The following is a 72,089-nucleotide window of genomic DNA, read 5'->3' as shown; positions in this document are numbered from 1 at the left end:
TATCTCAAACTCTTATAATTAGTTAGTTGCATTGGATTAAGACACATTTTAACCCCATAAACACTAACATAGCTGTTTACAGCTTCTAAGCAATGTTTTATTGGTTTTAGCCTGTTTTGGGACAAAATGGGTGTAAGTGGCTTTTAAACTCTCCACATCTATCTCAAACTCTTATACTTAGTTAGTTGCATTGGATTAAGACACATTTTAACCCCAGAAACACTAACATAGCTGTTTACAGCTACTAAGCAATGTTTTCTTGCTGTTAGCCTGTTTTGGGACAAAATGGGTATAAGTGGCTTTTAAACTCTCCACATCTATCTCAAACTCTTATAATTAGTTAGTTGCATTGGATTAAGACACATTTTTAACCCCAGAAACACTAACATAGCTGTTTACAGCTACTAAGCAATGTTTTCTAGGTTTTAGCCTGTTTTGGGACAAAATGGGTATAAGTGGCTTTTAAACTCTCCACATCTATCTCAAACTCTTATAATTAGTTAGTTGCATTGGATTAAGACACATTTTAACCCCATAAACACTAACATAGCTGTTTACAGCTTCTAAGCAATGTTTTCTTGGTTTTAGCCTATTTTAGGACAAAATGGGTATAAGTGGCTTTTAAACTCTCCACATCTATCTCATACTCTTATAATTAGTTAGTTGCATTTGATTAAGACACATTTTAACCCCAGAAACACTAATATATCTGTTTACAGCTTCTAAGCAATGTTTTCTTGCTGTTAGCCTGTTTTGGGACAAAATGGGTATAAGTGGCTTTTAAACTCTCCACATCTATCTCAAACTCTTATAATTAGTTAGTTGCATTGGATTAAGACACATTTTAACCCCAGAAACACTAACATAGCTGTTTACAGCTTCTAAGCAATGTTTTCTTGGTTTAGCCTGTTTTGGGACAAAATGGGTATAAGTGGCTTTTAAACTCTCCACATCTATCTCAAACTCTTATAATTAGTTAGTTGCATTGGATTAAGACACATTTTAACCCCATAAACACTAACATAGCTGTTTACAGCTTCTAAGCAATGTTTTCTTGGTTTTAGCCTGTTTTGGGACAAAATGGGTATAAGTGGCTTTTAAACTCTCCACATCTATCTCAAACTCTTATACTTAGTTAGTTGCATTGGATTAAGACACATTTTAACCCCATAAACACTAACATAGCTGTTTACAGCTACTAAGCAATGTTTTCTTGCTGTTAGCCTGTTTTGGGACAAAATGGGTATAAGTGGCTTTTAAACTCTCCACATCTATCTCAAACTCTTATAATTAGTTAGTTGCATTGGATTAAGACACATTTTTAACCCCAGAAACACTAACATAGCTGTTTACAGCTTCTAAGCAATGTTTTCTTGGTTTTAGCCTGTTTTGGGACAAAATGGGAATAAGTGGCTTTTAAACTCTCCACATCTATCTCAAACTCTTATAATTAGTTAGTTGCATTGGATTAAGACATATTTTAACCCCATAAACACTAACATAGCTGTTTACAGCTTCTAAGCAATGTTTTTAAACTCTCCACATCTTATAATTAGTTAGTTGCATTGGATTAAGACACATTTTAACAACATAAACACTAACATAGCTGTTTACAGCTTCTAAGCACTGTTTTCTTGGTTTTAGCCTGTTTTGGGACAAAAAGGGTATAAGTGGCTTTTAAACTCTCCACATCTATCTTAAACTCTTATAATTAGTTAGTTGCATTGGATTAAGACACATTTTAACCCCATAAACACTAACATAGTTGTTTACAGTTTCTAAGCAATGTTTTCTTGGTTTTAGCATGTTTTGGGACAAAATGGGTATAAGTGGGTTTGAAACTCTCCACATCTATCTCAAAATATCTCAAACACTTATAATTAGTTAGTTGCATTGGATTAAGACACATTTTAACCCTAGAAACACTAACATAGCTGTTTACAGCTTCTAAGCAATGTTTTCTTGGTTTTAGCCTTTTTTGGGACAAAATGGGTATAAGTGGCTTTTAAACTCTCCACATCTATCTCAAACTCTTATAATTAGTTAGTTGCATTGGATTAAGACACATTTTAACCCCATAAACACTAACATAGCTGTTTACCGCTTCTAAGCAATGTTTTATTGGTTTTAGCCTGTTTTGGGACAAAATGGGTATAAGTGGCTTTTAAACTCTCCACATCTATCTCAAACTCTTATACTTAGTTAGTTGCATTGGATTAAGACACATTTTAACCCCATAAACACTAACATAGCTGTTTACAGCTACTAAGTAACGTTTTCTTGCTGTTAGCCTGTTTTGGGACAAAATGGGTATAAGTGGCTTTTAAACTCTCCACATCTATCTCAAACTCTTATAATTAGTTAGTTGCATTGGATTAAGACACATTTTTAACCCCAGAAACACTAACATAGCTGTTTACAGCTTCTAAGCAATGTTTTCTTGGTTTTAGCCTGTTTTGGGACAAAATGGGAATAAGTGGCTTTTAAACTCTCCACATATATCTCAAACTCTTATAATTAGTTAGTTGCATAGGATTAAGACACATTTTTAACCCCAGAAACACTAACATAGCTGTTTACAGCTTCTAAGCAATGTTTTCTTGGTTTTAGCCTGTTTTGGGACAAAATGGGAATAAGTGGCTTTTAAACTCTCCACATCTATCTCAAACTCTTATAATTAGTTAGTTGCATTGGATTAAGACATATTTTAACCCCATAAACACTAACATAGCTGTTTACAGCTTCTAAGCAATGTTTTTAAACTCTCCACATCTTATAATTAGTTAGTTGCATTGGATTAAGACACATTTTAACAACATAAACACTAACATAGCTGTTTACAGCTTCTAAGCACTGTTTTCTTGGTTTTAGCCTGTTTTGGGACAAAAAGGGTATAAGTGGCTTTTAAACTCTCCACATCTATCTCAAACTCTTATAATTAGTTAGTTGCATTGGATTAAGACACATTTTAACCCCATAAACACTAACATAGCTGTTTACAGCTTCTAAGCAATGTTTTATTGGTTTTAGCCTGTTTTGGGACAAAATGGGTGTAAGTGGCTTTTAAACTCTCCACATCTATCTCAAACTCTTATACTTAGTTAGTTGCATTGGATTAAGACACATTTTAACCCCAGAAACACTAACATAGCTGTTTACAGCTACTAAGCAATGTTTTCTTGCTGTTAGCCTGTTTTGGGACAAAATGGGTATAAGTGGCTTTTAAACTCTCCACATCTATCTCAAACTCTTATAATTAGTTAGTTGCATTGGATTAAGACACATTTTTAACCCCAGAAACACTAACATAGCTGTTTACAGCTACTAAGCAATGTTTTCTAGGTTTTAGCCTGTTTTGGGACAAAATGGGTATAAGTGGCTTTTAAACTCTCCACATCTATCTCAAACTCTTATAATTAGTTAGTTGCATTGGATTAAGACACATTTTAACCCCATAAACACTAACATAGCTGTTTACAGCTTCTAAGCAATGTTTTCTTGGTTTTAGCCTATTTTAGGACAAAATGGGTATAAGTGGCTTTTAAACTCTCCACATCTATCTCATACTCTTATAATTAGTTAGTTGCATTTGATTAAGACACATTTTAACCCCAGAAACACTAATATATCTGTTTACAGCTTCTAAGCAATGTTTTCTTGCTGTTAGCCTGTTTTGGGACAAAATGGGTATAAGTGGCTTTTAAACTCTCCACATCTATCTCAAACTCTTATAATTAGTTAGTTGCATTGGATTAAGACACATTTTAACCCCAGAAACACTAACATAGCTGTTTACAGCTTCTAAGCAATGTTTTCTTGGTTTAGCCTGTTTTGGGACAAAATGGGTATAAGTGGCTTTTAAACTCTCCACATCTATCTCAAACTCTTATAATTAGTTAGTTGCATTGGATTAAGACACATTTTAACCCCATAAACACTAACATAGCTGTTTACAGCTTCTAAGCAATGTTTTCTTGGTTTTAGCCTGTTTTGGGACAAAATGGGTATAAGTGGCTTTTAAACTCTCCACATCTATCTCAAACTCTTATACTTAGTTAGTTGCATTGGATTAAGACACATTTTAACCCCATAAACACTAACATAGCTGTTTACAGCTACTAAGCAATGTTTTCTTGCTGTTAGCCTGTTTTGGGACAAAATGGGTATAAGTGGCTTTTAAACTCTCCACATCTATCTCAAACTCTTATAATTAGTTAGTTGCATTGGATTAAGACACATTTTTAACCCCAGAAACACTAACATAGCTGTTTACAGCTTCTAAGCAATGTTTTCTTGGTTTTAGCCTGTTTTGGGACAAAATGGGAATAAGTGGCTTTTAAACTCTCCACATCTATCTCAAACTCTTATAATTAGTTAGTTGCATTGGATTAAGACATATTTTAACCCCATAAACACTAACATAGCTGTTTACAGCTTCTAAGCAATGTTTTTAAACTCTCCACATCTTATAATTAGTTAGTTGCATTGGATTAAGACACATTTTAACAACATAAACACTAACATAGCTGTTTACAGCTTCTAAGCACTGTTTTCTTGGTTTTAGCCTGTTTTGGGACAAAAAGGGTATAAGTGGCTTTTAAACTCTCCACATCTATCTTAAACTCTTATAATTAGTTAGTTGCATTGGATTAAGACACATTTTAACCCCATAAACACTAACATAGTTGTTTACAGTTTCTAAGCAATGTTTTCTTGGTTTTAGCATGTTTTGGGACAAAATGGGTATAAGTGGGTTTGAAACTCTCCACATCTATCTCAAAATATCTCAAACACTTATAATTAGTTAGTTGCATTGGATTAAGACACATTTTAACCCTAGAAACACTAACATAGCTGTTTACAGCTTCTAAGCAATGTTTTCTTGGTTTTAGCCTTTTTTGGGACAAAATGGGTATAAGTGGCTTTTAAACTCTCCACATCTATCTCAAACTCTTATAATTAGTTAGTTGCATTGGATTAAGACACATTTTAACCCCATAAACACTAACATAGCTGTTTACCGCTTCTAAGCAATGTTTTATTGGTTTTAGCCTGTTTTGGGACAAAATGGGTATAAGTGGCTTTTAAACTCTCCACATCTATCTCAAACTCTTATACTTAGTTAGTTGCATTGGATTAAGACACATTTTAACCCCATAAACACTAACATAGCTGTTTACAGCTACTAAGTAACGTTTTCTTGCTGTTAGCCTGTTTTGGGACAAAATGGGTATAAGTGGCTTTTAAACTCTCCACATCTATCTCAAACTCTTATAATTAGTTAGTTGCATTGGATTAAGACACATTTTTAACCCCAGAAACACTAACATAGCTGTTTACAGCTTCTAAGCAATGTTTTCTTGGTTTTAGCCTGTTTTGGGACAAAATGGGAATAAGTGGCTTTTAAACTCTCCACATATATCTCAAACTCTTATAATTAGTTAGTTGCATAGGATTAAGACACATTTTAACCCCATAAACACTAACATAGCTGTTTACAGCTTCTAAGCAATGTTTTTAAACTCACCACATCTTATAATTAGTAGTTGCATTGGATTAAGACACATTTTAACCCCAGAAACACTAACATAGCTGTTTACAGCTTCTAAGCAATGTTTTCTTGGTTTTAGCCTGTTTTGGGAAAAAAATGGGTATAAGTGGCTTTTAAACTTTCCACATCTATCTCAAACTCTTATAATTAGTTAGTTGCATTGGATTAAGACACATTTTAACCACATAAACACTAACATAGCTGTTTACAGCTTCTAAGCAATGTTTTCTTGGTTTTAGCCTGTTTTGGGACAAAATGGGTATAAGTGGCTTTTAAACTCTCCACATCTATCTCAAACTCTTATACTTAGTTAGTTGCATTGGATTAAGACACATTTTAACCCCATAAACACTAACATAGCTGTTTACAGCTACTAAGCAATGTTTTCTTGCTGTTAGCCTGTTTTGGGACAAAATGGGTATAAGTGGCTTTTAAACTCTCCACATCTATCTCAAACTCTTATAATTAGTTAGTTGCATTGGATTAAGACACATTTTTAACCCCAGAAACACTAACATAGCTGTTTACAGCTTCTAAGCAATGTTTTCTTGGTTTTAGCCTGTTTTGGGACAAAATGGGAATAAGTGGCTTTTAAACTCTCCACATCTATCTCAAACTCTTATAATTAGTTAGTTGCATTGGATTTAGACATATTTTAACCCCATAAACACTAACATAGCTGTTTACAGCTTCTAAGCAATGTTTTTAAACTCTCCACATCTTATAATTAGTTAGTTGCATTGGATTAAGACACATTTTAACAACATAAACACTAACATAGCTGTTTACAGCTTCTAAGCACTGTTTTCTTGGTTTTAGCCTGTTTTGGGACAAAAAGGGTATAAGTGGCTTTTAAACTCTCCACATCAATCTTAAACTCTTATAATTAGTTAGTTGCATTGGATTAAGACACATTTTAACCCCATAAACACTAACATAGTTGTTTACAGCTTCTAAGCAATGTTTTCTTGGTTTTAGCATGTTTTGGGACAAAATGGGTATAAGTGGGTTTGAAACTCTCCACATCTATCTCAAAATATCTCAAACACTTATAATTAGTTAGTTGCATTGGATTAAGACACATTTTAACCCTAGAAACACTAACATAGCTGTTTACAGCTTCTAAGCAATGTTTTCTTGTTTTAGCCTTTTTTGGGACAAAATGGGTATAAGTGGCTTTTAAACTATCCACATCTATCTCAAACTCTTATAATTAGTTAGTTGCATTGGATTAAGACACATTTTAACCCCATAAACACTAACATAGCTGTTTACCGCTTCTAAGCAATGTTTTATTGGTTTTAGCCTGTTTTGGGACAAAATGGGTATAAGTGGCTTTTAAACTCTCCACATCTATCTCAAACTCTTATAATTAGTTAGTTGCATTGGATTAAGACACATTTTTAACCCCAGAAACACTAACATAGCTGTTTACAGCTTCTAAGCACTGTTTTCTTGGTTTTAGCCTGTTTTGGGACAAAAAGGGTATAAGTGGCTTTTAAACTCTCCACATCTATCTTAAACTCTTATAATTAGTTAGTTGCATTGGATTAAGACACATTTTAACCCCATAAACACTAACATAGTTGTTTACAGCTTCTAAGCAATGTTTTCTTGGTTTTAGCATGTTTTGGGACAAAATGGGTATAAGTGGGTTTGAAACTCTCCACATCTATCTCAAAATATCTCAAACACTTATAATTAGTTAGTTGCATTGGATTAAGACACATTTTAACCCTAGAAACACTAACATAGCTGTTTACAGCTTCTAAGCAATGTTTTCTTGTTTTAGCCTTTTTTGGGACAAAATGGGTATAAGTGGCTTTTAAACTATCCACATCTATCTCAAACTCTTATAATTAGTTAGTTGCATTGGATTAAGACACATTTTAACCCCATAAACACTAACATAGCTGTTTACCGCTTCTAAGCAATGTTTTATTGGTTTTAGCCTGTTTTGGGACAAAATGGGTATAAGTGGCTTTTAAACTCTCCACATCTATCTCAAACTCTTATAATTAGTTAGTTGCATTGGATTAAGACACATTTTTAACCCCAGAAACACTAACATAGCTGTTTACAGCTTCTAAGCAATGTTTTCTTGGTTTTAGCCTGTTTTGGGACAAAATGGGAATAAGTGGCTTTTAAACTCTCCACATCTATCTCAAACTCTTATAATTAGTTAGTTGCATTGGATTTAGACATATTTTAACCCCATAAACACTAACATAGCTGTTTACAGCTTCTAAGCAATGTTTTTAAACTCTCCACATCTTATAATTAGTTAGTTGCATTGGATTAAGACACATTTTAACAACATAAACACTAACATAGCTGTTTACAGCTTCTAAGCACTGTTTTCTTGGTTTTAGCCTGTTTTGGGACAAAAAGGGTATAAGTGGCTTTTAAACTCTCCACATCTATCTTAAACTCTTATAATTAGTTAGTTGCATTGGATTAAGACACATTTTAACCCCATAAACACTAACATAGTTGTTTACAGCTTCTAAGCAATGTTTTCTTGGTTTTAGCATGTTTTGGGACAAAATGGGTATAAGTGGGTTTGAAACTCTCCACATCTATCTCAAAATATCTCAAACACTTATAATTAGTTAGTTGCATTGGATTAAGACACATTTTAACCCTAGAAACACTAACATAGCTGTTTACAGCTTCTAAGCAATGTTTTCTTGTTTTAGCCTTTTTTGGGACAAAATGGGTATAAGTGGCTTTTAAACTATCCACATCTATCTCAAACTCTTATAATTAGTTAGTTGCATTGGATTAAGACACATTTTAACCCCATAAACACTAACATAGCTGTTTACCGCTTCTAAGCAATGTTTTATTGGTTTTAGCCTGTTTTGGGACAAAATGGGTATAAGTGGCTTTTAAACTCTCCACATCTATCTCAAACTCTTATAATTAGTTAGTTGCATTGGATTAAGACACATTTTTAACCCCAGAAACACTAACATAGCTGTTTACAGCTTCTAAGCAATGTTTTCTTGGTTTTAGCCTGTTTTGGGACAAAATGGGAATAAGTGGCTTTTAAACTCTCCACATATATCTCAAACTCTTATAATTAGTTAGTTGCATAGGATTAAGACACATTTTAACCCCAGAAACACTAACATAGCTGTTTACAGCTTCTAAGCAATGTTTTTAAACTCACCACATCTTATAATTAGTAGTTGCATTGGATTAAGACACATTTTAACCCCAGAAACACTAACATAGCTGTTTACAGCTTCTAAGCAATGTTTTCTTGGTTTTAGCCTTTTTTGGGACAAAATGGGTATAAGTGGCTTTTAAACTTTCCACATCTATCTCAAACTCTTATAATTAGTTAGTTGCATTGGATTAAGACACATTCTAACCACATAAACACTAACATAGCTGTTTACAGCTTCTAAGCACTGTTTTCTTGGTTTTAGCCTGTTTTGGGACAAAAAGGGTATAAGTGGCTTTTAAACTCCCCACATCTATCTCAAACTCTTATAATTGGTTAGTTGCATTGGATTAAGACACATTTTAACCCCATAAACACTAACATAGCTGTTTACAGCTTCTAAGCAATGTTTTCTTGGTTTTAGCCCGTTTTAGGACAAAATGGGTATAAGTGGCTTTTAAACTCTCCACATCTATCTCAAACTCTTATAAGTAGTTAGTTGCATTGGATTAAGACACATTTTAACCCCAGAAACTCTAACATAGCTTTTTACAGCTTCTAAGCAATGTTTTCTTGCTGTTAGCCTGTTTTGGGACAAAATGGGTATAATTGGCTTTTAAACTCTCCACATCTATCTCAAACTCTTATAATTAGTTAGTTGCATTGGATTAAGACACATTTTGACCCCAGAAACACTAACATAGCTGTTTACAGCTTCTAAGCAATGTTTTCTTGGTATAGCCTGTTTTGGGACAAAATGGGTATAAGTGGCTTTTAAACTCTCCACATCTATCTCAAACTCTTATAATTGGTTAGTTGCATTGGATTAAGACACATTTTAACCCCAGAAACACTAACATCTGTTTACAGCTTCTAAGCAATGTTTTCTTGGTTTTAGCCTTTATTGGGACAAAATGGGTATAAGTGGCTTTTAAACTCTCCACATCTATCTCAAACTCTTATAATTAGTTAGTTGCATTGGATTGAGACACATTTTAACCCCATAAACACTAACATAGCTGTTTACAGCTTCTAAGCAATGTTTTCTTGGTTTTAGACTGTTTTAGGACAAAATGGGTATAAGTGGCTTTTAAACTCTCCGCATCTATCTCAAACTCTTATAATTAGTTAGTTGCATTGGATTAAGACACATTTTAACCACATAAACACTAACATAGCTGTTTACAGCTTCTAAGCAATGTTTTCTTGGTTTTAGCCTCTTTTGGGACAAAATGGGTATAAGTGGCTTTTAAACTCTCCACATCTATCTCAAACTCTTATACTTAGTTAGTTGCATTGGATTAAGACACATTTTAACCCCAGAAACACTAACATAGCTGTTTACAGCTTCTAAGCAATGTTTTTAAACTCACCACATCTTATAATTAGTAGTTGCATTGGATTAAGACACATTTTAACCCCAGAAACACTAACATAGCTGTTTACAGCTTCTAAGCAATGTTTTCTTGGTTTTAGCCTGTTTTGGGACAAAATGGGTATAAGTGGCTTTTAAACTTTCCACATCTATCTCAAACTCTTATAATTAGTTAGTTGCATTGGATTAAGACACATTTTAACCACATAAACACTAACATAGCTGTTTACAGCTTCTAAGCAATGTTTTCTTGGTTTTAGCCTGTTTTGGGACAAAATGGGTATAAGTGGCTTTTAAACTCTCCACATCTATCTCAAACTCTTATACTTAGTTAGTTGCATTGGATTAAGACACATTTTAACCCCATAAACACTAACATAGCTGTTTACAGCTACTAAGCAATGTTTTCTTGCTGTTAGCCTGTTTTGGGACAAAATGGGTATAAGTGGCTTTTAAACTCTCCACATCTATCTCAAACTCTTATAATTAGTTAGTTGCATTGGATTAAGACACATTTTTAACCCCAGAAACACTAACATAGCTGTTTACAGCTTCTAAGCAATGTTTTCTTGGTTTTAGCCTGTTTTGGGACAAAATGGGAATAAGTGGCTTTTAAACTCTCCACATCTATCTCAAACTCTTATAATTAGTTAGTTGCATTGGATTAAGACATATTTTAACCCCATAAACACTAACATAGCTGTTTACAGCTTCTAAGCAATGTTTTTAAACTCTCCACATCTTATAATTAGTTAGTTGCATTGGATTAAGACACATTTTAACAACATAAACACTAACATAGCTGTTTACAGCTTCTAAGCACTGTTTTCTTGGTTTTAGCCTGTTTTGGGACAAAAAGGGTATAAGTGGCTTTTAAACTCTCCACATCTATCTTAAACTCTTATAATTAGTTAGTTGCATTGGATTAAGACACATTTTAACCCCATAAACACTAACATAGTTGTTTACAGCTTCTAAGCAATGTTTTCTTGGTTTTAGCATGTTTTGGGACAAAATGGGTATAAGTGGGTTTGAAACTCTCCACATCTATCTCAAAATATCTCAAACACTTATAATTAGTTAGTTGCATTGGATTAAGACACATTTTAACCCTAGAAACACTAACATAGCTGTTTACAGCTTCTAAGCAATGTTTTCTTGTTTTAGCCTTTTTTGGGACAAAATGGGTATAAGTGGCTTTTAAACTATCCACATCTATCTCAAACTCTTATAATTAGTTAGTTGCATTGGATTAAGACACATTTTAACCCCATAAACACTAACATAGCTGTTTACCGCTTCTAAGCAATGTTTTATTGGTTTTAGCCTGTTTTGGGACAAAATGGGTATAAGTGGCTTTTAAACTCTCCACATCTATCTCAAACTCTTATAATTAGTTAGTTGCATTGGATTAAGACACATTTTTAACCCCAGAAACACTAACATAGCTGTTTACAGCTTCTAAGCAATGTTTTCTTGGTTTTAGCCTGTTTTGGGACAAAATGGGAATAAGTGGCTTTTAAACTCTCCACATATATCTCAAACTCTTATAATTAGTTAGTTGCATAGGATTAAGACACATTTTAACCCCAGAAACACTAACATAGCTGTTTACAGCTTCTAAGCAATGTTTTTAAACTCACCACATCTTATAATTAGTAGTTGCATTGGATTAAGACACATTTTAACCCCAGAAACACTAACATAGCTGTTTACAGCTTCTAAGCAATGTTTTCTTGGTTTTAGCCTTTTTTGGGACAAAATGGGTATAAGTGGCTTTTAAACTTTCCACATCTATCTCAAACTCTTATAATTAGTTAGTTGCATTGGATTAAGACACATTCTAACCACATAAACACTAACATAGCTGTTTACAGCTTCTAAGCACTGTTTTCTTGGTTTTAGCCTGTTTTGGGACAAAAAGGGTATAAGTGGCTTTTAAACTCCCCACATCTATCTCAAACTCTTATAATTGGTTAGTTGCATTGGATTAAGACACATTTTAACCCCATAAACACTAACATAGCTGTTTACAGCTTCTAAGCAATGTTTTCTTGGTTTTAGCCCGTTTTAGGACAAAATGGGTATAAGTGGCTTTTAAACTCTCCACATCTATCTCAAACTCTTATAATTAGTTAGTTGCATTGGATTAAGACACATTTTAACCCCAGAAACTCTAACATAGCTTTTTACAGCTTCTAAGCAATGTTTTCTTGCTGTTAGCCTGTTTTGGGACAAAATGGGTATAATTGGCTTTTAAACTCTCCACATCTATCTCAAACTCTTATAATTAGTTAGTTGCATTGGATTAAGACACATTTTGACCCCAGAAACACTAACATAGCTGTTTACAGCTTCTAAGCAATGTTTTCTTGGTATAGCCTGTTTTGGGACAAAATGGGTATAAGTGGCTTTTAAACTCTCCACATCTATCTCAAACTCTTATAATTGGTTAGTTGCATTGGATTAAGACACATTTTAACCCCAGAAACACTAACATCTGTTTACAGCTTCTAAGCAATGTTTTCTTGGTTTTAGCCTTTATTGGGACAAAATGGGTATAAGTGGCTTTTAAACTCTCCACATCTATCTCAAACTCTTATAATTAGTTAGTTGCATTGGATTGAGACACATTTTAACCCCATAAACACTAACATAGCTGTTTACAGCTTCTAAGCAATGTTTTCTTGGTTTTAGACTGTTTTAGGACAAAATGGGTATAAGTGGCTTTTAAACTCTCCGCATCTATCTCAAACTCTTATAATTAGTTAGTTGCATTGGATTAAGACACATTTTAACCACATAAACACTAACATAGCTGTTTACAGCTTCTAAGCAATGTTTTCTTGGTTTTAGCTTGTTTTGGGACAAAATGGGTATAAGTGGCTTTTAAACTCTCCACATCTATCTCAAACTCTTATACTTAGTTAGTTGCATTGGATTAAGACACATTTTAACCCCAGAAACACTAACATAGCTGTTTACAGCTTCTAAGCAATGTTTTTAAACTCACCACATCTTATAATTAGTAGTTGCATTGGATTAAGACACATTTTAACCCCAGAAACACTAACATAGCTGTTTACAGCTTCTAAGCAATGTTTTCTTGGTTTTAGCCTGTTTTGGGACAAAATGGGTATAAGTGGCTTTTAAACTTTCCACATCTATCTCAAACTCTTATAATTAGTTAGTTGCATTGGATTAAGACACATTTTAACCACATAAACACTAACATAGCTGTTTACAGCTTCTAAGCAATGTTTTCTTGGTTTTAGCCTGTTTTGGGACAAAATGGGTATAAGTGGCTTTTAAACTCTCCACATCTATCTCAAACTCTTATACTTAGTTAGTTGCATTGGATTAAGACACATTTTAACCCCATAAACACTAACATAGCTGTTTACAGCTACTAAGCAATGTTTTCTTGCTGTTAGCCTGTTTTGGGACAAAATGGGTATAAGTGGCTTTTAAACTCTCCACATCTATCTCAAACTCTTATAATTAGTTAGTTGCATTGGATTAAGACACATTTTTAACCCCAGAAACACTAACATAGCTGTTTACAGCTTCTAAGCAATGTTTTCTTGGTTTTAGCCTGTTTTGGGACAAAATGGGAATAAGTGGCTTTTAAACTCTCCACATCTATCTCAAACTCTTATAATTAGTTAGTTGCATTGGATTAAGACATATTTTAACCCCATAAACACTAACATAGCTGTTTACAGCTTCTAAGCAATGTTTTTAAACTCTCCACATCTTATAATTAGTTAGTTGCATTGGATTAAGACACATTTTAACAACATAAACACTAACATAGCTGTTTACAGCTTCTAAGCACTGTTTTCTTGGTTTTAGCCTGTTTTGGGACAAAAAGGGTATAAGTGGCTTTTAAACTCTCCACATCTATCTTAAACTCTTATAATTAGTTAGTTGCATTGGATTAAGACACATTTTAACCCCATAAACACTAACATAGTTGTTTACAGCTTCTAAGCAATGTTTTCTTGGTTTTAGCATGTTTTGGGACAAAATGGGTATAAGTGGGTTTGAAACTCTCCACATCTATCTCAAAATATCTCAAACACTTATAATTAGTTAGTTGCATTGGATTAAGACACATTTTAACCCTAGAAACACTAACATAGCTGTTTACAGCTTCTAAGCAATGTTTTCTTGGTTTTAGCCTTTTTTGGGACAAAATGGGTATAAGTGGCTTTTAAACTATCCACATCTATCTCAAACTCTTATAATTAGTTAGTTGCATTGGATTAAGACACATTTTAACCCCATAAACACTAACATAGCTGTTTACCGCTTCTAAGCAATGTTTTATTGGTTTTAGCCTGTTTTGGGACAAAATGGGTATAAGTGGCTTTTAAACTCTCCACATCTATCTCAAACTCTTATAATTAGTTAGTTGCATTGGATTAAGACACATTTTTAACCCCAGAAACACTAACATAGCTGTTTACAGCTTCTAAGCAATGTTTTCTTGGTTTTAGCCTGTTTTGGGACAAAATGGGAATAAGTGGCTTTTAAACTCTCCACATATATCTCAAACTCTTATAATTAGTTAGTTGCATAGGATTAAGACACATTTTAACCCCAGAAACACTAACATAGCTGTTTACAGCTTCTAAGCAATGTTTTTAAACTCACCACATCTTATAATTAGTAGTTGCATTGGATTAAGACACATTTTAACCCCAGAAACACTAACATAGCTGTTTACAGCTTCTAAGCAATGTTTTCTTGGTTTTAGCCTTTTTTGGGACAAAATGGGTATAAGTGGCTTTTAAACTTTCCACATCTATCTCAAACTCTTATAATTAGTTAGTTGCATTGGATTAAGACACATTTTAACCACATAAACACTAACATAGCTGTTTACAGCTTCTAAGCACTGTTTTCTTGGTTTTAGCCTGTTTTGGGACAAAAAGGGTATAAGTGGCTTTTAAACTCTCCACATCTATCTCAAACTCTTATAATTGGTTAGTTGCATTGGATTAAGACACATTTTAACCCCATAAACACTAACATAGCTGTTTACAGCTTCTAAGCAATGTTTTCTTGGTTTTAGCCCGTTTTAGGACAAAATGGGTATAAGTGGCTTTTAAACTCTCCACATCTATCTCAAACTCTTATAATTAGTTAGTTGCATTGGATTAAGACACATTTTAACCCCAGAAACACTAACATAGCTTTTTACAGCTTCTAAGCAATGTTTTCTTGCTGTTAGCCTGTTTTGGGACAAAATGGGTATAATTGGCTTTTAAACTCTCCACATCTATCTCAAACTCTTATAATTAGTTAGTTGCATTGGATTAAGACACATTTTAACCCCAGAAACACTAACATAGCTGTTTACAGCTTCTAAGCAATGTTTTCTTGGTATAGCCTGTTTTGGGACAAAATGGGTATAAGTGGCTTTTAAACTCTCCACATCTATCTCAAACTCTTATAATTGGTTAGTTGCATTGGATTAAGACACATTTTAACCCCAGAAACACTAACATAGCTGTTTACAGCTTCTAAGCAATGTTTTCTTGGTTTTAGCCTTTATTGGGACAAAATGGGTATAAGTGGCTTTTAAACTCTCCACATCTATCTCAAACTCTTATAATTAGTTAGTTGCATTGGATTGAGACACATTTTAACCCCATAAACACTAACATAGCTGTTTACAGCTTCTAAGCAATGTTTTCTTGGTTTTAGACTGTTTTAGGACAAAATGGGTATAAGTGGCTTTTAAACTCTCCGCATCTATCTCAAACTCTTATAATTAGTTAGTTGCATTGGATTAAGACACATTTTAACCCCAGAAACACTAACATAGCTGTTTACAGCTTCTAAGCAATGTTTTCTTGCTGTTAGCCTGTTTTGGGACAAAATGGATATAAGTGGCTTTTAAACTCTCCACATCTATCTCAAACTCTTATAATTAGTTAGTTGCATTGGATTAAGACACATTTTAACCCCAGAAACACTAACATAGCTGTTTACAGCTTCTAAGCAATGTTTTCTTGGTTTAGCCTGTTTTGGGACAAAATGGGTATAAGTGGCTTTTAAACTCTCCACATCTATCTGAAACTCTTATAATTAGTTAGTTGCATTGGATTAAGACACATTTTAACCCCATAAACACTAACATAGCAGTTTACAGCTTCTAAGCAATCTTTTATTGGTTTTAGCCTGTTTTGGGACAAAATGGGTGTAAGTGGCTTTTAAACTCTCCACATCTATCTCAAACTCTTATACTTAGTTAGTTGCATTGGATTAAGACACATTTTAACCCCATAAACACTAACATAGCTGTTTACAGCTACTAAGCAATGTTTTCTTGCTGTTAGCCTGTTTTGGGACAAAATGGGTATAAGTGGCTTTTAAACTCTCCACATCTATCTCAAACTCTTATAATTAGTTAGTTGCATTGGATTAAGACACATTTTTAACCCCAGAAACACTAACATAGCTGTTTACAGCTTCTAAGCAATGTTTTCTTGGTTTTAGCCTGTTTTGGGACAAAATGGGAATAAGTGGCTTTTAAACTCTCCACATCTATCTCAAACTCTTATAATTAGTTAGTTGCATTGGATTAAGACATATTTTAACCCCATAAACACTAACATAGCTGTTTACAGCTTCTAAGCAATGTTTTTAAACTCTCCACATCTTATAATTAGTTAGTTGCATTGGATTAAGACACATTTTAACAACATAAACACTAACATAGCTGTTTACAGCTTCTAAGCACTGTTTTCTTGGTTTTAGCCTGTTTTGGGACAAAAAGGGTATAAGTGGCTTTTAAACTCTCCACATCTATCTTAAACTCTTATAATTAGTTAGTTGCATTGGATTAAGACACATTTTAACCCCATAAACACTAACATAGTTGTTTACAGCTTCTAAGCAATGTTTTCTTGGTTTTAGCATGTTTTGGGACAAAATGGGTATAAGTGGGTTTGAAACTCTCCACATCTATCTCAAAATATCTCAAACACTTATAATTAGTTAGTTGCATTGGATTAAGACACATTTTAACCCTAGAAACACTAACATAGCTGTTTACAGCTTCTAAGCAATGTTTTCTTGGTTTTAGCCTTTTTTGGGACAAAATGGGTATAAGTGGCTTTTAAACTATCCACATCTATCTCAAACTCTTATAATTAGTTAGTTGCATTGGATTAAGACACATTTTAACCCCATAAACACTAACATAGCTGTTTACCGCTTCTAAGCAATGTTTTATTGGTTTTAGCCTGTTTTGGGACAAAATGGGTATAAGTGGCTTTTAAACTCTCCACATCTATCTCAAACTCTTATAATTAGTTAGTTGCATTGGATTAAGACACATTTTTAACCCCAGAAACACTAACATAGCTGTTTACAGCTTCTAAGCAATGTTTTCTTGGTTTTAGCCTGTTTTGGGACAAAATGGGAATAAGTGGCTTTTAAACTCTCCACATATATCTCAAACTCTTATAATTAGTTAGTTGCATAGGATTAAGACACATTTTAACCCCAGAAACACTAACATAGCTGTTTACAGCTTCTAAGCAATGTTTTTAAACTCACCACATCTTATAATTAGTAGTTGCATTGGATTAAGACACATTTTAACCCCAGAAACACTAACATAGCTGTTTACAGCTTCTAAGCAATGTTTTCTTGGTTTTAGCCTTTTTTGGGACAAAATGGGTATAAGTGGCTTTTAAACTTTCCACATCTATCTCAAACTCTTATAATTAGTTAGTTGCATTGGATTAAGACACATTTTAACCACATAAACACTAACATAGCTGTTTACAGCTTCTAAGCACTGTTTTCTTGGTTTTAGCCTGTTTTGGGACAAAAAGGGTATAAGTGGCTTTTAAACTCTCCACATCTATCTCAAACTCTTATAATTGGTTAGTTGCATTGGATTAAGACACATTTTAACCCCATAAACACTAACATAGCTGTTTACAGCTTCTAAGCAATGTTTTCTTGGTTTTAGCCCGTTTTAGGACAAAATGGGTATAAGTGGCTTTTAAACTCTCCACATCTATCTCAAACTCTTATAATTAGTTAGTTGCATTGGATTAAGACACATTTTAACCCCAGAAACACTAACATAGCTTTTTACAGCTTCTAAGCAATGTTTTCTTGCTGTTAGCCTGTTTTGGGACAAAATGGGTATAATTGGCTTTTAAACTCTCCACATCTATCTCAAACTCTTATAATTAGTTAGTTGCATTGGATTAAGACACATTTTAACCCCAGAAACACTAACATAGCTGTTTACAGCTTCTAAGCAATGTTTTCTTGGTATAGCCTGTTTTGGGACAAAATGGGTATAAGTGGCTTTTAAACTCTCCACATCTATCTCAAACTCTTATAATTGGTTAGTTGCATTGGATTAAGACACATTTTAACCCCAGAAACACTAACATAGCTGTTTACAGCTTCTAAGCAATGTTTTCTTGGTTTTAGCCTTTATTGGGACAAAATGGGTATAAGTGGCTTTTAAACTCTCCACATCTATCTCAAACTCTTATAATTAGTTAGTTGCATTGGATTGAGACACATTTTAACCCCATAAACACTAACATAGCTGTTTACAGCTTCTAAGCAATGTTTTCTTGGTTTTAGACTGTTTTAGGACAAAATGGGTATAAGTGGCTTTTAAACTCTCCGCATCTATCTCAAACTCTTATAATTAGTTAGTTGCATTGGATTAAGACACATTTTAACCCCAGAAACACTAACATAGCTGTTTACAGCTTCTAAGCAATGTTTTCTTGCTGTTAGCCTGTTTTGGGACAAAATGGATATAAGTGGCTTTTAAACTCTCCACATCTATCTCAAACTCTTATAATTAGTTAGTTGCATTGGATTAAGACACATTTTAACCCCAGAAACACTAACATAGCTGTTTACAGCTTCTAAGCAATGTTTTCTTGGTTTAGCCTGTTTTGGGACAAAATGGGTATAAGTGGCTTTTAAACTCTCCACATCTATCTGAAACTCTTATAATTAGTTAGTTGCATTGGATTAAGACACATTTTAACCCCATAAACACTAACATAGCAGTTTACAGCTTCTAAGCAATCTTTTATTGGTTTTAGCCTGTTTTGGGACAAAATGGGTGTAAGTGGCTTTTAAACTCTCCACATCTATCTCAAACTCTTATACTTAGTTAGTTGCATTGGATTAAGACACATTTTAACCCCATAAACACTAACATAGCTGTTTACAGCTACTAAGCAATGTTTTCTTGCTGTTAGCCTGTTTTGGGACAAAATGGGTATAAGTGGCTTTTAAACTCTCCACATCTATCTCAAACTCTTATAATTAGTTAGTTGCATTGGATTAAGACACATTTTTAACCCCAGAAACACTAACATAGCTGTTTACAGCTACTAAGCAATGTTTTCTAGGTTTTAGCCTGTTTTGGGACAAAATGGGTATAAGTGGCTTTTAAACTCTCCACATCTATCTCAAACTCTTATAATTAGTTAGTTGCATTGGATTAAGACACATTTTAACCCCATAAACACTAACATAGCTGTTTACAGCTTCTAAGCAATGTTTTCTTGGTTTTAGCCTATTTTAGGACAAAATGGGTATAAGTGGCTTTTAAACTCTCCACATCTATCTCATACTCTTATAATTAGTTAGTTGCATTTGATTAAGACACATTTTAACCCCAGAAACACTAATATAGCTGTTTACAGCTTCTAAGCAATGTTTTCTTGCTGTTAGCCTGTTTTGGGACAAAATGGGTATAAGTGGCTTTTAAACTCTCCACATCTATCTCAAACTCTTATAATTAGTTAGTTGCATTGGATTAAGACACATTTTAACCCCAGAAACACTAACATAGCTGTTTACAGCTTCTAAGCAATGTTTTCTTGGTTTAGCCTGTTTTGGGACAAAATGGGTATAAGTGGCTTTTAAACTCTCCACATCTATCTCAAACTCTTATAATTAGTTAGTTGCATTGGATTAAGACACATTTTAACCCCATAAACACTAACATAGCTGTTTACAGCTTCTAAGCAATGTTTTCTTGGTTTTAGCCTGTTTTGGGACAAAATGGGTATAAGTGGCTTTTAAACTCTCCACATCTATCTCAAACTCTTATAATTAGTTAGTTGCATTGGATTAAGACACATTTTAACCCCATAAACACTAACATAGCTGTTTACAGCTTCTAAGCAATGTTTTCTTGGTTTTAGCCTGTTTTGGGACAAAATGGGTATAAGTGGCTTTTAAACTCTCCACATCTATCTCAAACTCCTATAATTAGTTAGTTGCATTGGATTAAGAAACATTTTAACCCCAGAAACACTAACATAGCTGTTTATAGCTTCTAAGCAATGTTTTCTTGGTTTTAGCCTTTTTTGGGACAAAATGGGTATAAGTGGCTTTTAAACTCTCCACATCTATCTCAAACTCTTATAATTAGTTAGTTGCATTGGATTAAGACACATTTTAACCCCATAAACACTAACATAGCTGTTTATAGCTTCTAAGCAATGTGTTATTGGTTTTAGCCTGTTTTGGGACAAAATGGGTATAAGTGGCTTTTAAACTCTCCACATCTATCTCAAACTCTTATACTTAGTTATTGCATTGGATTAAGACACATTTTAACCCCATAAACACTAACATAGCTGTTTACAGCTACTAAGCAATGTTTTCTTGCTGTTAGCCAAGAAAGTACTGATTGGTACCTACTAAGACAAGAACCTTCATCAAAACCAGAAGCTAGTAGTCCTCCGAGAAGCTTATCTGAATCATTTGAATCGATTTTGGTAACATTGGAGAAACCTCCGCCGTCGAGAACTCTTGCTTCGGCGAAACCCATTATCCGATTTGAATCAGATGGGTGGTGGTTGAAGATCATTGAGAATGCTACTAGTACAGAGCAAAGTATCAAGCAAGTAGTGAAGGTTCTCGTGAGGTTCATCGTACCGGAGCTGAGATACTTCATCGGAACTAGTTCGGAGAAGTTGACGGACTTTGAACCGCCGGTGGTGGTTCTGATCGGAGACGATCTTCTCCTATACGGATTCTGATCCATTGATTGCTCTTGAGGGAGACATAGACAGTCAGTCAGTCACCGACTTCATTACTTTAATTCAGAACTTAAATTAAGATGTTTTACAGGCCTGTACGAACTTACTTCATTAAGATGTTTTACGGGCCTGTACGAACTTAATTCAGAACTTAAATTGTGATGGAAAGGCCGAAGTTTGAGTGGCTTAGGAGAAGGAAAACGAGGCCTTACAAGAGAGAGAGGCCCATCTCACAAGGAAAAGGAAGGAAGAAGGAAAAGGAAGGAAGGGAGATTCACGTGTGCTTTTGGTTAGGTGAAGGAAGAGAGAAGTCGCTCTCTTCTTCCTCTACTCGAGACAAACGGCTACAAGTCACTTTCATACCTTCCCCTTCTCTCTTTGTGTCTAACGGTCATATGACCTTGTTTTTCCTATATTAAGATGTAATCTCTCATATGTAAAACAAAAACATCAACATATTATTCAATAGAAGAGAAACCGATTTCCTCTCTATACTTGTGTTCTTGTTTCATATTAACAATGTAGAGAGTTTAGGATTAGCGGTTAGGGGCTGCCCTTAAGGCAGCCTATTCTCTTCTCAAATCCACCTAAACTCTTCTTATTTACTGCTTTACTTAGCCTAGATTACTGATTCTTAATCCTTCTTCTCCTAAGTACACAAACTCTAAGTGTTGTGATACTAGAAGAGGATAAGTCTCAAACTAGTGCTTCTCCTAGTTAGGATCCGCTTACTCTCTAGTATTTGGGTTCTATCTAGCTTGTTTATGGGGAGTTCATCACAAGTTGATGTTCTCTCCTCCCCCTTGAGAATGAGTTAGTTTGTTGTGGGTAAAGGGGGATTCATTCACCAAGTGTTTGTCTACCCTCTCTTGTGAGCTTTGTCTCATAAATCCCAACATGGTATCAGAGCAGGTTCTGTTCTTGGTGATTTAAACTCATTCTCAAAGTCGCTTTCTTAGGAGTTAGCTTAGTTAAAGTTTTAGACTTTGCTTAGGTGTTAAATCGCTTAGCTTAGTTTCTTTAAAGCTTTAATTTTGCTTTTGTTGATTAAATCGATTCTCTAGCAGCTCATTGTTGAGTAAGCTTGGTCTCTTGTCTTGTTAGAATTTGTAGACCAAGTGTGTGGAAAGAAATCGATTTTACAAGCCCCATCCTTAAGCTTTACCGATTTGGTAATAGCTTTGTTTATTTTGGGATGTGTGGGAAGTGATGAACCATTGAGCAAATTGTGTTGTTCATGGTGAGGATTCACGGTTCTTGTGTGCTTGTATGAGCCACGAAATTCTTAGGATTTAGCTCTCTTAGGATTTAGTTAATTTTCCTCTAAAGGTTTGATTTTGCTTTTGTTAAATTTCCTTTAAAGGCTTAATTACTAAATCACTACTTCTTCTTCTCAATGTTGAGAAAGCTTTGTTTCTGGCCCTATGGTGTGTCCAGATTCAAGCTTGAAGAAGAGAGAGATCTTAATTTTCGCATCTCATGTCCGCTTGGTCAACTAGACTAAAGCTGTTCAAAGATGCATTCTTTTAACCGTTGGACAATAGGTTGTTCCAAAGGCTTTTGTTGTTTCTTCTTTGCTTGGGACCACGAAAAACATCTTCTATATGTTATTTTCGTGGATCTAAAGCCTTAAGATCTTGGAGAACACTTTGTTTAAGTGATTCTACCATGAGTTAGGTCCAAACCGTTGGAGAAATTAATTTTCCAAACGGTCCATGTGTTTCAGCCATTAAAGCACCAAAGTCTTGTTGAATGTTGGATGCTCTTGGCTGTCAAAGCTTCTGCAAACTCAAGAAAACAGAGTATAACTCTGTCCATAAGAACTCTTGAGCAAATTCTCTATTCTACTCTCCACTCACCTTATACTTCCGCCCATATACTCTACTATACTCTATTCTCTCTGGTTACTTATTCTCTAAATTCTATTTTATTTTCAGTAATATTCTATATTCTCTATTCTCTAATCTCTAACAATCTCCTGTTTAGAATCTGTTCCATTGAATTTGGTTTCAGCTTCAGCCTTGAAGATTGTGTGGAGCTCGCCTACTATCTCAAGAAGAAGAAGTGGCGAGGTTGAAGGCTATAAGATAGCCATGAGGAGAGCGCAGCACAATGCCTGGAGTTAGAACCAAGGGCCACCAAGTCTTTGTTAAGCTGGTGGAAGGTGATGAATCAGTCCAAGAGCATGTGTGTTAGTGCCAAGTTGTTGATCGGATGTGCACAATGGTCTTTAGGAAAGGTGATGCACAAGGTTTCAACTGTTGATTGGATGTGCACAAGAACGGTGATGCACAAGGCTTCAACTGAGGTGATGAGGTTTCAGCCCATCATCAAGTAAAGGTTACGGGGGAGATCAAGTGACTTCAGACCGTACCTCACAGATTCTGCTCGGCCACAAGCAAAAGTCTTTACTTAAAGCTCAGCCGAAGCGTCTCAAAGATCGACTCGGACGAAACCCTTCCACTGCGATTCAGCTTCCGCGTTCTTCACAAAAGTTCTAGACCATGGAGTCATCTTGCCAGTGGAAGTGGAATCATACCAATCCGAGCAGCCGTTCGAAAGTTATGCCCGATTCAGTGGGCATATGTCAGTCTGACGAATAAAGCTAGCCGGGTTTAAAACCATGGTTAGAGAAGCGGTCTCAAGGAGGAATTCCAAACCGCATCAGTGATCAACTCTCTCCTTCCTATCCATCAAAACACCATAAAGGCTGTGCTCTAAACCCTTCTCTATTTTAATTCATAAATTCATTACCTTAGCTTCATTACTAGTCTTTAGTCTTTAATATGATTCTTCTTAAATTGTCACACTTTTAGAATTTTTCTTTGATATTCCTCATAGCAAACACTTATTCTTTTCTTCTTTATCACTTGTTTAAGGGTAAAGGAGACTATGAGAGCCTCAAAGAAACTCTAAAGGCGCAAGGATGGAGATCATAAGGAATGTGCTAAAGGCAAGGTGGGCTAAGGAGTAGGAGCGGTTCAAATCATGAAGAGAAGGGAGCTAGTTCGTTGCAAACCAAGGTCAAGGGACATCATGGATAGTGGAGTCTATACTCTTTTTCCCTTAACAAAGTTTTATCCCAAGAGGTTTTCTTTGTTGAGGTTTTTAATGAGGTAGATGACACTAGTCCACCCTTGATCTTTGGTCCCCATGGTGTCCCACCGATCAAGCGTGCGGGGGAGTATTAGAATGTACCAAGGAGGAGAGAGGAGAGGCCGGTAAGGCCGAGCCTTGGAAGAAGAGAAGAAAGGCCGGAAAGGCCATGTAAAGGCCGGTAAGGCCATGTCCGTGTCCGTGAGCGACCATGTACCGTGTCCGGTACCATGTACCGTGTCCGTGAACGGACCCATGTCCGGTGAGCGGCCAGTTAGGCCGTGAACACATTGAAGAGAAGGCCCGTCCGTACAGGCCCGTCCGTACAGGCCCGTCTGTACAGGCCCGTCCGTACAGGCCCGTCCGTACAGGCCCGTCCGTACGATGAAGAGAAGGCCCGTCCGTACAATGAAGAGAAGGCCCGTCCGTACGGTCGTGCTCTTAGGGCTGCTCTCGGTCCATGTGATGGATCAGATTTCATCTTGTACTCAAAAAGAGAGACTTCTGCCTGAAGTAGATTCACAAGTAGAAAGATCTCGCCAAGTTAGAACCCCCAAACACAAAGCTGTACTTGTCACATCTTTGAGCTCTGGCTACTCTGAGAATCTAAAGAGTATGTATTGGGAATATCCAACAGCGACTGGAGAAATCATCGGTGTTCACCAGCCAAGCCAAGAAGGTTATCAGCAGACAGAAAAAAAGATGCATAACGGAAAAGCTCTTGCAGAAATGTACCTTTTGAGTTTGACAGATAATCTTGTGACAAGTGCTTGGTCTACATTTGGATATGTAGCTCAAGGTCTTGGAGGTTTAAAGCCTTGGATACTCTATAAACTCGAGAACCGTACAGCTCCTGATCCTGCGTGTGGTCGGGCTATGTCGATGGAGCCTTGTTTCCACGCGCCTCCTTTCTATGATTGTAAAGCAAAGACGGGCCTGTACGGACGGGCCTGTACGGACGGGCCTGTACAGACGGGCCTGTACGGACGGGCCTGTACGGACGGGCCTTCTCTTCAATGTGTTCACGGCCTAACTGGCCGCTCACCGGACATGGGTCCGTTCACGGACACGGTACATGGTACCGGACACGGTACATGGTCGCTCACGGACACGGACATGGCCTTACCGGCCTTTACATGGCCTTTCCGGCCTTTCTTCTCTTCTTCCAAGGCTCGGCCTTACCGGCCTCTCCTCTCTCCTCCTTGGTACATTCTAATACACTAACATAGCTGTTTACAGCTTCTAAGCAATGTTTTCTTGGTTTTAGCCTGTTTTGGGACAAAATGGGTATAAGTGGCTTTTAAACTCTCCACATCTATCTCAAACTCCTATAATTAGTTAGTTGCATTGGATTAAGAAACATTTTAACCCCAGAAACACTAACATAGCTGTTTATAGCTTCTAAGCAATGTTTTCTTGGTTTTAGCCTTTTTTGGGACAAAATGGGTATAAGTGGCTTTTAAACTCTCCACATCTATCTCAAACTCTTATAATTAGTTAGTTGCATTGGATTAAGACACATTTTAACCCCATAAACACTAACATAGCTGTTTATAGCTTCTAAGCAATGTGTTATTGGTTTTAGCCTGTTTTGGGACAAAATGGGTATAAGTGGCTTTTAAACTCTCCACATCTATCTCAAACTCTTATACTTAGTTATTGCATTGGATTAAGACACATTTTAACCCCATAAACACTAACATAGCTGTTTACAGCTACTAAGCAATGTTTTCTTGCTGTTAGCCTGTTTTGGGACAAAATGGGTATAAGTGGCTTTTAAACTCTCCACATCTATCGCAAACTCTTATAATTAGTTAGTTGCATTGGATTAATACATATTTTTAACCCCAGAAACACTAACATAGCTGTTTACAGCTTCTAAGCAATGTTTTCTTGGTTTTAGCCTGTTTTGGGACAAAATGGGAATAAGTGGCTTTTAAACTCTCCACATCTATCTCAAACTCTTATAATTAGTTAGTTGCATTGGATTAAGACACATTTTAACCCCAGAAACACTAACATAGCTGTTTACAGCTTCTAAGCAATGTTTTTAAACTCTCCACATCTTATAATTAGTTAGTTGCATTGGATTAAGACACATTTTAACCACATAAACACTAACATAGCTGTTTACAGCTTCTAAGCACTGTTTTCTATGTTTTAGCCTGTTTTGGGACAAAAAGGGTATAAGTGGCTTTTAAACTCTCCACATCTATCTTAAACTCTTATAATTAGTTAGTTGCATTGGATTAAGACACATTTTAACCCCATAAACACTAACATAGCTGTTTACAGCTTCTAAGCAATGTTTTCTTGGTTTTAGCCTGTTTTGGGACAAAATGGGTATAAGTGGGTTTGAAACTCTCCACATCTATCTCAAACTATCTCAAACACTTATAATTAGTTAGTTGCATTGGATTAAGACACATTTTAACCCCAGAAACACTAACATAGCTGTTTACAGCTTCTAAGCAATGTTTTCTTGGTTTTAGCCTTTTTTGGGACAAAATGGGTGTAAGTGGCTTTTAAACTCTCCACATCTATCTCAAACTCTTATAATTAGTTAGTTGCATTGGATTAAGACACATTTTAACCCCATAAACACTAACATAGCTGTTTACAGCTTCTAAGCAATGTTTTCTTGGTTTTAGCCTGTTTTGGGACAAAATGGGTATAAGTGGCTTTTAAACTCTCCACATCTATCTCAAACTCTTATACTTAGTTAGTTGCATTGGATTAAGACACATTTTAACCCCATAAACACTAACATAGCTGTTTACAGCTTCTAAGCAATGTTTTCTTGGTTTTAGCCTGTTTTGGGACAAAATGGGTATAAGTGGCTTTTAAACTTTCCACATCTATCTCAAACTCTTATAATTAGTTAGTTGCATTGGATTAAGACACATTTTAACCACATAAATATGAGTTTGGCACACCACCTTGGCCACCACCGTCCGTACAACCGTACGGACGTCCGTACGATCGACAACCTATGGGCTGACCAAGCCATCTCGTATCTCATAAGCCCAATCCACTAAGGAGAGCTTCCAACGATCTCCCTTCATCGAGATCCTTCTATTATAGCCGTTAGGCAACTTGCAAGTGGGAAGTCAAAGGTTTAGTCACATGTAGGAATAAGGAGATGTCGCTATCTCCCATTAATGTGCACATAGAACCCTAGGAAAGAATATCCTCTTTGTATAGCTCTATATATGGTTTGTAAGTATGTTCTAATTTAAGTAAGAAAAGAGTTTATTCTCTTTCTCCAACACTCTCTCTCTCAATCGTTCACTCTCCTCACTCTTTACACGATTTCACTCTCTTCCATAATCTCTTGATTACTCTACTCTCAAACTTACATGGTATCAGAGCAGATTTGATTCTGTTCTTGCCTCAAATCTCCATCACTCCCTTCCGCATTCTCTTTCTTGTTCTTGAAATTTCTTGTTCTTGAATCTTCTTTCTTTAACCGTTGGACAATAGCTTTAACCAACGGTCTCTTCATCCTTTTTTTATGGAAACTACCAAAACTCTCATTGTTCCAGTTACTCTCAAGGGAGAGAATTACTTACTGTGGGCTAGAACCACAAAGACAGCCCTATGCGGCCGAGGACTTTGGTCCCATGTTGAGACGAGCGAAGCTCCTAGTGGCGAGACCACCAAAGACGGCAAGGATCTTGTCGATGAGAAGAACAAGTGGTTTCAAGAAGATCAGGGAGTCCTAGCTATCATTCAAAACTCCCTAGATGCACCTATACTTGAAGCTTACTCTTATTGCGAGACAGCAAAAGACTTGTGGGACACTCTCAAGAATGTTTTTGGGAATGTTACAAATGTAAACCGAATTTTTGAGATTAAGAGGGCCATCAACAACCTCAACCAAGAAGACATGGAGTTCACCAAGCACTTTGGGAAGTTTAGGTCCCTTTGGGCTGAACTAGAGATGCTCCGGCCGGCGACTATAGATCCGGCCATTCTGAATGAGAGGCGTGAACAAGATAAGGTGTTCGGCCTTCTCTTGACCTTGAACCCCTCCTACAATGACCTTATCAAGCATATTCTACGGTCGGACAAGCTCCCTAGCCTTGATGATGTCTGTAACCAAATTCAAAAGGAGCATGGCTCCATGGGATTGTTTGGCGGCAAGGGAGAACTTGTGACCGCTAACAAAGCTGAGACGGCATCAGCAAACAAGGGCTACTACAAGCCGGAGGACAAGAACAACCCGCCATTTTGTGAGCATTGTAAGAAGCTTGGTCACTTCAAGAGCCGCTGCTGGATTCTACACCCTCATCTAGCACCACCGCCGGGTACCATCCGAGGTGGACGACCAAACCGCGGAGGACCACCGAGAGCTCATCAAGCAGTAGCTATGAGGGAGTCATCAATCTCTGAGCAACCTCAACAAGTGACCAGTGGAACTGCTCTTGCTGCAGCATCGTCCGAGCTGGTAAGGCGGTCCGACCTTGATGCGCTCATCAAAGCCATCAAAGAGGCCACCGGTAAGGCGTTTCTTGCCTCAAACAAAATTAAACCCCTCATAGTTGATTCTGGTGCATCCCATCACATGATTAGTGATTCTAGGCTAATTAGTGATATTAAACCTGCTAATGGTAATGTGATAATAGCAAATGGTGAGAAAGTACCAGTTAAAGGCATTGGAAACTTGAAACTATTTGATAAGGAGACTAAGGCATTTTATATGCCAAACTTTACTTCTAACTTGCTATCAGTTAAGAGAGCCACTACTGATTTAAATTGTTATGCTATATTTGGTCCTAACAATGTTCATTTTCAGGATATTGAGACAAGTAAGGTTCTTGGTCAAGGAGGATCCAAGGATGACCTCTATGTGCTTGAGGACTTGAACTTATCTTCTAATGTATCTTGTTTTAATTCGGTTATTATGAAACCTAGTGATTCTATTTTACATGCTAGGCTAGGACACCCTCACACAAGAGCTTTATCTTTAATATTTCCTAATGTTTCTTTTCAAAATGATGAGTGTGAGGCTTGTATTCTTGGTAAACATTGCAAGGCTGTTTTTCCTAAATCTATTACTATTTATGAAAAATGTTTTGATTTAATTCATTCTGATGTTTGGACATCTCCTTGCTTATCTAGAGATAATCAAAAATATTTTGTGACTTTTATTGATGAAAAATCAAAATATACTTGGATAACTTTGCTTCCCTCTAAGGATAGAGTTCTTGAGGCCTTTACTAATTTTCAAAATTATGTCACTAACCACTTTCATGCCAAGATTAAAATTTTGAGATCAGATAATGGTGGAGAGTACACAAGCCATGCCTTTAAGCAATATCTAGCCAAACATGGAATTCTTCACCAAACTAGTTGTCCTTACACACCACAACAAAATGGAGTGGCTGAGAGGAAGAATAGGCATCTGATGGAGGTAGCAAGGTCTATGATGTTTCACACAAGGGTTCCAAAGAGTTTTTGGGGAGATGCTGTGCTAGCCGCTTGTTATCTTATTAACCGCACACCAACAAAAATTCTAAAGGATGTGTCTCCATTTGAGGTATTAACTAATGACAAACCTACATTTGATCACTTACGAGTGTTTGGTTGTGTGTGCTATGTTTTGCGACCAGGTGAGCTAAGAGACAAGCTTGATGCAAAGAGTACAAAGGCTATGTTTCTTGGCTATTCTACTACACAAAAGGGGTATAAGTGCTATGAACCTACAACAAGGAGAATTCTAGTATCTCGTGATGTCAAGTTCATGGAGACACACGGCTTTTATGACGAGAAGAATTGGGATGAGCTCCGTAATCTCTCCGACTCTCCATCTGATCGGACGCGCAACCTCCGAGTAATTCTTGAGCGGCTAGGTCTTGAAAATGATAGGATCTCTACCGAGTCAGCCAGACCAACATCACCAGAACAATCTGAGCCATTCACTGAGCCTGATCCTGATATACATGCCGATGACCATACTGAGCAGCATGAGGAGTCACCCGCGGACATCACGGCCGAAACAACCGAGGAGTCGGCCGAACAGCTTGAGGAAATCATAACTCCGGGACGGGCCAACTCCGAAGCTGGGGTTGTAGTTCCTCTTAGGCGCAGCCAACGTATCAAGTATCCTCCTAGTCATTGGAAGAACACCCGTGTGTACTACAACAACATGGCCGTTGCTCATCCGATTCAGGCCGTGTGCACCTTAGCTCATTTTCCGATAGAGCATCAAGTGTTTCTTGGCCATATTGATGAGCATTGGATTCCCAAGGCCTATGATGAGGCTAAGCAGCACAAGGTATGGAGAGATGCGGTGGACGCCGAGAATACGGCCATGGTGCAAAATCACACATGGGACGAGGCTGACTTACCCAAGGGCAAGAAGGCTGTCACATCTCGGTATATCTTCACAATCAAATATAAGAGCAATGGGGAGATAGAACGGTATAAGGCACGCCTCGTAGCCCGGGGATTCACGCAAACGTATGGGGAGGACTATCTTGATACGTTTGCTCCGGTGGCCAAACTTCACACTGTTCGAGTGGTTCTCTCTCTTGCCACAAATCTTGATTGGGAGCTATGGCAAATGGATGTGAAGAACGCCTTCCTACAAGGCGAGCTCGAAGATGAAGTGTATATGCGGCCACCACCGGGCCTAGAAGACACCATTGGTCCGGGGAAGGTTCTCAAGCTCAACAAAGCCATCTATGGACTAAAGCAGTCGCCAAGGGCGTGGTACCACAAGCTGAGCACAATCCTCCTTGACAAAGGCTTTCGCAAATCCGAGGCTGATCACACACTATTTACCTCACCAAGCACCAAAGGTATAGTAGTCATCCTAGTGTATGTTGATGATATCATCATCACTGGGAGTGACTCGGTAGGTATTCAAAACACTAAAACCTTCTTGAAATCAGTCTTTGATATTAAGGACCTTGGAGAGTTGAAATATTTTCTTGGGATAGAAATATGTAGATCAAAGGAAGGTTTATTTCTATCACAAAGAAAATATGCTCTTGACTTGTTAAATGAGACAGGAAAATTAGGTTCAAAGGCAGTGGCATCACCTCTTGAAGAGAACTACAAGGCCGGAGGACAGGGGGAGCTTGAGCAGGCACCATACAAGGACGTTGGTCGCTACCGGCGCCTAGTAGGTAAGTTAATCTATTTAACTATAACACGGCCTGATATTTGCTTTGCTGTGAACCAGGTGAGCCAGCACATGAACAATCCAACTGTCCATCATTGGAACATGGTCGACCGAATCCTTAAATACATCAAGGGCTCACCGGGACAAGGCATTTGGATGGGCCGCAACAAGAACACCGAGTTGGTAGGATATTGCGACGCTGACTATGCTGGAGACCGTGGAGACCGTCGCTCCACAACTGGCTATTGCACATTCCTTGGAGGCAACCTGATCACATGGAAGAGCAAGAAACAAAAGGTCGTATCGCTTTCAAGTGCCGAATCCGAGTATAGGGCCATGCGCAAACTCACAACTGAACTAATGTGGCTCAAAGCACTCCTCAAGGATTTAGGAGTGGAAATCACAAGTCCTATCACCATGCATTGTGACAATGAAGCTGCCATTCACATAGCAACCAATTCAGTGTTTCATGAGAGGACCAAACATATTGAGCTGGACTGTCATAAGGTGCGAGAGCAAATCAAGCTTGGAGTTGTCCTACCATGTCACACCGAGAGCAAGGAACAACTCGCTGACATCCTCACCAAAGCTGCAAGTCCCCAAGTGTGCGAATATATTCACTCGAAGCTCGGCCTTATAGACCTCACTCGGCCATGAGTCTTTCACAAGGCACCTACACTCTTTTTCCCTTATGTATAGTTTTTCCCATGAGGTTTTCTATACTAAGGTTTTTTTAATGAGGTGGGTGCCTGGACTGTCAAGCTTGCCTGATCATCTAAGTCAAGCTTGAGGGGGAGTATGAGTTTGGCACACCACCTTGGCCACCACCGTCCGTACAACCGTACGGACGTCCGTACGATCGACAACCTATGGGCTGACCAAGCCATCTCGTATCTCATAAGCCCAATCCACTAAGGAGAGCTTCCAACGATCTCCCTTCATCGAGATCCTTCTATTATAGCCGTTAGGCAACTTGCAAGTGGGAAGTCAAAGGTTTAGTCACATGTAGGAATAAGGAGATGTCGCTATCTCCCATTAATGTGCACATAGAACCCTAGGAAAGAATATCCTCTTTGTATAGCTCTATATATGGTTTGTAAGTATGTTCTAATTTAAGTAAGAAAAGAGTTTATTCTCTTTCTCCAACACTCTCTCTCTCAATCGTTCACTCTCCTCACTCTTTACACGATTTCACTCTCTTCCATAATCTCTTGATTACTCTACTCTCAAACTTACAATAAACACTAACATAGCTGTTTACAGCTTCTAAGCACTGTTTTCTTGGTTTTAGCCTGTTTTGGGACAAAAAGGGTATAAGTGGCTTTTAAACTCTCCACATCTATCTCAAACTCTTATAATTGGTTAGTTGCATTGGATTAAGACACATTTTAACCCCAGAAATGTGTTAGTGTTTTATAACCCCATAAACACTAACATAGCTGTTTAGTGCTTCTAAGCAATGTCTTCTTGGTTTTAGCCTGTTTTGGGACAGAATGGGTATAAGTGGCTTTTAAACTCTCCACATCTATCTCAAACTCTTATAATTAGTTAGTTGCATTGGATTAAGACACATTTTAACCCCAGAAACACTAACATAGCTGTTTACAGCTTCTAAGCAATGTTTTCTTGGTTTAGCCTGTTTTGGGACAAAATGGGTGTAAGTGGCTTTTAAACTCTCCACATCTATCTGAAACTCTTATAATTAGTTAGTTGCATTGGATTAAGACACATTTTAACCCCATAAACACTAACATAGCTGTTTACAGCTTCTAAGCAATGTTTTATTGGTTTTAGCCTGTTTTGGGACAAAATGGGTGTAAGTGGCTTTTAAACTCTCCACATCTATCTCAAACTCTTATACTTAGTTAGTTGCATTGGATTAAGACACATTTTAACCCCATAAACACTAACATAGCTGTTTACAGCTACTAAGCAATGTTTTCTTGCTGTTAGCCTGTTTTGGGACAAAATGGGTATAAGTGGCTTTTAAACTCTCCACATCTATCTCAAACTCTTATAATTAGTTAGTTGCATTGGATTAAGACACATTTTTAACCCCAGAAACACTAACATAGCTGTTTACAGCTACTAAGCAATATTTTCTAGGTTTTAGCCTGTTTTGGGACAAAATGGGTATAAGTGGCTTTTAAACTCTCCACATCTATCTCAAACTCTTATAATTAGTTAGTTGCATTGGATTAAGACACATTTTAACCCCATAAACACTAACATAGCTGTTTACAGCTTCTAAGCAATGTTTTCTTGGTTTTAGCCTATTTTAGGACAAAATGGGTATAAGTGGCTTTTAAACTCTCCACATCTATCTCATACTCTTATAATTAGTTAGTTGCATTTGATTAAGACACAATTTAACCCCAGAAACACTAATATAGCTGTTTACAGCTTCTAAGCAATGTTTTCTTGCTGTTAGCCTGTTTTGGGACAAAATGGGTATAAGTGGCTTTTAAACTCTCCACATCTATCTCAAACTCTTATACTTAGTTAGTTGCATTGGATTAAGACAGATTTTAACCCCATAAACACTAACATAGCTGTTTACAGCTACTAAGCAATGTTTTCTTGCTGTTAGCCTGTTTTGGGACAAAATGGGTATAAGTGGCTTTTAAACTCTCCACATCTATCTCAAACTCTTATAATTAGTTAGTTGCATTGGATTAAGACACATTTTTAACCCCAGAAACACTAACATAGCTGTTTACAGCTACTAAGCAATGTTTTCTAGGTTTTAGCCTGTTTTGGGACAAAATGGGTATAAGTGGCTTTTAAACTCTCCACATCTATCTCAAACTCTTATAATTAGTTAGTTGCATTGGATTAAGACGCATTTTTAACCCCAGAAACACTAACATAGCTGTTTACAGCTACTAAGCAATGTTTTCTAGGTTTTAGCCTGTTTTGGGACAAAATGGGTATAAGTGGCTTTTAAACTCTCCACATCTATCTCAAACTCTTATAATTAGTTAGTTGCATTGGATTAAGACACATTTTAACCCCATAAACACTAACATAGCTGTTTACAGCTTCTAAGCAATGTTTTCTTGGTTTTAGCCTATTTTAGGACAAAATGGGTATAAGTGGCTTTTAAACTCTCCACATCTATCTCATACTCTTATAATTAGTTAGTTGCATTTGATTAAGACACATTTTAACCCCAGAAACACTAATATAGCTGTTTACAGCTTCTAAGCAATGTTTTCTTGCTGTTAGCCTGTTTTGGGACAAAATGGGTATAAGTGGCTTTTAAACTCTCCACATCTATCTCAAACTCTTATAATTAGTTAGTTGCATTGGATTAAGACACATTTTAACCCCAGAAACACTAACATAGCTGTTTACAGCTTCTAAGCAATGTTTTCTTGGTTTAGCCTGTTTTGGGACAAAATGGGTATAAGTTGTTGAAATAAGCGGAAGACTTAGAGAGATTTGAGAGGTTTAGAATGAAGAAGAAGAGTTGGTGGCGAATAGTATGAAAGAGAGTGATAATAGATTAGAATTAGGTAGAATATATCAAATACAACACATGACAAAGGTTTAAATAGGGAGGCAGCTAGGGCGACCACATGACCTAAAATAGAAACAAAAGAAATCGACAATTAGGAGAGAGAGGGGGTAGGTGATCGGTGATAGCGACTTGTCCTAGTCTTCCACTCTTGTCCACTTGCGCTTTCTCCCTAACGGCTACACAAGGGATTCTCGATCCTTCTCATGGGCTGAAGGTAAGCAGGCCTCCTCACTATCCTCACACATAGATGACTCGGCCTTAGTGCTTCACTCGGCCTTATTGCTTGCACGTACGGATGGTACGGACTGTACGGACGCCATAGGCTTATTCTTGATCAATACTCCCCCTCAAGCCTAGCCTGATGAAATGGCTAAGCTTGGAACCCGTGAAGCAGCACCTCATTAAAAACCTTGACTTAGAAAACCTCATGGGACAAAACTAAGCCAAGGGAAAAAGAGTGTGCTGTCCACGGATTAGGAAAGTTGATCACGGCCGTGTGATGTCTACAAGTCCAAGTTTGCTATGAATATAATCACAAACCTTGGGACTTGCAGATTTGGTGAAGATGTCGGCTAGCTGGTCTTGACTCCTTGTGTGGCATGGTAGAACCGCTCCCTCTTCGATCCTCTCCCTAACCTTGTGGCAGTCGCTCTCAATGTGCTTGGTCCGTTCATGGAAGACTGAGTTAGTGGCTATGTGGATCGCTGCCTCATTGTCACAATGCATTGTCATCGGCTGTCTTGTTTCAATGCCGAGATCCTTAAGTAGACCTTTCAACCATGTCATCTCATTAGTTAGCTTCCTCATAGCTCGGTACTCAGCCTCGGCACTTGAACATGACACCACCTTTTGCTTCTTAGACCTCCATGTAACTAGGTTTCCTCCAACAAAGGTGCAATATCCAGTAGTTGACCGCCTATCCAATGTGTCTCCATTATAGTCCGCATCACAATAACCCACGATCTCAGTGTTGCCGTTTTTACCCATCCAAATGCCTTGACCAGGGCTGCCCTTGAGATAGCTCAAAATCCTCTCCACTTGACTCCATTGATACTTGCTTGGAGCTTGCATGTGCTGACTCACCTGATTCACAGCATAAGAGATATCAGGTCGTGTGATAGTTAAATAGATCAACTTACCTACAAGCCGTCGGTAGCGTGTGACGTCCGGGAACGGCTCGTCCAATGGTTCGCGTGGTTTGCCTTCCTTCGCCCGAATGCTCTCCCCCTTTCGCTTGAGCTGGTAATCTTCATCCAGTGGTGTAGTAGCTGGAACCGTACCAAGTTTGCCTGTCTCAGCAAGCAAGTCAAGAGCATACTTGCGTTGTGAGAGGAAGATACCCTCCGGGGAACGGCAGATTTCGATGCCGAGGAAGTATTTGAGCTCTCCGAGGTCCTTAATGTCAAAGGCAGACTTGAGAGAGTCTTTAATGGCAACAATACCGGCCTTGTCATCGCCAGTCACGATGATGTCATCGACATAAACCAGCACCACAACCAGGCCAAGTGATGTCTTGAGAGTGAAAAGAGTGTGGTCAGCCTCCGATCGTCTAAAGCCATTCGCCTTAAGAGTGGAGCTGAGCTTATGGTACCAGGCGCGTGGTGACTGTTTGAGGCCATAGATGGCCTTGCGTAACCGTAAGACCTTCCCGGGAGCAACAATGTCTTCAAGGCCAGGCGGAGGAGTCATGTACACTTCTTCATCTAGCTCGCCTTGGAGGAACGCGTTCTTCACATCCATTTGCCATAAGTCCCAAGAAAGGTTCACGGCCACCGATAGCACTACTCGCACGGTATGCAATTTGGCCACGGGAGCAAACGTTGCCGTGTAGTCATCTCCATAGGTTTGAGTGAACCCTCGGGCCACCAGCCGTGCCTTATGCCTTTCAATCTCTCCCGTGCTCAAGAACTTGATGGTGAATACCCACTTTGAACTTACGGCCTTCTTCCCTTTGGGGAGGTCAGCCTCATCCCATGTGTGATTTCTGATCATTGCACCAGCTTCATCCTCCACAGCATCTACCCATACCTTATGTTCTTTGGCCTCCTCGTACGTTTGGGGAACCCAGTGTTCATCAACTTGGCCGAAGAAGGCTTGGTGCTCGGTCGGAAGCAGCTCGAGCGAACATACGGCTTGGATAGGGTGTGCGACGGCTTGACTGTTGTAGTAGACCCTCTTATCTTTCCATGTAGAGGGGTGAGACCGGACACGCGTGCTTCGTCGTGGAGCTGGTTGAGCTGGCGGCACTGATTGGCTGGACTGAGTGACATCTTCGATGACCGGTTCAGCATCAGGTCGTGTCTCGGTCAGGCTTGAGTTTGGCTCGGGCATCTCATGTGCCTCGGTCATGCTCTGGTTTGGCTCGGGCATCTCATGGTCCGGGGATATTATCTCGGGCATAGCACCTTCCGGCTCGAGCGTATGGTCAATGGAGCTCGGGTTGGGTTCTGGCTGAGGAAGGGCTGTGGCCGTAGGCGGATTTCCGAGATGGTCAAGGAGAAACTTAAGGCTGGAGGCTCTATCATTTGGTGATGATGAAAGATCCTTCAAGCTGTTCCAGTCTTTGTTATCAAAATAACCCACATTTTCCAAGAACCGAACATCTCTTGATACATACAGCCGGCTTGTCTTTGGGTCAAAACACTTGTATCCCTTTTGAGTAGTGGAGTAGCCGATGAACATACACCTTATGCTTTTGGGATCGAGCTTACTCCGCTGTTCTCCTGGCACAAGTACAAAAGAAACACACCCAAAGACCCGTAAGTGCTCTAGAGATGGTTTAAATCCATTCAATACCTCAAATGGCGATAGGTCATTAAGGACTTTGGTTGGTGTCCGATTGATCAAGTAGCATGCTGTCATCACAGCATCACCCCAATATCGCCTTGTAACGTGTGAATGGAACATCATCGACCGTGCCACCTCCATTAGATGTCGGTTCTTCCTCTCGGCCACACCATTTTGTTGGGGCGTATAGGGACAACTCGTTTGGTGTAGTATGCCGTGTTTTGCTAGGTGTTCTCTGAATTTGTGACTTGTATACTCTCCACCATTGTCTGATCTAAGTACCTTAATTTTAGCATTGAAATGATTAGTAACATAATTTTGAAAGTTTATAAAAGCATCAAACACTCTATCCTTTGAAGGCAACAAAGTAATCCATGTGTACTTAGATTTTTCATCAATAAAAGTCACAAAATATTTGTTATTATCTCTAGAAAGGCATGGTGAAGTCCACACATCCGAGTGCACTAAATCAAAACAATGCTCATAAATAGTTTTAGACTTGGGAAAAATAGATTTGCAATGTTTACCAAGAATACAAGACTCACACATTGAACTATCAAAAGAGACACTTGGTAACATTAAAGCAAGGGCACGAGAATGAGGATGGCCTAATCTAGCATGCCACACACTATCCAAATTAACAACAAAACAAGATTTAGTAGATAAACTTGGCGAGGTTTTCTCTAGGACATAGAGATCTCCACTCCCTTGTCCCTCTCCAAGAACTTTTCCAGTCTCAATATCCTGAAAATGAACACTATTAGGACCAAAGATTGCATAACAATTCAAATCATTAGTGGTTCTCTTAACCGATAGAAGATTAGATGTGAAGGTAGGCATAAAGAAAGCTTTTGTGGTTTTATCAAATAGTTTCAAGTCCCCTATTCCTTTCACTGGTATTTGTTCTCCATTTGCAATTATAACATTTCCTAAAGCCGGTTTTATATTGTCAATTAGACTAGGATTACTAATCATGTGGTGAGAAGCACCCGAGTCTACGACAAGAGATTTACTAGGCTTAGAGGTAAAGAAAGAGATACCAGACTCCTTGAGTGAGGCAATGGAACGGATGAGCGCCTCAAGGTCTGATTTCCTAACCACTTCTCCATAGGCTGCGGTCATGGCTGCCTCATCTCCTTGCTTTGACGGCCCGGCTCCCTTGTCGCTAACCGCTTCCTTTGAGAGGTTTGCTTTGAACTTGGCCGGTTTGAGATGAGGGTGGAGGACCCAGCACTTGTCTTTCAGGTGACCCCGCCTCTTGCAGTGGTCGCATATCCACACCTTCCTCTCCTCTTGCTTGTACACTCCTTTATTAGCCGTAGCAAGCTCCCCCTTACCGCTAAACAAGTCAAGAGAACCTTGCTCTCTTTGGATTTGTGAACAAATGTCTTCAAAAGAGGGAAGTTTCTCTGCCCTGAGGATGTGCTTCAAGAGATCGTTGAAGGATGGGTTTAAAGTAAGAAGGAGACCAAAGATCTTGTCTTGCTCCTTTCTTTCAGTCAACACACTCGGATCGAGTGTACTCGGCCGCAACATGTCAAGCTCAGACCATAAAGCTCGAAACTTGCCAAGATGTTTAGTGAACTCCACATCATCTTGGTTAAGCTCATTTATGGCCTTCTTGACCTCAAAGACCCGAGTCAAGTTGGAGATATTGCCATAGACACCTTTAAGTGTCTCCCACAACTCCTTGGCCGTCTCGCAATATGAGTAGGCCTCAAGGATTGGTGTGTCAAGAGAGTTTTGGAGAACAGATAGGACAACTTGGTCTTCTTGGAACCACTTGGCCTTCCTCTCGCTCTCTTCTTCTACTTCCTCCTTGGAAGCGCCTTCATCTTCTCCTTTGAGGTTTTGTTTTGGAGCATAGTCACTCTCGACATGACTCCAAAGACCACGACCTCCAAGGGCAGTTCTTGTGGTTCTAGTCCACAGCAAGTAGTTTGTTCCTTTGAGAACAACCGGCATGACAATGGGTTTGGCGTTTTCCATGGTTTAACCGCTATGGACCGATGGACAAAGCTTTTACCCGGAGAATAAAGAGAAATAGGACTGAGAATCGAGTGAACAAGAATGAAGAATGGAAGAATAGAAGAGATAGGTTATCAAGAACGACAACCTAGCTCTGATACCATGTTGAAATAAGCGGAAGACTTAGAGAGATTTGAGAGGTTTAGAATGAAGAAGAAGAGTTGGTGGCGAATAGTATGAAAGAGAGTGATAATAGATTAGAATTAGGTAGAATATATCAAATACAACACATGACAAAGGTTTAAATAGGGAGGCAGCTAGGGCGACCACATGACCTAAAATAGAAACAAAAGAAATCGACAATTAGGAGAGAGAGGGGGTAGGTGATCGGTGATAGCGACTTGTCCTAGTCTTCCACTCTTGTCCACTTGCGCTTTCTCCCTAACGGCTACACAAGGGATTCTCGATCCTTCTCATGGGCTGAAGGTAAGCAGGCCTCCTCACTATCCTCACACATAGATGACTCGGCCTTAGTGCTTCACTCGGCCTTATTGCTTGCACGTACGGACGGTACGGACTGTACGGACGCCATAGGCTTATTCTTGATCAATATAAGTGGCTTTTAAACTCTCCACATCTATCTGAAACTCTTATAATTAGTTAGTTGCATTGGATTAAGACACATTTTAACCCCATAAACACTAACATAGCTGTTTACAGCTTCTAAGCAATGTTTTATTGGTTTTAGCCTGTTTTGGGACAAAATGGGTGTAAGTGGCTTTTAAACTCTCCACATCTATCTCAAACTCTTATACTTAGTTAGTTGCATTGGATTAAGACACATTTTAACCCCATAAACACTAACATAGCTGTTTACAGCTACTAAGCAATGTTTTCTTGCTGTTAGCCTGTTTTGGGACAAAATGGGTATAAGTGGCTTTTAAACTCTCCACATCTATCTCAAACTCTTATAATTAGTTAGTTGCATTGGATTAAGACACATTTTTAACCCCAGAAACACTAACATAGCTGTTTACAGCTACTAAGCAATGTTTTCTAGGTTTTAGCCTGTTTTGGGACAAAATGGGTATAAGTGGCTTTTAAACTCTCCACATCTATCTCAAACTCTTATAATTAGTTAGTTGCATTGGATTAAGACACATTTTAACCCCATAAACACTAACATAGCTGTTTACAGCTTCTAAGCAATGTTTTCTTGGTTTTAGCCTATTTTAGGACAAAATGGGTATAAGTGGCTTTTAAACTCTCCACATCTATCTCATACTCTTATAATTAGTTAGTTGCATTTGATTAAGACACAATTTAACCCCAGAAACACTAATATAGCTGTTTACAGCTTCTAAGCAATGTTTTCTTGCTGTTAGCCTGTTTTGGGACAAAATGGGTATAAGTGGCTTTTAAACTCTCCACATCTATCTCAAACTCTTATACTTAGTTAGTTGCATTGGATTAAGACACATTTTAACCCCATAAACACTAACATAGCTGTTTACAGCTACTAAGCAATGTTTTCTTGCTGTTAGCCTGTTTTGGGACAAAATGGGTATAAGTGGCTTTTAAACTCTCCACATCTATCTCAAACTCTTATAATTAGTTAGTTGCATTGGATTAAGACACATTTTTAACCCCAGAAACACTAACATAGCTGTTTACAGCTACTAAGCAATGTTTTCTAGGTTTTAGCCTGTTTTGGGACAAATTGGGTATAAGTGGCTTTTAAACTCTCCACATCTATCTCAAACTCTTATAATTAGTTAGTTGCATTGGATTAAGACACATTTTTAACCCCAGAAACACTAACATAGCTGTTTACAGCTACTAAGCAATGTTTTCTAGGTTTTAGCCTGTTTTGGGACAAAATGGGTATAAGTGGCTTTTAAACTCTCCACATCTATCTCAAACTCTTATAATTAGTTAGTTGCATTGGATTAAGACACATTTTAACCCCATAAACACTAACATAGCTGTTTACAGCTTCTAAGCAATGTTTTCTTGGTTTTAGCCTATTTTAGGACAAAATGGGTATAAGTGGCTTTTAATCTCTCCACATCTATCTCATACTCTTATAATTAGTTAGTTGCATTTGATTAAGACACATTTTAACCCCAGAAACACTAATATAGCTGTTTACAGCTTCTAAGCAATGTTTTCTTGCTGTTAGCCTGTTTTGGGACAAAATGGGTATAAGTGGCTTTTAAACTCTCCACATCTATCTCAAACTCTTATAATTAGTTAGTTGCATTGGATTAAGACACATTTTAACCCCAGAAACACTAACATAGCTGTTTACAGCTTCTAAGCAATGTTTTCTTGGTTTAGCCTGTTTTGGGACAAAATGGGTATAAGTGGCTTTTAAACTCTCCACATCTATCTCAAACTCTTATAATTAGTTAGTTGCATTGGATTAAGACACATTTTAACCCCATAAACACTAACATAGCTGTTTACAGCTTCTAAGCAATGTTTTCTTGGTTTTAGCCTGTTTTGGGACAAAATGGGTATAAGTGGCTTTTAAACTCTCCACATCTATCTCAAACTCTTATAATTAGTTAGTTGCATTGGATTAAGACACATTTTAACCCCATAAACACTAACATAGCTGTTTACAGCTTCTAAGCAATGTTTTCTTGGTTTTAGCCTGTTTTGGGACAAAATGGGTATAAGTGGCTTTTAAACTCTCCACATCTATCTCAAACTCTTATAATTAGTTAGTTGCATTGGATTAAGACACATTTTAACCCCATAAACACTAACATAGCTGTTTATAGCTTCTAAGCAATGTGTTATTGGTTTTAGCCTGTTTTGGGACAAAATGGGTATAAGTGGCTTTTAAACTCTCCACATCTATCTCAAACTCTTATACTTAGTTAGTTGCATTGGATTAAGACACATTTTAACCCCATAAACACTAACATAGCTGTTTACAGCTACTAAGCAATGTTTTCTTGCTGTTAGCCTGTTTTGGGACAAAATGGGTATAAGTGGCTTTTAAACTCTCCACATCTATCTCAAACTCTTATAATTAGTTAGTTGCATTGGATTAAGACATATTTTTAACCCCAGAAACACTAACATAGCTGTTTACAGCTTCTAAGCAATGTTTTCTTGGTTTTAGCCTGTTTTGGGACAAAATGGGAATAAGTGGCTTTTAAACTCTCCACATCTATCTCAAACTCTTATAATTAGTTAGTTGCATTGGATTAAGACACATTTTAACCCCAGAAACACTAACATAGCTGTTTACAGCTTCTAAGCAATGTTTTTAAACTCTCCACATCTTATAATTAGTTAGTTGCATTGGATTAAGACACATTTTAACCACATAAACACTAACATAGCTGTTTACAGCTTCTAAGCACTGTTTTCTTGGTTTTAGCCTTTTTTGGGACAAAAAGGGTATAAGTGGCTTTTAAACTCTCCACATCTATCTTAAACTCTTATAATTAGTTAGTTGCATTGGATTAAGACACATTTTAACCCCATAAACACTAACATAGCTGTTTACAGCTTCTAAGCAATGTTTTCTTGGTTTTACCCTGTTTTGGGACAAAATGGGTATAAGTGGGTTTGAAACTCTCCACATCTATCTCAAACTATCTCAAACACTTATAATTAGTTAGTTGCATTGGATTAAGACACATTTTAACCCCAGAAACACTAACATAGCTGTTTACAGCTTCTAAGCAATGTTTTCTTGGTTTTATCCTTTTTTGGGACAAAATGGGTATAAGTGGCTTTTAAACTCTCCACATCTATCTCAAACTCTTATAATTAGTTAGTTGCATTGGATTAAGACACATTTTAACCCCATAAACACTAACATAGCTGTTTACAGCTTCTAAGCAATGTTTTCTTGGTTTTAGCCTGTTTTGGGACAAAATGGGTATAAGTGGCTTTTAAACTCTCCACATCTATCTCAAACTCTTATACTTAGTTAGTTGCATTGGATTAAGACACATTTTAACCCCATAAACACTAACATAGCTGTTTACAGCTTCTAAGCAATGTTTTCTTGGTTTTAGCCTGTTTTGGGACAAAATGGGTATAAGTGGCTTTTAAACTTTCCACATCTATCTCAAACTCTTATAATTAGTTAGTTGCATTGGATTAAGGCACATTTTTAACCCCAGAAACACTAACATAGCTGTTTACAGCTACTAAGCAATGTTTTCTAGGTTTTAGCCTGTTTTGGGACAAAATGGGTATAAGTGGCTTTTAAACTCTCCACATCTATCTCAAACTCTTATAATTAGTTAGTTGCATTGGATTAAGACACATTTTAACCCCATAAACACTAACATAGCTGTTTACAGCTTCTAAGCAATGTTTTCTTGGTTTTAGCCTATTTTAGGACAAAATGGGTATAAGTGGCTTTTAAACTCTCCACATCTATCTCATACTCTTATAATTAGTTAGTTGCATTTGATTAAGACACATTTTAACCCCAGAAACACTAATATAGCTGTTTACAGCTTCTAAGCAATGTTTTCTTGCTGTTAGCCTGTTTTGGGACAAAATGGGTATAAGTGGCTTTTAAACTCTCCACATCTATCTCAAACTCTTATAATTAGTTAGTTGCATTGGATTAAGACACATTTTAACCCCAGAAACACTAACATAGCTGTTTACAGCTTCTAAGCAATGTTTTCTTGGTTTAGCCTGTTTTGGGACAAAATGGGTATAAGTGGCTTTTAAACTCTCCACATCTATCTCAAACTCTTATAATTAGTTAGTTGCATTGGATTAAGACACATTTTAACCCCATAAACACTAACATAGCTGTTTACAGCTTCTAAGCAATGTTTTCTTGGTTTTAGCCTGTTTTGGGACAAAATGGGTATAAGTGGCTTTTAAACTCTCCACATCTATCTCAAACTCTTATAATTAGTTAGTTGCATTGGATTAAGACACATTTTAACCCCATAAACACTAACATAGCTGTTTACAGCTTCTAAGCAATGTTTTCTTGGTTTTAGCCTGTTTTGGGACAAAATGGGTATAAGTGGCTTTTAAACTCTCCACATCTATCTCAAACTCCTATAATTAGTTAGTTGCATTGGATTAAGAAACATTTTAACCCCAGAAACACTAACATAGCTGTTTATAGCTTCTAAGCAATGTTTTCTTGGTTTTAGCCTTTTTTGGGACAAAATGGGTATAAGTGGCTTTTAAACTCTCCACATCTATCTCAAACTCTTATAATTAGTTAGTTGCATTGGATTAAGACACATTTTAACCCCATAAACACTAACATAGCTGTTTATAGCTTCTAAGCAATGTGTTATTGGTTTTAGCCTGTTTTGGGACAAAATGGGTATAAGTGGCTTTTAAACTCTCCACATCTATCTCAAACTCTTATACTTAGTTAGTTGCATTGGATTAAGACACATTTTAACCCCATAAACACTAACATAGCTGTTTACAGCTACTAAGCAATGTTTTCTTGCTGTTACCCTGTTTTGGGACAAAATGGGTATAAGTGGCTTTTAAACTCTCCACATCTATCTCAAACTCTTATAATTAGTTAGTTGCATTGGATTAAGACATATTTTTAACCCCAGAAACACTAACATAGCTGTTTACAGCTTCTAAGCAATGTTTTCTTGGTTTTAGCCTGTTTTGGGACAAAATGGGAATAAGTGGCTTTTAAACTCTCCACATCTATCTCAAACTCTTATAATTAGTTAGTTGCATTGGATTAAGACACATTTTAACCCCAGAAACACTAACATAGCTGTTTACAGCTTCTAAGCAATGTTTTTAAACTCTCCACATCTTATAATTAGTTAGTTGCATTGGATTAAGACACATTTTAACCACATAAACACTAACTGTTGGGATTTATGAGACAAAGCTCATAAGAGAGGGTAGACAAACACTTGGTGAATGAATCCCCCTTTACCCACAACAAACTAACTCATTCTCAAGGGGGAGGAGAGAACATCAACTTGTGATGAACTCCCCATAAACTAGGCTAGATAGAACCCAAATACTAGAGAGTAAGCGGATCCTAACTAGGAGAAGCACTAGTTTGAGACTTATCCTCTTCTAGTATCACAACACTTAGAGTTTGTGTACTTAGGAGAAGGAGGATTAAGAATCAGTAATCTAGGCTAAGTAAAGCAGTAAATAAGAAGAGTTTAGGTGGATTTGAGAAGAGAATAGGCTGCCTTAAGGGCAGCCTCTAACCGCTAATCTCCTAAACACTCTACATTGTTGATATGAACAAGAACACAAGTAGAGAGGGAAAACGGTTTCTCTTAGTATTAGATAATGTTGTGATTGATTACATATGAGCTGAATTACAACATAATATAGGAATACAAATGCCATATGACCGTTAGAGAGGAAGAGAGCATTGATTGTGACATATAGCCGTTTGTCTTGAGTTGGTGAAGGTGAAAGCGACTTCTTCACCTACGAGATTCTCCTTCCTTCTTTACACACGTGATTTCCTTCCTTGCCTTGCCTTGTGACCGTTTGATCTCCTCTCCTTGTGGCCATTGGATCCTTCTTTCCTTCCTTGTGAGATATTTCCTTCTTCTTGGGCTTCTTCTTCTTATAAGGCCTTTGTTCTTCTTATAAGGCCTTTGTTCTTCTCACATTGCACTTATGGCCTAGCTGACTTCTCTCCTTGCTCACACGGCCCACCAGCCTTTCTCATTGTGTTCACGGCCTAACTGGCCGCTCTCATGCCATTCTTGGCCTCACCGGCCACTCTCTTGGTGCACACGGCCTTACCGGCCGTTTCTCCTCTTCCTCCAAGGCTCGGCCTAACCGGCCTCTCCTCTCTCTTCCTTCTTACTCTCTAATACTCCCCCGCACGCTTGATCTGCAGGGCACCATGGGGACCAAAGATCAAGGGTGGACTCGTGTCGACTACCTCATTAAAAACCTCAACAAAGAAAACCACTTGGGAAAAACTTTGTTAAGTAAAAAGAGTGTAGTTTCCACGGTCCTTGATGTCCCATTGATCTTGGTTTGTCAAGAACCAGCTCTCTCCTCTTCAGGCCTTGAACCGCTACACTCCTTAGCCCTTCTTGCCTTGAACTCACTTCATATGATCTCTCCAAGCTTGCACTTCTCGAATTTTCTTTTGAGGCTCTCATAGTCTCCTTCACCCTTGAAACAAGTGATAAAGAAGAAAAGAATAAGTGTTTGCTATGAGGAATATCAAAGAAAATTCTAAAGAAAACTTTAAAAGAACATATTAAAGAGTAAAGACTAGTAATAGAGCTAAGATAATGAATTTAAGAAATTTAAATAGAGTAGAGTTTAGAGCACAGCCTTTATGGTGTTTTGATGGATAGGAAGGAGAGGGTTGAACACTGATGCGGTTTGGAATTCCTCCTTGAGACCGCTTCTCTAACCATGGTTTTTAACCCGGTCAGTTTTATCGTCAGACTGACATATGCCCACTGAATCGGACATAACTTTCGAACGGCTGCTCGGATTGGTATGATTCCACTTCCACTGGCAAGATGACTCCATGTTCTAGAACTTTTGTGAAGAAAGCGGAAGCTGAATCGCAGTGGAAGGGTTTCGTCCGAGTCGATCTTTGAGACGCTTCGGCTGAGCTTTAAGTAAAAACTTTTGCTTGTGGCCGAGCAGAATCTGTGAGGTACGGTCTGAAGTCACTTGATAGTTGATCTCCCCCGTAACCTTTACTTGATGATGGGCTGAAACCTCATCACCTCAGTTGAAACCTTGTGCATCACCGTTCTTGTGCACATCCGATCAACAGTTGAAACCTTGTGCATCACCTTTCTTAAAGACCATTGTGCACATCCGATCAACAACTTGGCACTAACACACATGCTCTTGGACTGATTCATCACATTCCACCAGCTTAACAAAGACTTGGTGGCCCTTGGTTCTAACTCCAGGCATTGTGCTGCGCTCTCCTCATGGCTATCTTGTAGCCTTCAACCTCGCCACTTCTTCTTCTTGAGATAGTAGGCGAGCTCCACACAATCTTCAAGGCTGAAGCTGAAACCAAATTCAATGGAACAGATTCTAAACAAGAGATTGTTAGAGATTAGAGAATAGAGAATATAGAATATTACTGAAAATAAAATAGAATTTAGAGAATAAGTAACCAAGAATTAGAGAATTAAAGAGAATAATGGCGGAAGTATAAGAGAATGGTGAGTAGAATAGAGAATTTGCTCAAGAGTTCTTATGGACAGAGATTAACTCTGTTTTTCTTGAGTTGAAACAAGCTTTGAAAACAGCCTTGAACAACCCAGAACTTTAGGGAGTATCACACTATGGTGTTTGTTTACTCAAGAACATGGGAGTTTAGCGGCTGCAACTTCTAAGGACCATGGGATTTTGAGTTTCCCACGGTTTAACAACAAAACTCATGGTAGAATCACCTAAAACAGAGTGTTCTCCAAGAGATTCAGGCTTTAGATCCACGAAGATAACATATAGAAGATGTTTTTCGTGGTCCCAAGCAAAGAAGAAACAACAAAAGCCTTTGGAACAACCTATTGTCCAACGGTTAAAAGAATGCATCTTGGACCAACTTGAGTCTATTTGACCAAGCGGGCTATACATGCTAAAATAAAGTCTCTCTCTTCCTCAAACTCGAATCTGGACACACCATATGGCCAGAAACAAAGCTTTCTCAACCTTGAGAAGAAGAAGAAGCGATTTAGTAATTAAGCCTTTAAAGGAAATTTAACAAAAGCAAAATTAAACCTTTAAAGGAAAATTAACTAAATCCTAAGAGAACTAAATCCTAAGAATTTCGTGGCTCATACAAGCACACAAGAACCGTGAATCCTCACCATGAACAACACAATTTGCTCAATGGTTCATCACTTCCCACACATCCCAAAATAAACAAAGCTATTACCAAATCGGTAAAGCTTAAGGATGGGGCTTGTAAAATCGATTTCTTTCCACACACTTGGTCTACAAATTCTAACAAGACAAGAGACCAAGCTTACTCAACAATGAGCTGCTAGAGAATCGATTTAATCAACAAAAGCAAAATTAAAGCTTTAAAGAAACTAAGCTAAGCGATTTAACACCTAAGCAAAGTCTAAAACTTTAACTAAGCTAACTCCTAAGAAAACGACTTTGAGAATGAGTTTAAATCACCAAGAACAGAACCTGCTCTGATACCATGTTGGGATTTATGAGACAAAGCTCATAAGAGAGGGTAGACAAACACTTGGTGAATGAATCCCCCTTTACCCACAACAAACTAACTCATTCTCAAGGGGGAGGAGAGAACATCAACTTGTGATGAACTCCCCATAAACTAGGCTAGATAGAACCCAAATACTAGAGAGTAAGCGGATCCTAACTAGGAGAAGCACTAGTTTGAGACTTATCCTCTTCTAGTATCACAACACTTAGAGTTTGTGTACTTAGGAGAAGGAGGATTAAGAATCAGTAATCTAGGCTAAGTAAAGCAGTAAATAAGAAGAGTTTAGGTGGATTTGAGAAGAGAATAGGCTGCCTTAAGGGCAGCCTCTAACCGCTAATCTCCTAAACACTCTACATTGTTGATATGAACAAGAACACAAGTAGAGAGGGAAAACGGTTTCTCTTAGTATTAGATAATGTTGTGATTGATTACATATGAGCTGAATTACAACATAATATAGGAATACAAATGCCATATGACCGTTAGAGAGGAAGAGAGCATTGATTGTGACATATAGCCGTTTGTCTTGAGTTGGTGAAGGTGAAAGCGACTTCTTCACCTACGAGATTCTCCTTCCTTCTTTACACACGTGATTTCCTTCCTTGCCTTGCCTTGTGACCGTTTGATCTCCTCTCCTTGTGGCCATTGGATCCTTCTTTCCTTCCTTGTGAGATATTTCCTTCTTCTTGGGCTTCTTCTTCTTATAAGGCCTTTGTTCTTCTTATAAGGCCTTTGTTCTTCTCACATTGCACTTATGGCCTAGCTGACTTCTCTCCTTGCTCACACGGCCCACCAGCCTTTCTCATTGTGTTCACGGCCTAACTGGCCGCTCTCATGCCATTCTTGGCCTCACCGGCCACTCTCTTGGTGCACACGGCCTTACCGGCCGTTTCTCCTCTTCCTCCAAGGCTCGGCCTAACCGGCCTCTCCTCTCTCTTCCTTCTTACTCTCTAATACTAACATAGCTGTTTACAGCTTCTAAGCACTGTTTTCTTGGTTTTAGCCTGTTTTGGGACAAAAAGGGTATAAGTGGCTTTTAAACTCTCCACATCTATCTTAAACTCTTATAATTAGTTAGTTGCATTGGATTAAGACACATTTTAACCCCATAAACACTAACATAGCTGTTTACAGCTTCTAAGCAATGTTTTCTTGGTTTTACCCTGTTTTGGGACAAAATGGGTATAAGTGGGTTTGAAACTCTCCACATCTATCTCAAACTATCTCAAACACTTATAATTAGTTAGTTGCATTGGATTAAGACACATTTTAACTCCAGAAACACTAACATAGCTGTTTACAGCTTCTAAGCAATGTTTTCTTGGTTTTAGCCTGTTTTGGGACAAAATGGGTATAAGTGGCTTTTAAACTCTCCACATCTATCTCAAACTCTTATACTTAGTTAGTTGCATTGGATTAAGACACATTTTAACCCCATAAACACTAACATAGCTGTTTACAGCTTCTAAGCAATGTTTTCTTGGTTTTAGCCTGTTTTGGGACAAAATGGGTATAAGTGGCTTTTAAACTTTCCACATCTACCTCAAACTCTTATAATTAGTTAGTTGCATTGGATTAAGACACATTTTTAACCCCAGAAACACTAACATAGCTGTTTACAGCTACTAAGCAATGTTTTCTAGGTTTTAGCCTGTTTTGGGACAAAATGGGTATAAGTGGCTTTTAAACTCTCCACATCTATCTCAAACTCTTATAATTAGTTAGTTGCATTGGATTAAGACACATTTTAACCCCATAAACACTAACATAGCTGTTTACAGCTTCTAAGCAATGTTTTCTTGGTTTTAGCCTATTTTAGGACAAAATGGGTATAAGTGGCTTTTAAACTCTCCACATCTATCTCATACTCTTATAATTAGTTAGTTGCATTTGATTAAGACACATTTTAACCCCAGAAACACTAATATAGCTGTTTACAGCTTCTAAGCAATGTTTTCTTGCTGTTAGCCTGTTTTGGGACAAAATGGGTATAAGTGGCTTTTAAACTCTCCACATCTATCTCAAACTCTTATAATTAGTTAGTTGCATTGGATTAAGACACATTTTAACCCCAGAAACACTAACATAGCTGTTTACAGCTTCTAAGCAAAGTTTTCTTGGTTTAGCCTGTTTTGGGACAAAATGGGTATAAGTGGCTTTTAAACTCTCCACATCTATCTCAAACTCTTATAATTAGTTAGTTGCATTGGATTAAGACACATTTTAACCCCATAAACACTAACATAGCTGTTTACAGCTTCTAAGCAATGTTTTCTTGGTTTTAGCCTGTTTTGGGACAAAATGGGTATAAGTGGCTTTTAAACTCTCCACATCTATCTCAAACTCTTATAATTAGTTAGTTGCATTGGATTAAGACACATTTTAACCCCATAAACACTAACATAGCTGTTTACAGCTTCTAAGCAATGTTTTCTGTTGGTTTTGCAAGAGAGAAAGCTCTTGATAAGGAAGAACAAAACCCCAATGGTTAAGTCTCCTTAAACCCACAACAAACTAGCTCATTCTCAAGGGGGAAGGAGAGGACATCAACTTGTGATGAACTCCCCACAAACAACCTCAATAGACCCCAAATACTAGATATAAATCGGATCTATGAGGAACAAACAGCCTAGTTTGAGACTTATCCTCTTCTAGTATCACAACACTCAAGTTTGTGTACTTAGGAGAAAGAGGATTAAGAATCAGTAATCTAGGCTATATAAAACAGTAAATAAGGAAGATTTTAGGTGGATTTGAGAAGAGAATAGGCTGCCTTAAGGGCAGCCCCTAAATCGTTTACCCTAATCTCTTTACATTGGTGACATGAACAAGAACACAAGGTAGAGAGAGGAAAAATCGTTTCTCTTCTTTTATTCAATATTATTGTTGTGTTGTTACATATGAGAGTGTATACAATGTAATATATGAGTACAAAATGTTATATGACCGTTAGAGAGAGAAGAAGGGAGATAGGGACATAAAGTGGTCTTCTCTTGGGCAAGACAATGGTGAAAGGGACAGCTCCTTCCTTCACCAACCAAAGGCCACGTGATTCTTCCTTCCCTTCCTTCCTTGTGCGCTTTTCCCTTCTTCTTCTTCCCATTGGCCTCTCTTTTCTTCTCTTCTTCCCATGGGCCTCTCTCTCTTGTAAGGCCTTGTTTTCCTTCTCTCAAACTCGGCCTTTCTCTTGTGAGGCCCGAGACCGTACGGACGGGCCTGTACGGACGGGCCTGTACGGACGGGCCTGTACGGACGGACCTGTACGGACGGGCATCTTCATGGGCCTTCTCTTCCTGGTGTTCACGGCCTACCTGGCCGCTCACCGGACATGGGTCCGTTCACGGACACGGTACATGGTACCGGACACGGTACATGGTCGCTCACGGACACGGACATGGCCTTACCGGCCTTTACATGGCCTTTCCGGCCTTTCTTCTCTTCTTCCAAGGTTCGGCCTTACCGGCCTCTCCTCTCTCCTCCTTGGTACATTCTAATACTCCCCCGCACGCTTGATCGGTGGGACACCATGGGGACCAAAGATCAAGGGTGGACTAGTGTCATCTACCTCATTAAAAACCTCAACAAAGAAAACCTCTTGGGATAAAACTTTGTTAAGGGAAAAAGAGTATAGACTCCACTATCCATGATGTCCCTTGACCTTGGTTTGCAAAGAACTAGCTCCCTTCTCTTCATGATTTGAACCGCTCCTACTCCTTAGCCCACCTTGCCTTTAGCACATTCCTTATGATCTCCATCCTTGCGCCTTTAGAATTTCTTTGAGGCTCTCATAGTCTCCTTTACCCCTTAAACAAGTGATAAAGAAGAAAAGAATAAGGGTTTGCTATGAGGAATATCAAAGAAAATTTCTAAAAGTGTGACCATTTAAGAGAACATATTAAAGACTAAAGACTAGTAATGAAACTAAGGTAATGAATTTATGAATTAAAATAGAGAAGAGTTTAGAGCACAGCCTTTATGGTGTTTTGATGGATAGGAGGGAGAGAGTTGATCACTGTTGCGGTTTGGAATTCCTCCTTGAGACCGCTCCTACTCTAACCATGGTTTTTAAACCTGGTCAGTTTTATTTGTCAGACTGACACATGCCCACTGAATCGGACATAACTTTCGAACGGCTGCTCGGATTGGTATGATTCCACTTCCACTGGCAAGATGACTCTGTGGTCTCGAACTTTAATGAAGAACGCGGAAGCCGAATCGCAGTGGAAGGGTTTCGTCCGAGTCGATCTTTGAGACGCTTCGGCTGAGCTTTAAGTAAAGACTTTTGCTTGTGGCCGAGCAGAATCTGTGAGGTACGGTCTGAAGTCACTTGATCTCCCCCGTAACCTTTACTTGATGATGGGCTGAAACCTCATCACCTCAGTTGAAGCCTTGTGCATCACCGTTCTTGTGCACATCCAATCAACAGTTGAAACCTTGTGCATCACCTTTCCTAAAGACCATTGTGCACATCCGATCAACAACTTGGCACTAATACACATGTCCTTGGGCTGATTCATCACCTTCCACCAGCTCTCTCCACTAGAACTTCCTCCATAGCTTTATCTCTCTCGGTCAGCCTTAAATAGACCACCTCGCTCAAAAGAGTCTTCTGCTCTCCTCGGATGAGTCTAACCGCCGGAGTTTAATACCCAAAGCTTTATCTCTCTCGGTCAGCTTAATAGGTTCCCTCGCTCAAAAGAGTCTTCTGCTCTCCTCGGGTAAACCTGACCGCCGGAGTTTATTACTATGGTGGTGAAACGTGTGGTCTAAGAAGCTTGATGGCCATTGGTTCTAACTCCAAGCATTGTGCTGCGCCTTCTCATGGCTTCTTTGTAGCCTTCAACCTCGCCACTTCTTCTTGAGATAGCAAGTGAGCTCCACACAATCTTCAAGTTTGAAACTGAAACCAAAATTTAATGGGACAGATTCTAAACAAGAGATTGTTAGGGGTTAGAGTATAGAGTGTAGAGTAGAGTATAGAGTGTAAATGGAGAATAAGTAACCAAAGAGAGTATAATAGAGTATATATATAAGAGAATGGGGGGTAGTATAAGATGGATGGAGTGTAGAATTGGACTCAAGAGTTCCAATGGACAGAGTTATACTCTGTTTTCTTGAGTTTGAGACAACTTTGACAGCCAAGAACAACCAACAAGACAATCTCTTTTGGTGCTTTAGTGGCTGAAACACATGGACCGATTGGAAAATTAATCTCTCCAACGGTTTAGACAAATTTCATGGTAGAATCACTTAAACAAAGTGTTCTCCAAGATCTTAAGGCTTTAGATCCACGAAAATAACATAAAGAAGATGCTTTTCGTGGTCACAAGCAAACAAGAAACAAAAGAGCCTTTGGAACACCCTATTGTCCATCGGTTAAAACAAAGCATTCTTGGACCAGCTTTAATCTCTTTGACCAAGCAGACCATATATGCGAAAAACAAGGTCTCTCTCTTCCTCAAGCGTGAATCCTAACCATGAACACAACCGATTTGCTCATTAGTTCATCACTACCTCATTTTGTACCCAACTTTCACCAAATCGGTAAAGCTTAAGAATGAGGCTTTTAAAGCTTAAGGATGGGGCTGTAAAATCGATTTCTCTTTACACACTTGGTCTACAAGTTCTAACAAGACAAGAGACCAAGCTTACTCAACATTGAGCTGTTAGAGCATCGTTTTTAACAACAAAAGCAAAGTTAAAGCTTTAAAGAACAAGGCTAAGCGAATTAACACTTAAGCAAAGTTTAAAACTTTCACTAAGCTATCTCCTAAGAGATTTAAACCTTGAGAACGAGTTTGAATCACCAAGAACAGAGCCTGCTCTGATACCATGTTGGTTTTGCAAGAGAGAAAGCTCTTGATAAGGAAGAACAAAACCCCAATGGTTAAGTCTCCTTAAACCCACAACAAACTAGCTCATTCTCAAGGGGGAAGGAGAGGACATCAACTTGTGATGAACTCCCCACAAACAACCTCAATAGACCCCAAATACTAGATATAAATCGGATCTATGAGGAACAAACAGCCTAGTTTGAGACTTATCCTCTTCTAGTATCACAACACTCAAGTTTGTGTACTTAGGAGAAAGAGGATTAAGAATCAGTAATCTAGGCTATATAAAACAGTAAATAAGGAAGATTTTAGGTGGATTTGAGAAGAGAATAGGCTGCCTTAAGGGCAGCCCCTAAATCGTTTACCCTAATCTCTTTACATTGGTGACATGAACAAGAACACAAGGTAGAGAGAGGAAAAATCGTTTCTCTTCTTTTATTCAATATTATTGTTGTGTTGTTACATATGAGAGTGTATACAATGTAATATATGAGTACAAAATGTTATATGACCGTTAGAGAGAGAAGAAGGGAGATAGGGACATAAAGTGGTCTTCTCTTGGGCAAGACAATGGTGAAAGGGACAGCTCCTTCCTTCACCAACCAAAGGCCACGTGATTCTTCCTTCCCTTCCTTCCTTGTGCGCTTTTCCCTTCTTCTTCTTCCCATTGGCCTCTCTTTTCTTCTCTTCTTCCCATGGGCCTCTCTCTCTTGTAAGGCCTTGTTTTCCTTCTCTCAAACTCGGCCTTTCTCTTGTGAGGCCCGAGACCGTACGGACGGGCCTGTACGGACGGGCCTGTACGGACGGGCCTGTACGGACGGACCTGTACGGACGGGCATCTTCATGGGCCTTCTCTTCCTGGTGTTCACGGCCTACCTGGCCGCTCACCGGACATGGGTCCGTTCACGGACACGGTACATGGTACCGGACACGGTACATGGTCGCTCACGGACACGGACATGGCCTTACCGGCCTTTACATGGCCTTTCCGGCCTTTCTTCTCTTCTTCCAAGGTTCGGCCTTACCGGCCTCTCCTCTCTCCTCCTTGGTACATTCTAATATTTTCTTGGTTTTAGCCTGTTTTGGGACAAAATGGGTATAAGTGGCTTTTAAACTCTCCACATCTATCTCAAACTCCTATAATTAGTTAGTTGCATTGGATTAAGAAACATTTTAACCCCAGAAACACTAACATAGCTGTTTATAGCTTCTAAGCAATGTTTTCTTGGTTTTAGCCTTTTTTGGGACAAAATGGGTATAAGTGGCTTTTAAACTCTCCACATCTATCTCAAACTCTTATAATTAGTTAGTTGCATTGGATTAAGACACATTTTAACCCCATAAACACTAACATAGCTGTTTATAGCTTCTAAGCAATGTGTTATTGGTTTTAGCCTGTTTTGGGACAAAATGGGTATAAGTGGCTTTTAAACTCTCCACATCTATCTCAAACTCTTATACTTAGTTAGTTGCATTGGATTAAGACACATTTTAACCCCATAAACACTAACATAGCTGTTTACAGCTACTAAGCAATGTTTTCTTGCTGTTAGCCTGTTTTGGGACAAAATGGGTATAAGTGGCTTTTAAACTCTCCACATCTATCTCAAACTCTTATAATTAGTTAGTTGCATTGGATTAAGACATATTTTTAACCCCAGAAACACTAACATAGCTGTTTACAGCTTCTAAGCAATGTTTTCTTGGTTTTAGCCTGTTTTGGGACAAAATGGGAATAAGTGGCTTTTAAACTCTCCACATCTATCTCAAACTCTTATAATTAGTTAGTTGCATTGGATTAAGACACATTTTAACCCCAGAAACACTAACATAGCTGTTTACAGCTTCTAAGCAATGTTTTTAAACTCTCCACATCTTATAATTAGTTAGTTGCATTGGATTAAGACACATTTTAACCACATAAACACTAACATAGCTGTTTACAGCTTCTAAGCACTGTTTTCTTGGTTTTAGCCTGTTTTGGGACAAAAAGGGTATAAGTGGCTTTTAAACTCTCCACATCTATCTTAAACTCTTATAATTAGTTAGTTGCATTGGATTAAGACACATTTTAACCCCATAAACACTAACATAGCTGTTTACAGCTTCTAAGCAATGTTTTCTTGGTTTTACCCTGTTTTGGGACAAAATGGGTATAAGTGGGTTTGAAACTCTCCACATCTATCTCAAACTATCTCAAACACTTATAATTAGTTAGTTGCATTGGATTAAGACACATTTTAACCCCAGAAACACTAACATAGCTGTTTACAGCTTCTAAGCAATGTTTTCTTGGTTTTAGCCTTTTTTGGGACAAAATGGGTATAAGTGGCTTTTAAACTCTCCACATCTATCTCAAACTCTTATAATTAGTTAGTTGCATTGGATTAAGACACATTTTAACCCCATAAACACTAACATAGCTGTTTACAGCTTCTAAGCAATGTTTTCTTGGTTTTAGCCTATTTTAGGACAAAATGGGTATAAGTGGCTTTTAAACTCTCCACATCTATCTCATACTCTTATAATTAGTTAGTTGCATTTGATTAAGACACATTTTAACCCCAGAAACACTAATATAGCTGTTTACAGCTTCTAAGCAATGTTTTCTTGCTGTTAGCCTGTTTTGGGACAAAATGGGTATAAGTGGCTTTTAAACTCTCCACATCTATCTCAAACTCTTATAATTAGTTAGTTGCATTGGATTAAGACACATTTTAACCCCAGAAACACTAACATAGCTGTTTACAGCTTCTAAGCAATGTTTTCTTGGTTTAGCCTGTTTTGGGACAAAATGGGTATAAGTGGCTTTTAAACTCTCCACATCTATCTCAAACTCTTATAATTAGTTAGTTGCATTGGATTAAGACACATTTTAACCCCATAAACACTAACATAGCTGTTTACAGCTTCTAAGCAATGTTTTCTTGGTTTTAGCCTGTTTTGGGACAAAATGGGTATAAGTGGCTTTTAAACTCTCCACATCTATCTCAAACTCTTATAATTAGTTAGTTGCATTGGATTAAGACACATTTTAAGCCCATAAACACTAACATAGCTGTTTACAGCTTCTAAGCAATGTTTTCTTGGTTTTAGCCTGTTTTGGGACAAAATGGGTATAAGTGGCTTTTAAACTCTCCACATCTATCTCAAACTCCTATAATTAGTTAGTTGCATTGGATTAAGAAACATTTTAACCCCAGAAACACTAACATAGCTGTTTATAGCTTCTAAGCAATGTTTTCTTGGTTTTAGCCTTTTTTGGGACAAAATGGGTATAAGTGGCTTTTAAACTCTCCACATCTATCTCAAACTCTTATAATTAGTTAGTTGCATTGGATTAAGACACATTTTAACCCCATAAACACTAACATAGCTGTTTATAGCTTCTAAGCAATGTGTTATTGGTTTTAGCCTGTTTTGGGACAAAATGGGTATAAGTGGCTTTTAAACTCTCCACATCTATCTCAAACTCTTATACTTAGTTAGTTGCATTGGATTAAGACACATTTTAACCCCATAAACACTAACATAGCTGTTTACAGCTACTAAGCAATGTTTTCTTGCTGTTAGCCTGTTTTGGGACAAAATGGGTATAAGTGGCTTTTAAACTCTCCACATCTATCTCAAACTCTTATAATTAGTTAGTTGCATTGGATTAAGACATATTTTTAACCCCAGAAACACTAACATAGCTGTTTACAGCTTCTAAGCAATGTTTTCTTGGTTTTAGCCTGTTTTGGGACAAAATGGGAATAAGTGGCTTTTAAACTCTCCACATCTATCTCAAACTCTTATAATTAGTTAGTTGCATTGGATTAAGACACATTTTAACCCCAGAAACACTAACATAGCTGTTTACAGCTTCTAAGCAATGTTTTTAAACTCTCCACATCTTATAATTAGTTAGTTGCATTGGATTAAGACACATTTTAACCACATAAACACTAACATAGCTGTTTACAGCTTCTAAGCACTGTTTTCTTGGTTTTAGCCTGTTTTGGGACAAAAAGGGTATAAGTGGCTTTTAAACTCTCCACATCTATCTTAAACTCTTATAATTAGTTAGTTGCATTGGATTAAGACACATTTTAACCCCATAAACACTAACATAGCTGTTTACAGCTTCTAAGCAATGTTTTCTTGGTTTTACCCTGTTTTGGGACAAAATGGGTATAAGTGGGTTTGAAACTCTCCACATCTATCTCAAACTATCTCAAACACTTATAATTAGTTAGTTGCATTGGATTAAGACACATTTTAACCCTAGAAACACTAACATAGCTGTTTACAGCTTCTAAGCAATGTTTTCTTGGTTTTAGCCTGTTTTGGGACAAAATGGGTATAAGTGGGTTTGAAACTCTCCACATCTATCTCAAACTATCTCAAACACTTATAATTAGTTAGTTGCATTGGATTAAGACACATTTTAACCCCAGAAATGTGTTAGTGTTTTATAACCCCATAAACACTAACATAGCTGTTTAGTGCTTCTAAGCAATGTCTTCTTGGTTTTAGCCTGTTTTGGGACAGAATGGGTATAAGTGGCTTTTAAACTCTCCACATCTATCTCAAACTCTTATAATTAGTTAGTTGCATTGGATTAAGACACATTTTAACCCCAGAAACACTAACATAGCTGTTTACAGCTTCTAAGCAATGTTTTCTTGGTTTTAGCCTGTTTTGGGACAAAATGGGAATAAGTGGCATTTAAACTCTCCACATCTATCTCAAACTCTTATAATTAGTTAGTTGCATTGGATTAAGACACATTTTAACCCCAGAAACACTAACATAGCTGTTTACAGCTTCTAAGCAATGTTTTTAAACTCTCCACATCTTATAATTAGTTAGTTGCATTGGATTAAGACACATTTTAACCACATAAACACTAACATAGCTGTTTACAGCTTCTAAGCACTGTTTTCTTGGTTTTAGCCTGTTTTGGGACAAAAAGGGTATAAGTGGATTTTAAACTCTCCACATCTATCTTAAACTCTTATAATTAGTTAGTTGCATTGGATTAAGACACATTTTAACCCCATAAACACTAACATAGCTGTTTACAGCTTCTAAGCAATGTTTTCTTGGTTTTAGCCTGTTTTGGGACAAAATGGGTATAAGTGGGTTTGAAACTCTCCACATCTATCTCAAACTATCTCAAACACTTATAATTAGTTAGTTGCATTGGATTAAGACACATTTTAACCCCAGAAACACTAACATAGCTGTTTACAGCTTCTAAGCAATGTTTTCTTGGTTTTAGCCTTTTTGGGACAAAATGGGTATAAGTGGCTTTTAAACTCTCCACATCTATCTCAAACTCTTATAATTAGTTAGTTGCATTGGATTAAGACACATTTTAACCCCATAAACACTAACATAGCTGTTTACAGCTTCTAAGCAATGTTTTCTTGGTTTTAGCCTGTTTTGGGACAAAATGGGTATAAGATGCTTTTAAACTCTCCACATCTATCTCAAACTCTTATACTTAGTTAGTTGCATTGGATTAAGACACATTTTAACCCCATAAACACTAACATAGCTGTTTACAGCTTCTAAGCAATGTTTTCTTGGTTTTAGCCTGTTTTGGGACAAAATGGGTATAAAAGGCTTTTAAACTTTCCACATCTATCTCAAACTCTTATAATTAGTTAGTTGCATTGGATTAAGACACATTTTAACCACATAAACACTAACATAGCTGTTTACAGCTTCTAAGCACTGTTTTCTTGGTTTTAGCCTGTTTTGGGACAAAAAGGGTATAAGTGGCTTTTAAACTCTCCACATCTATCTCAAACTCTTATAATTGGTTAGTTGCATTGGATTAAGACACATTTTAACCCCAGAAATGTGTTAGTGTTTTATAACCCCATAAACACTAACATAGCTGTTTAGTGCTTCTAAGCAATGTCTTCTTGGTTTTAGCCTGTTTTGGGACAGAATGGGTATAAGTGGCTTTTAAACTCTCCACATCTATCTCAAACTCTTATAATTAGTTAGTTGCATTGGATTAAGACACATTTTAACCCCAGAAACACTAACATAGCTGTTTACAGCTTCTAAGCAATGTTTTCTTGGTTTAGCCTGTTTTGGGACAAAATGGGTATAAGTGGCTTTTAAACTCTCCACATCTATCTGAAACTCTTATAATTAGTTAGTTGCATTGGATTAAGACACATTTTAACCCCATAAACACTAACATAGCTGTTTACAGCTTCTAAGCAATGTTTTATTGGTTTTAGCCTGTTTTGGGACAAAATGGGTGTAAGTGGCTTTTAAACTCTCCACATCTATGTCAAACTCTTATACTTAGTTAGTTGCATTGGATTAAGACACATTTTAACCCCATAAACACTAACATAGCTGTTTACAGCTACTAAGCAATGTTTTCTTGCTGTTAGCCTGTTTTGGGACAAAATGGGTATAAGTGGCTTTTAAACTCTCCACATCTATCTCAAACTCTTATAATTAGTTAGTTGCATTGGATTAAGACACATTTTAACCCCAGAAACACTAACATAGCTGTTTACAGCTTCTAAGCAATGTTTTCTTGGTTTAGCCTGTTTTGAGACAAAATGGGTATAAGTGGCTTTTAAACTCTCCACATCTATCTGAAACTCTTATAATTAGTTAGTTGCATTGGATTAAGACACATTTTAACCCCATAAACACTAACATAGCTGTTTACAGCTTCTAAGCAATGTTTTATTGGTTTTAGCCTGTTTTGGGACAAAATGGGTGTTAGTGGCTTTTAAACTCTCCACATCTATCTCAAACTCTTATACTTAGTTAGTTGCATTGGATTAAGACACATTTTAACCCCATAAACACTAACATAGCTGTTTACAGCTACTAAGCAATGTTTTCTTGCTGTTAGCCTGTTTTGGGACAAAATGGGTATAAGTGGCTTTTAAACTCTTTACATCTATCTCAAACTCTTATAATTAGTTAGTTGCATTGGATTAAGACACATTTTTAACCCCAGAAACACTAACATAGCTGTTTACAGCTACTAAGCAATGTTTTCTAGGTTTTAGCCTGTTTTGGGACAAAATGGGTATAAGTGGCTTTTAAACTCTCCACATCTATCTCAAACTCTTATAATTAGTTAGTTGCATTGGATTAAGACACATTTTAACCCCATAAACACTAACATAGCTGTTTACAGCTTCTAAGCAATGTTTTCTTGGTTTTAGCCTATTTTAGGACAAAATGGGTATAAGTGGCTTTTAAACTCTCCACATCTATCTCATACTCTTATAATTAGTTAGTTGCATTTGATTAAGACACATTTTAACCCCAGAAACACTAATATAGCTGTTTACAGCTTCTAAGCAATGTTTTCTTGCTGTTAGCCTGTTTTGGGACAAAATGGGTATAAGTGGCTTTTAAACTCTCCACATCTATCTCAAACTCTTATACTTAGTTAGTTGCATTGGATTAAGACACATTTTAACCCCATAAACACTAACATAGCTGTTTACAGCTACTAAGCAATGTTTTCTTGCTGTTAGCCTGTTTTGGGACAAAATGGGTATAAGTGGCTTTTAAACTCTCCACATCTATCTCAAACTCTTATAATTAGTTAGTTGCATTTGATTAAGACACAATTTAACCCCAGAAACACTAATATAGCTGTTTACAGCTTCTAAGCAATGTTTTCTTGCTGTTAGCCTGTTTTGGGACAAAATGGGTATAAGTGGCTTTTAAACTCTCCACATCTATCTCAAACTCTTATACTTAGTTAGTTGCATTGGATTAAGACACATTTTAACCCCATAAACACTAACATAGCTGTTTACAGCTACTAAGCAATGTTTTCTTGCTGTTAGCCTGTTTTGGGACAAAATGGGTATAAGTGGCTTTTAAACTCTCCACATCTATCTCAAACTCTTATAATTAGTTAGTTGCATTTGATTAAGACACAATTTAACCCCAGAAACACTAATATAGCTGTTTACAGCTTCTAAGCAATGTTTTCTTGTTGTTAGCCTGTTTTGGGACAAAATGGGTATAAGTGGCTTTTAAACTCTCCACATCTATCTCAAACTCTTATACTTAGTTAGTTGCATTGGATTAAAACACATTTTAACCCCATAAACACTAACATAGCTGTTTACAGCTTCTAAGCAATGTTTTCTTGCTGTTAGCCTGTTTTGGGACAAAATGGGTATAAGTGGCTTTTAAACTCTCCACATCTATCTCAAACTCTTATAATTAGTTAGTTGCATTGGATTAAGACACATTTTTAACCCCAGAAACACTAACATAGCTGTTTACAGCTACTAAGCAATGTTTTCTAGGTTTTAGCCTGTTTTGGGACAAAATGGGTATAAGTGGCTTTTAAACTCTCCACATCTATCTCAAACTCTTATAATTAGTTAGTTGCATTGGATTAAGACACATTTTAACCCCAGAAATGTGTTAGTGTTTTATAACCCCATAAACACTAACATAGCTGTTTAGTGCTTCTAAGCAATGTCTTCTTGGTTTTAGCCTGTTTTGGGACAGAATGGGTATAAGTGGCTTTTAAACTCTCCACATCTATCTCAAACTCTTATAATTAGTTAGTTGCATTGGATTAAGACACATTTTAACCCTAGAAACACTAACATAGCTGTTTACAGCTTCTAAGCAATGTTTTCTTGGTTTAGCCTGTTTTGGGACAAAATGGGTATAAGTGGCTTTTAAACTCTCCACATCTATCTGAAACTCTTATAATTAGTTAGTTGCATTGGATTAAGACACATTTTAACCCCATAAACACTAACATAGCTGTTTACAGCTTCTAAGCAATGTTTTATTGGTTTTAGCCTGTTTTGGGACAAAATGGGTGTAAGTGGCTTTTAAACTCTCCACATCTATCTCAAACTCTTATACTTAGTTAGTTGCATTGGATTAAGACACATTTTAACCCCATAAACACTAACATAGCTGTTTACAGCTACTAAGCAATGTTTTCTTGCTGTTAGCCTGTTTTGGGACAAAATGGGTATAAGTGGCTTTTAAACTCTCCACATCTATCTCAAACTCTTATAATTAGTTAGTTGCATTGGATTAAGACACATTTTATATGAGTTTGGCACACCACCTTGGCCACCACCGTCCGTACAACCGTACGGACGTCCGTACGATCGACAACCTATGGGCTGACCAAGCCATCTCGTATCTCATAAGCCCAATCCACTAAGGAGAGCTCCCAACGATCTCCCTTCATCGAGATCCTTCTATTATAGCCGTTAGGCAACTTGCAAGTGGGAAGTCAAAGGTTTAGTCACATGTAGGAATAAGGAGATGTCGCTATCTCTCATTAATGTGCACATAGAACCCTAGGAAAGAATATCCTCTTTGTATAGCTCTATATATGGTTTGTAAGTATGTTCTAATTCAAGTAAGAAAAGAGTTTATTCTCTTTCTCCAACACTCTCTCTCTCAATCGTTCACTCTCCTCACTCTTTACACGATTTCACTCTCTTCCATAATCTCTTGATTACTCTACTCTCAAACTTACATGGTATCAGAGCAGATTTGATTCTGTTCTTGCCTCAAATCTCCATCACTCCCTTCCGCATTCTCTTTCTTGTTCTTGAAATTTCTTGTTCTTGAATCTTCTTTCTTTAACCGTTGGACAATAGCTTTAACCAACGGTCTCTTCATCTTTTTCCATGGAAACTACCAAAACTCTCATTGTTCCAGTTACTCTCAAGGGAGAGAATTACTTACTGTGGGCTAGAACCACAAAGACAGCCCTATGCGGCCGAGGACTTTGGTCCCATGTTGAGACGAGCGAAGCTCCTAGTGGCGAGACCACCAAAGACGGCAAGGATCTTGTCGATGAGAAGAACAAGTGGTTTCAAGAAGATCAGGGAGTCCTAGCTATCATTCAAAACTCCCTAGATGCACCTATACTTGAAGCTTACTCTTATTGCGAGACAGCAAAAGACTTGTGGGACACTCTCAAGAATGTTTTTGGGAATGTTACAAATGTAAACCGAATTTTTGAGATTAAGAGGGCCATCAACAACCTCAACCAAGAAGACATGGAGTTCACCAAGCACTTTGGGAAGTTTAGGTCCCTTTGGGCTGAACTAGAGATGCTCCGGCCGGCGACTATAGATCCGGCCATTCTGAATGAGAGGCGTGAACAAGATAAGGTGTTCGGCCTTCTCTTGACCTTGAACCCCTCCTACAATGACCTTATCAAGCATATTCTACGGTCGGACAAGCTCCCTAGCCTTGATGATGTCTGTAACCAAATTCAAAAGGAGCATGGCTCCATGGGATTGTTTGGCGGCAAGGGAGAACTTGTGACCGCTAACAAAGCTGAGACGGCATCAGCAAACAAGGGCTACTACAAGCCGGAGGACAAGAACAACCCGCCATTTTGTGAGCATTGTAAGAAGCTTGGTCACTTCAAGAGCCGCTGCTGGATTCTACACCCTCATCTAGCACCACCGCCGGGTACCATCCGAGGTGGACGACCAAACCGCGGAGGACCACCGAGAGCTCATCAAGCAGTAGCCATGGGGGGGTCATCAATCTCTGAGCAACCTCAACAAGTGACCAATGGAACTGCTCTTGCTGCAGCATCGTCCGAGCTGGTAAGGCGGTCCGACCTTGATGCGCTCATCAAAGCCATCAAAGAGGCCACCGGTAAGGCGTTTCTTGCCTCAAACAAAATTAAACCCCTCATAGTTGATTCTGGTGCATCCCATCACATGATTAGTGATTCTAGGCTAATTAGTGATATTAAACCTGCTAATGGTAATGTGATAATAGCAAATGGTGAGAAAGTACCAGTTAAAGGCATTGGGAACTTGAAACTATTTGATAAGGAGACTAAGGCATTTTATATGCCAAACTTTACTTCTAACTTGCTATCAGTTAAGAGAGCCACTACTGATTTAAATTGTTATGCTATATTTGGTCCTAACAATGTTCATTTTCAGGATATTGAGACAAGTAAGGTTCTTGGTCAAGGAGGATCCAAGGATGACCTCTATGTGCTTGAGGACTTGAACTTATCTTCTAATGTATCTTGTTTTAATTCAGTTATTATGAAACCTAGTGATTCTATTTTACATGCTAGGCTAGGACACCCTCACACAAGAGCTTTATCCTTAATATTTCCTAATGTTTCTTTTCAAAATGATGAGTGTGAGGCTTGTATTCTTGGTAAACATTGCAAGGCTGTTTTTCCTAAATCTATTACTATTTATGAAAAATGTTTTGATTTAATTCATTCTGATGTTTGGACATCTCCTTGCTTATCTAGAGATAATCAAAAAAATTTTGTGACTTTTATTGATGAAAAATCAAAATATACTTGGATAACTTTGCTTCCCTCTAAGGATAGAGTTCTTGAGGCCTTTACTAATTTTCAAAATTATGTCACTAACCACTTTCATGCCAAGATTAAAATTTTGAGATCAGATAATGGTGGAGAGTACACAAGCCATGCCTTTAAGCAATATCTAGCCAAACATGGAATTCTTCACCAAACTAGTTGTCCTTACACACCACAACAAAATGGAGTGGCTGAGAGGAAGAATAGGCATCTGATGGAGGTAGCAAGGTCTATGATGTTTCACACAAGGGTTCCAAAGAGGTTTTGGGGAGATGCTGTGCTAGCCGCTTGTTATCTTATTAACCGCACACCAACAAAAATTCTAAAGGATGTGTCTCCATTTGAGGTATTAACTAATGACAAACCTACATTTGATCACTTACGAGTGTTTGGTTGTGTGTGCTATGTTTTGCGACCAGGTGAGCTAAGAGACAAGCTTGATGCAAAGAGTACAAAGGCTATGTTTCTTGGCTATTCTACTACACAAAAGGGGTATAAGTGCTATGAACCTACAACAAGGAGAATTCTAGTATCTCGTGATGTCAAGTTCATGGAGACACACGGCTTTTATGACGAGAAGAATTGGGATGAGCTCCGTAATCTCTCCGACTCTCCATCTGATCGGACGCGCAACCTCCGAGTAATTCTTGAGCGGCTAGGTCTTGAAAATGATAGGATCTCTACCGAGTCAGCCAGACCAACATCACCAGAACAATCTGAGCCATTCACTGAGCCTGATCCTGATATACATGCCGATGACCATACTGAGCAGCCTGAGGAGTCACCCGCGGACATCACGGCCGAAACAACCGAGGAGTCGGCCGAACAGCTTGAGGAAATCATAACTCCGGGACGGGCCAACTCCGAAGCTGGGGCTGTAGTTCCTCTTAGGCGCAGCCAACGTATCAAGTATCCTCCTAGTCATTGGAAGAACACCCGTGTGTACTACAACAACATGGCCGTTGCTCATCCGATTCAGGCCGTGTGCACCTTAGCTCATTTTCCGATAGAGCATCAAGTGTTTCTTGGCCATATTGATGAGCATTGGATCCCCAAGACCTATGATGAGGCTAAGCAGCACAAGGTATGGAGAGATGCGGTGGACGCCGAGAATACGGCCATGGTGCAAAATCACACATGGGACGAGGCTGACTTACCCAAGGGCAAGAAGGCTGTCACATCTCGGTATATCTTCACAATCAAATATAAGAGCAATGGGGAGATAGAACGGTATAAGGCACGCCTAGTAGCCCGGGGATTCACGCAAACGTATGGGGAGGACTATCTTGATACGTTTGCTCCGGTGGCCAAACTTCACACTGTTCGAGTGGTTCTCTCTCTTGCCACAAATCTTGATTGGGAGCTATGGCAAATGGATGTGAAGAACGCCTTCCTACAAGGCGAGCTCGAAGATGAAGTGTATATGCGGCCACCACCGGGCCTAGAAGACACCATTGGTCCGGGGAAGGTTCTCAAGCTCAACAAAGCCATCTATGGACTAAAGCAGTCGCCAAGGGCGTGGTACCACAAGCTGAGCACAATCCTCCTTGACAAAGGCTTTCGCAAATCCGAGGCTGATCACACACTATTTACCTCACCAAGCACCAAAGGTATAGTAGTCATCCTAGTGTATGTTGATGATATCATCATCACTGGGAGTGACTCGGTAGGTATTCAAAACACTAAAACCTTCTTGAAATCAGTCTTTGATATTAAGGACCTTGGAGAGTTGAAATATTTTCTTGGGATAGAAATATGTAGATCAAAGGAAGGTTTATTTCTATCACAAAGAAAATATGCTCTTGACTTGTTAAATGAGACAGGAAAATTAGGTTCAAAGGCAGTGGCATCACCTCTTGAAGAGAACTACAAGGCCGGAGGACAGGGGGAGCTTGAGCAGGCACCATACAAGGACGTTGGTCGCTACCGGCGCCTAGTAGGTAAGTTAATCTATTTAACTATAACACGGCCTGATATTTGCTTTGCTGTGAACCAGGTGAGCCAGCACATGAACAATCCAACTGTCCATCATTGGAACATGGTCGACCGAATCCTTAAATACATCAAGGGCTCACCGGGACAAGGCATTTGGATGGGCCGCAACAAGAACACCGAGTTGGTAGGATATTGCGACGCTGACTATGCTGGAGACCGTGGAGACCGTCGCTCCACAACTGGCTATTGCACATTCCTTGGAGGCAACCTGATCACATGGAAGAGCAAGAAACAAAAGGTCGTATCGCTTTCAAGTGCCGAATCCGAGTATAGGGCCATGCGCAAACTCACAACTGAACTAATGTGGCTCAAAGCACTCCTCAAGGATTTAGGAGTGGAAATCACAAGTCCTATCACCATGCATTGTGACAATGAAGCTGCCATTCACATAGCAACCAATTCAGTGTTTCATGAGAGGACCAAACATATTGAGGTGGACTGTCATAAGGTGCGAGAGCAAATCAAGCTTGGAGTTGTCCTACCATGTCACACCGAGAGCAAGGAACAACTCGCTGACATCCTCACCAAAGCTGCAAGTCCCCAAGTGTGCGAATATATTCACTCGAAGCTCGGCCTTATAGACCTCACTCGGCCATGAGTCTTTCACAAGGCACCTACACTCTTTTTCCCTTATGTATAGTTTTCCCATGAGGTTTTCTATACTAAGGTTTTTTTAATGAGGTGGGTGCCTCGACTGTCAAGCTTGCCTGATCATCTAAGTCAAGCTTGAGGGGGAGTATGAGTTTGGCACACCACCTTGGCCACCACCGTCCGTACAACCGTACGGACGTCCGTACGATCGACAACCTATGGGCTGACCAAGCCATCTCGTATCTCATAAGCCCAATCCACTAAGGAGAGCTCCCAACGATCTCCCTTCATCGAGATCCTTCTATTATAGCCGTTAGGCAACTTGCAAGTGGGAAGTCAAAGGTTTAGTCACATGTAGGAATAAGGAGATGTCGCTATCTCTCATTAATGTGCACATAGAACCCTAGGAAAGAATATCCTCTTTGTATAGCTCTATATATGGTTTGTAAGTATGTTCTAATTCAAGTAAGAAAAGAGTTTATTCTCTTTCTCCAACACTCTCTCTCTCAATCGTTCACTCTCCTCACTCTTTACACGATTTCACTCTCTTCCATAATCTCTTGATTACTCTACTCTCAAACTTACATTTTAACCCCAGAAACACTAACATAGCTGTTTACAGCTACTAAGCAATGTTTTCTAGGTTTTAGCCTGTTTTGGGACAAAATGGGTATAAGTGGCTTTTAAACTCTCCACATCTATCTCAAACTCTTATAATTAGTTAGTTGCATTGGATTAAGACACATTTTTAACCCCAGAAACACTAACATAGCTGTTTACAGCTACTAAGCAATGTTTTCTAGGTTTTAGCCTGTTTTGGGACAAAATGGGTATAAGTGGCTTTTAAACTCTCCACATCTATCTCAAACTCTTATACTTAGTTAGTTGCATTGGATTAAGACACATTTTAACCCCATAAACACTAACATAGCTGTTTACAGCTACTAAGCAATGTTTTCTAGGTTTTAGCCTGTTTTGGGACAAAATGGGTATAAGTGGCTTTTAAACTCTCCACATCTATCTCAAACTCTTATAATTAGTTAGTTGCATTGGATTAAGACACATTTTAACCCCAGAAATGTGTTAGTGTTTTATAACCCCATAAACACTAACATAGCTGTTTAGTGCTTCTAAGCAATGTCTTCTTGGTTTTAGCCTGTTTTGGGACAGAATGGGTATAAGTGGCTTTTAAACTCTCCACATCTATCTCAAACTCTTATAATTAGTTAGTTGCATTGGATTAAGACACATTTTAACCCTAGAAACACTAACATAGCTGTTTACAGCTTCTAAGCAATGTTTTCTTGGTTTAGCCTGTTTTGGGACAAAATGGGTATAAGTGGCTTTTAAACTCTCCACATCTATCTGAAACTCTTATAATTAGTTAGTTGCATTGGATTAAGACACATTTTAACCCCATAAACACTAACATAGCTGTTTACAGCTTCTAAGCAATGTTTTCTTGGTTTAGCCTGTTTTGAGACAAAATGGGTATAAGTGGCTTTTAAACTCTCCACATCTATCTGAAACTCTTATAATTAGTTAGTTGCATTGGATTAAGACACATTTTAACCCCATAAACACTAACATAGCTGTTTACAGCTTCTAAGCAATGTTTTATTGGTTTTAGCCTGTTTTGGGACAAAATGGGTGTAAGTGGCTTTTAAACTCTCCACATCTATCTCAAACTCTTATACTTAGTTAGTTGCATTGGATTAAGACACATTTTAACCCCATAAACACTAACATAGCTGTTTACAGCTTCTAAGCAATGTTTTCTTGGTTTTAGCCTGTTTTGGGACAAAATGGGTATAAGTGGGTTTGAAACTCTCCACATCTATCTCAAACTATCTCAAACACTTATAATTAGTTAGTTGCATTGGATTAAGACACATTTTAACCCCAGAAATGTGTTAGTGTTTTATAACCCCATAAACACTAACATAGCTGTTTAGTGCTTCTAAGCAATGTCTTCTTGGTTTTAGCCTGTTTTGGGACAGAATGGGTATAAGTGGCTTTTAAACTCTCCACATCTATCTCAAACTCTTATAATTAGTTAGTTGCATTGGATTAAGACACATTTTAACCCCAGAAACACTAACATAGCTGTTTACAGCTTCTAAGCAATGTTTTCTTGGTTTTAGCCTGTTTTGGGACAAAATGGGAATAAGTGGCATTTAAACTCTCCACATCTATCTCAAACTCTTATAATTAGTTAGTTGCATTGGATTAAGACACATTTTAACCCCAGAAACACTAACATAGCTGTTTACAGCTTCTAAGCAATGTTTTTAAACTCTCCACATCTTATAATTAGTTAGTTGCATTGGATTAAGACACATTTTAACCACATAAACACTAACATAGCTGTTTACAGCTTCTAAGCACTGTTTTCTTGGTTTTAGCCTGTTTTGGGACAAAAAGGGTATAAGTGGATTTTAAACTCTCCACATCTATCTTAAACTCTTATAATTAGTTAGTTGCATTGGATTAAGACACATTTTAACCCCATAAACACTAACATAGCTGTTTACAGCTTCTAAGCAATGTTTTCTTGGTTTTAGCCTGTTTTGGGACAAAATGGGTATAAGTGGGTTTGAAACTCTCCACATCTATCTCAAACTATCTCAAACACTTATAATTAGTTAGTTGCATTGGATTAAGACACATTTTAACCCCAGAAACACTAACATAGCTGTTTACAGCTTCTAAGCAATGTTTTCTTGGTTTTAGCCTTTTTGGGACAAAATGGGTATAAGTGGCTTTTAAACTCTCCACATCTATCTCAAACTCTTATAATTAGTTAGTTGCATTGGATTAAGACACATTTTAACCCCATAAACACTAACATAGCTGTTTACAGCTTCTAAGCAATGTTTTCTTGGTTTTAGCCTGTTTTGGGACAAAATGGGTATAAGATGCTTTTAAACTCTCCACATCTATCTCAAACTCTTATACTTAGTTAGTTGCATTGGATTAAGACACATTTTAACCCCATAAACACTAACATAGCTGTTTACAGCTTCTAAGCAATGTTTTCTTGGTTTTAGCCTGTTTTGGGACAAAATGGGTATAAAAGGCTTTTAAACTTTCCACATCTATCTCAAACTCTTATAATTAGTTAGTTGCATTGGATTAAGACACATTTTAACCACATAAACACTAACATAGCTGTTTACAGCTTCTAAGCACTGTTTTCTTGGTTTTAGCCTGTTTTGGGACAAAAAGGGTATAAGTGGCTTTTAAACTCTCCACATCTATCTCAAACTCTTATAATTGGTTAGTTGCATTGGATTAAGACACATTTTAACCCCAGAAATGTGTTAGTGTTTTATAACCCCATAAACACTAACATAGCTGTTTAGTGCTTCTAAGCAATGTCTTCTTGGTTTTAGCCTGTTTTGGGACAGAATGGGTATAAGTGGCTTTTAAACTCTCCACATCTATCTCAAACTCTTATAATTAGTT

Source organism: Camelina sativa, chromosome 9 (assembly GCF_030686135.1).
Source record: "Camelina sativa cultivar CO46 ecotype springtype chromosome 9, ASM3068613v1".
Taxonomy (NCBI): Eukaryota; Viridiplantae; Streptophyta; class Magnoliopsida; order Brassicales; family Brassicaceae; genus Camelina; species Camelina sativa.
The sequence above is the reverse complement of the archived record's forward strand: the minus strand, read 5'-3'. Positions refer to the sequence as shown.